The sequence below is a fragment of the Onychostoma macrolepis genome, chromosome 19 (genome assembly GCF_012432095.1).
Source record: "Onychostoma macrolepis isolate SWU-2019 chromosome 19, ASM1243209v1, whole genome shotgun sequence".
Lineage (NCBI taxonomy): Eukaryota > Metazoa > Chordata > Actinopteri > Cypriniformes > Cyprinidae > Onychostoma > Onychostoma macrolepis.
The window spans coordinates 27914677-27986765 of record NC_081173.1 but is presented as its reverse complement, the minus strand read 5'-3'; the positions used below and the strand labels follow the sequence as shown (position 1 = coordinate 27986765).

The 72089-nt window shown below is 35.5% G+C and overlaps 2 protein-coding genes and 1 long non-coding RNA gene across 4 annotated transcripts in view; 2 read left to right on the top strand and 1 right to left on the bottom strand.

Annotated features, from left to right (window-relative positions):
- The first annotated feature begins 16450 nt into the window (after positions 1-16450).
- Positions 16451-49481, top strand: LOC131525408 (H-2 class I histocompatibility antigen, Q9 alpha chain-like). Its single transcript, XM_058752999.1, has 8 exons — positions 16451-16590; positions 22086-22346; positions 44743-45015; positions 47270-47557; positions 47803-47901; positions 48078-48095; positions 48406-48447; positions 48531-49481. The coding sequence occupies exons 1-7, from the start codon at positions 16542-16544 to the stop codon at positions 48441-48443; spliced, it is 1026 nt and encodes a 341-aa protein (XP_058608982.1). The 5' UTR covers positions 16451-16541; the 3' UTR covers positions 48444-48447; positions 48531-49481.
- A 931-nt stretch (positions 49482-50412) lies between these two features.
- Positions 50413-53670, top strand: LOC131526037 (uncharacterized). Of its 2 annotated transcripts, none has more exons than XR_009267364.1 (5): positions 50413-51405; positions 51490-51556; positions 52375-52409; positions 52636-52685; positions 53476-53670. It is a non-coding gene; the product is annotated as an uncharacterized LOC131526037 (long non-coding RNA). The 2 variants fall into 2 exon arrangements; XR_009267363.1 differs by having other exon boundaries at positions 51487-51556.
- Positions 53671-68123: 14453 nt separating this feature from the next.
- The window catches only part of LOC131525171 (proteasome subunit beta type-8-like), a 7219-nt gene continuing 3253 nt past the window's right edge, over positions 68124-72089 (bottom strand). Inside the window, exons 3-5 of the mRNA XM_058752542.1 lie at positions 71076-71205; positions 70664-70868; positions 68124-68318 (exon numbers count right to left, since the gene is read on the bottom strand). Coding sequence (XP_058608525.1) covers positions 68230-68318; positions 70664-70868; positions 71076-71205 — 424 coding nt within the window. The 3' untranslated portion in view covers positions 68124-68229. The remainder of the gene's footprint in view (positions 68319-70663; positions 70869-71075; positions 71206-72089) is intronic.

Sequence of the window (72089 nt, the reverse complement as noted above, 5' to 3'; positions counted from 1 at the left end):
TGTATATTTACAGGATTAATCCTTCCTTTTACATAAGCAATCTCACAATTTCAACCAATCTGTTAATTAAAAGGTATTTAGCAGTTATTTTATGAAATGGCTGTCTACCTACAATCATTTTCTGTTAAAATAAAATTAAAATTAGCTACAATAACTAAGAAATATTGTATAAAAATGTAGTAAGTATAGAATACAAAGACAAATGTCCCTAGATATAAATTGTAATTGTTCATTTTCCATAAGTATTATAGTTTAAAATGTTTGTTGGACAGAGAAACAAGCATAGTACTTAGAAATACATAAAAATAGCAACATTACCAGCCAATTTCTGTAAAATTAATCTATTCTGTACTTATGCATAATTTTAAAGGAACCTGCACATTTACGTCAAGTTACGAAGAATAAAATGATAGGAAATACATACTTAATACATCATTTAGAACATTCAAAAATACCTACATTAAAAGGAAATTGCTGTATACCTTTATATATTTACAATTACATTTTATCCAACGCAACATACAAAGTCCCTTTTTTTTTTTTTTACAAACAGAAAGAGTTAGTATTAATGGGTCAAGTGTTCATGAAAAGATGCATTTTTAGCCATTTCTTGAAAATGGGTGGAGTTAGGCAGTTTACGTCAACAGCAGGGAACAGTCAAAGTAAAGGTCCATGAAAGTGATTTTGTGTCTATGGGATGGCACCACAAGGCGTGATTCACTTGCAGAACGCAAGCTTCTGGAGGACACAGGTCTGAAGTAGTGAGTTTATGTATAGGGGTGCAGAGCCAGTGGTTGTTCTGCAGACAAACATCAGTGCCTTCAATTTGATGCAAGTGGAAATTGGCAGCCAGTGCAAACTGATGAAGAGAGGTGTGACGTGTGCTCTATTCGGCTAGTTAAAGATCACTCTTGCTGCAGCATTCTGGATCAGCTGCAGAGGTCTGACAGTGCATGCTGGAAGGCCTGCCAAGAGAACATTACAACAGTCCAGTCTGGATAGAACAAAAGCTTGGACAAGGAGTTGTGTAGCATGCTCCAAAAGGAAGGGCCTGATCTTCCTAATGTTGTACAAGGTATATCCACAGGATCAGGCAGTGCAATGTGGTTGGTGAAGTTTATACGTGTTGGGTTGGCTGCAAACATGAGCAGTTTGACATGGTTGAGTTGAAGGTCATTCATCATCCAGCAAGAAATGTCCATCCAGCAGGCTGAGATGCAAGCAGCAACCTTCGGAACATCCAGCTGGAATGAAAAGTAAAGATGCGTGTCATTAGGATAGCAATACTGTTGTCAAAAGTACAGACTTTGGTATCAAGTCAGTGAAATACTGGGATGCCAGGGGAAATGCTGGTATCGTCACATTTTTTTAATTTCAGTACCGACTTGGCACCAAAGTTAGTACTTTTGACAACACTAGATAGCAGTGATATGAAAAGCCATATTACTGAATGACAGACCCATAGTCATGTCATGTACACGGAGAGGAGAAGTGTTCCAAGCACTGAGCCCTGAGGTACTCCAGAAGCTAGATGTTACGAATTGGACTCCTCACCCCTCCACAACACCCTGAAGGACCTACCTGTGAGGGAAGACTTGAACCACTGGAGTGCAGTTCCTTAGACACCCTTACATGTTTTCATAATTTCTAGAAACCAGAACTTGTCCAAGCACCTTGGTTTAACTAAAAACTTTTGCTTCCGTTTAAAATGACAATGACTGTTGGCATAGTGCCAGAGATTTCACACATTACATAATGTAGATTTCTTTAAAAGTGCTTCTTCTCATACAATAAAATTCACAGACATCTTTTCATGCAGCTGTTTTACACTGATTTTGGTTTTAAATGGTCCTTGGTTTGTTTATTCACCCTTACCACATAGGAACTGAAAATTATACACAAACAAGAACCGCTTGCACATCCCCAAAAACTGCTGCGTGAAAAGAAAATAAAGAATATGTTGCATTATCATATGGCATGAGAACACTTGTCCATGCTGATTTCAGGTAAAATAAATAAATAAATAAAGTTAAAGTTCACTGTTTCACACCTGGATTGCCATGCTCATCTGCTGTAGCTCTCAGTCTTTCCACCCGACCTGAAACCACAATTTAAAAATTAATAATAATAAATATTCAAATACTTTGTATTACATTCACACATTACAGTATATGTTCCACTGAGACAATGGTCTGGAAGCTGAGAAGTAAAGGCTAACAGTGACGTCTTGGTCTGCCATGTGGTAGCTAAATCTATATAAACATTTAGAGAAATTTATATTATTTACTTTGACTTAGCTGCATCATATTACTACATAGGGGCGTAACTGTCCATTCATCTGGATAGGTGGAGTTTTTATAAGTAACGATCCAATATGCAATGACAATTTAACATCAGACATTAGCCACGTTCAGCGTTTCAAAATGTCCCGCCATTAAATTGTTTCAAAACTTGGCGGGTAAGTTACTGCCATATGAGCAAAGAATTCATGCACTTGAACGGACTTTAATATGAATAACAATTTTACCAAAGCTTGTTTTGAGGTCAACGGATCTTTCTTGCATTAAAACAAATTTGAAAGACGCGTGCTGCACATTAAGTAGTATGAAAAACTTACCTCAGTCGGTGATCGGTTGGCATGATGTCCCCTGTGGTATCATCAAAATGTGCTGTAGTTATCGAAGAACAGGCTCAATGAAAGAGCGCGATATTTTCTCACACAGCTCTTAATGGATAGCCTGAAATTCAAATCATCCGCGCGCCCTTCCGTTACTGTCGATGAGTAGAGCAGCTCTGCAGCTGCACTGTGGGCGGGACTAAACGGAAAAGTTTTGGCGGCCGATTTGAAACTGCGTCATCACTTGTGCGCACACACCATAGACTGTAAAAAATCTTTATTTGAGTAGGCAACATTATACTACTGCTTAGAATATTCCATAATTTATTTAATATATATATATTTGAATATAGTGTAAATGATTTCAAGTAAATAGGCAAGGGTACACTGCAACCTCACTGTTCATTTTTAATGCAGTGATTTATAATAAAGAATGCCCATAGATGCTGCTGCAATACTATACTTTTGGCATGAAACTTAAAAAATCAAATGTTTCCAAGCATCAAAATAAAATTCTGTCGAAATAATTGGACAGTACACAGTGACTGACTGTTGATTTGTGGGTATACCTTTTTTTCCTATTTGTACAGGAAAAATCTGTAAAGATTATATAACATTATGTAAAAATACAGAAAATGTCTTTTTAAAAGCAAAAAATTGTTGTAATACCAAAATACAAGCAATTATCTGTAAATATAATGGTAGAACTTTAAAATACAGCAAATATCTGTAAAATAACAGGTATTATATTGTATAATGGAAAAACAGGAAAATTCTGTAAAAAAATACAGACCATTAACTGTAAAATTACATTTATTTTTAACAGTGCAATTAAAAATATATATAACTTTTTAGACGGTCCCTATGTTGCTTACCGCTCTACATTGGACATTCGGCGGACATTCGCAAGTAAATATGCCATTAAAACAATACTTGCCCATTTTGTTCGATTGTGAAAAAAAGCTAGTAGGTTGACAATGATGTCGCTGAATCGAATTTGCAAAAGAAACATGTTTTGCACATATAGTTAGAAAGTTATTGAACGCGGAAATGTTGTGAATGTTGTGAATGTGCGAATATGAAACCAACTTTACCCAAGTCCCCGTACCTCAGAGGAAGAAAGACAACAGGAGGAAAACAAAGTTACTCACATTTTCTATCACCAGTAGGGAAACGTCTTACAAATGTACTTATAATGATTAGAATCATACTTAATACTAGTACAGATATTATCCCAATGTGAGGTCTAGAAACGGTTAAAACTGAATAACAACTTACTGTAGTCTCTGTGTTGGGTTCCTGTTTTCCCTGAAAAACGTGTGCTTGACTTAAAATGTAAACCAATATTTTATCATTAACCGTTATCAGTATTTGAAGAGGTGAAAAGAAAAAAAAAATACTCAGAAACGGTCATCGACACAACAAATACAACATCTCAACTATCCTATAGATGCCAGTGTCTGAGTGTAAATTGCAGTTTTCTCAGTCACTTTACTTATTCCGATGCTCCTTTACTTCTCACGAGTTTGAGTTTTAAACTAACTTAGTTAATAGTTAATACAATAATAATTAATACAAACACACAGCAAACTCAGACACTGCATTGACATACATAACTTACTAGCCAGCGCTATTACGCTAAACGCAATTATAGACTCTCACTTTGATTTCTTCTCACTCACATCAATTATGGACACAAAACATAACTTTACTATGGTTTGACTGAAAAATGTTTTGTTACCTGATATCGCCATGTTTGCAGGACCACATCCAGTCTGTCCCTTCCTCTGTGTACACACTCCAGTTTCTGTTCTCCATTGACATGCCACAACTCAAATTAATTTAAAATAAGACTTTAACAGGCACATAACCGGAACTGACCGAATAATCTCACAGTCAAACACATCACCAAACTGACGTATTTTCAAATTTACTAGTAAGAAGGCGTGCACTTTTGTCATTGGCCAGTTTCGTGGATGACAGTCAGATTAACCAATCATGATGAAAGCAACCAGGTGAAACAACCAATTGCAATTGTTTCAGAGTGGTAACGAAAGTAAAGAGTTTTTTTATTTTTTTTTTATTATTATTTTTAAATTATTATTAAAGAAACATGTGCATTGTTTTATTTTTTAGGCTGTATTATTTGATAAATTGGTCAAATAGTGTTCTGATGACAGTGTATGAATAAAAGTTCAATAATGCATGGTAAACTGTAGGCACACACACAAAATTGTAAATGCACACAAAATCTCACTGCTCTTTTGAGATTAAAACTGCATCCATTATAATTATTGTTACTAATGATAATAATTATATTTGTACATTTACATTTGGATTTTTGAAGAGGTGTTTTGATCAAAATATCATAAAATGCTAATAAATAAAATATTAATGATCATAATAATTCAAGGCAGATATTTCTTGTTAATGACATGACATTGATTCAACAGATATTTTAATTGTCTTTTTTTTTTGTAATGATTTGTTTTTGTTAAAATCATTTTTCAATGATTTGGCAATAAACTTTATATCAACATTGTGTCAACGTTAAAACAGCAACTGACATTATTTCAATCATATTTCAACTTTGAAGGTCGGTCATGTGCCGACTAGACTGAAAAGAAAAGTCTGTACTGTTGGTCCAAAAAGAAAACTCAACACAAAACACAATATGCTATCTGAATGAAAGGGCACTTCATTCTGAACTCCTCTATCATGCTGCAAATACTGCAAATACAAATTTCTGGATTTACATTGGATTTTCCCATCAGAAACATAAACTTCCATTCTATCTTTCTTCGCTTCATTATTTCATTATCTGTTACTAACCAACTGACCATACAACTCTGGAGTACTTCTGTGGAATCAGGCAGCTGTTGCTAGGGGTTTGAGTTCTGCATCTCAAAGCCACTATAATCCCATTATTTTGATAGATAATTAGCCTTCTGTAACCCGTTCTTCATATTGCACAATGACCATTTTCTGGATATTTTGAACCATTTAGATTTTGAAATAACTATATGGAGATAAGCATGTGCTTTGCAGGCCATTGCTGATGGCACACTGGGTTTAATTTGATTTGTATATTCCAGGGCTCTTCAACTCCTGACTCGATCATGAACTCTTCCAACAATCCTAAATGTACTGTTGAGTTTAGTTCTATCTCTAACCAAACACACCAAACAAGCTAATCACAGTGTTCAAAATTATTTGTGAATTAGAGACAGGTGTGTTTGTTGAAATTAAAGTATACTATACACCGGCCCTCCAGGTCTGGAGTTGCCTTTTCACCTTATGTAGCCCCGCCCCTTTTTAGTGCTGTGTTTGCCATCTTCTGTGATCAGACAGATTTATAAATGAACCGCTTGTTTTAAAATCTTCCTGGTCTACTGACATTTGTCAAGACATTTGCTTTAAACATTACAATGTTTAAGATAACTTTCGTTAACTCTACAATACATAAAACCACTTTACCAGCTAAATTACTTAGACAGCGATGCCATAGAAATATACAGAGCTACCGCACAAGTTCAAAGACAATATTCTGAAGATGGTGACGTGCTTGTTTCTCTGGAGAATAAAGTCAATACTGTACTCACATAGATCCCAAACACACTGCCCAATCTGTACCTATTTGTGTACAGCCTAGGGCCCATGTAGTCAGCCTATATAGGACTGATTATGTTTGCTCATATCTTATCCAGAATGCTTATGTCTTACCCAAGAGGGCCCCATATTAGTGATGGGAAGTTCGGATCATTTTACTGACTCTTTCCTTTGATCTCGTTCATCAAAATGAACAAATCTTTATTCAAGTCATTTCAATCATTTAAGTGGCGTTAAATATTATATTTTTTACCAGCCAAATTCCCCGAACACATCCACCTACACAATCTTGATCATATTCCAAATTAGGAAATCATTATAATGCAGCCAAATATACTTTATGGGGAAGATAAATAATTACTTTACCTTCAAAGTCTTTCATTCATTTGTCACATGACAGACATAATGAACAGATCATTCATGAATGACCCATCACTACCCCATATGTATTTCCCCATTCACAACCCATGCAGAGATTACCCATGTGGGTACTACCTTAAGCCCATGTAGCCAACCTATATGGGACTGATTGTGTTTGCCCATGTCTGACCCATATAGTTTGGCAAAGAGGGCTCCGTGCGTGTTTCCCATTCAGAACCCATATAGAGTTTGCCTTTGTGGGTACTACTTTGGGCCAGTGTAGGCAGCCTATATGGGAATGATTGTGTTTGCCCATGTTTTGCCCATATGGTTTGGTAAAGAGGGCCCCATATGTGTTTCCCCATTCAAAACCCATACAGAGTTTGCCTTTGTGGGTACTATCTTGGGCCAGTGTAGGCAGCCTATATGGGAATGATTGTGTTTGCCCATGTTTTACTCATATGGTTTGACCAAGAGGGCCCCATATGTGTTTCCCCATTCTGAACCCATATAGACGTTGCCTATGTGGGTTTTACCTTGGGCCAGTGTAGGCAGCCTATATGGGATTGATTGTATTTGCCCACGTCTAACCCATTGGTTAATCCCATATGGGCCCCATTTGTGTTGCCCATTTCAAGCCCATGCACTCATTTCCCATTTGTGACCCAACTAGGACCCACATAGGGAGCCCATCTGTTTTTGACCATGTGGGACCTACTTAGCTGACCCAAGTGGGCCCCAGATAAAATGCCCATTTTGGGACCATGCCCACTTGGTACCCATGTAGACCCAGCATAAACCATGTGGGGCCCACATATACATGTTGGCTGGGCACCAGTCTGTCACTTTAAGACAAAATATTGACACACATCGGATTTTCTCCCAACTGATCTCGTCCACTTAAGACTTAAACTGTGTTTAAGTGAATACTCTCGTAGCTGGCCATTTTGACATTGTGTGTGCATTTGATCGTTTGGATGCGCCTGAAGCTCAAAGTGTGATTTGCTTGTCCGTTTTGGAGTGCGGCGCGCGCACACATTTCAGCCTGGGGAACAGCGTCTCTCGCGCTGATTGTGCTTTCAACGTTTTATTATCAAACATGTCCCGCAATGTAGCAGCAGTAAAGACAGCATTTTACAACAATCACCGATTGAGCTGATTCTGACGTTAAGTTTTGGTTAGGGAGGAACGAATGCACACCGCTATAAAGGGAAGGAAGTTGTGCTAGAAGAAACGCGGCTATAATACTTAGAAGCCAAAATCGAAATAAAAAAAAATAATAAACTTAGCTTAATATAACAGCCACAGGCCTAAAGCAGATGTCTGAATAGTTAGTTCTCTCTTCTATCATAATTAAACAGGGCTTTCATGTTGCACGTGCTGAAACTCCTCCGCATAAGCTCGTTCTCGCTTCTGAATTGCGAATAGCAAAAATGTATCATAGACAGATGTTTGAATATTATTGCACATAAAAACAGCTGGCAACTCTGGTGAAATATAATTTGCAAAGTAATGTGTATATATAGTAACAATAAATGTATGTGTGTTTTCTTGATTTCTCCAGTACCGACAGCAGAACCGATAACGTCAGAGCTTATCGATACTCCGGTCTTTCATAATTTAGCCCCGAGACCGATTTAATACCGGGTTTCAGTACCCATCCCTACACAGGTGACATCTGCAGGTGTTGGTAGACCTCGTGTGATTGCAGGCATCACAAGTCAATATTACTTATTCTCGTCGCGTTTGTGCTGCAAAGTCTGCAAAAGAAATGGTATGCAGACAACCCGTAGTGGCTGGAAAAGCTCCCCAAAAGATTTACAAACTTGTTGCCAGCAGTTCTTACTTATAAGAAGGCTATCTGTAAATCTTTATTGGATGAACTGCGGTGGACAGGTAAAGCACCCACTGACATGGCCAATCAGGTGATGGAAATGATGCACCTGAAATATGAGCGTGCCCACTTAGCCTACCTCCTCAGTTGCCAGAATATCCTAGATGCTGAGGCTGGAAAGTATGGACAGAAAAGCATCACAGGATTCCTAAGAAAGAAGACCCAGCCTGTTCCCTTTGGGGAGTATAATGATCCCAGTGGATGGAATGGAATTGCTGTGTCTGCACACTACCTCACTGACTGCCTCCTGTACGAGTACCAGCGCCAAGAGGGAGCTGTTAAAAAGCTCCTTCAGGGAACATTTGGGCAGGCTTTCCGTTCTGACCACACGCGGAAGGTGGCCAGGAAGGTTACATTTACATCAGGCACAATGTCATCTTATGCCATCATGAATGAAACCTGGATGATCATATCATGGGTGATGGTACAATCAGAGACCGACAAATCATTGGAGCCCATGTACAGGGGACTCGCAAACCGGCACAGGATGGCAGAAATGGAGAAGGCACATTACCAGTGGGTAGACAGGTAGGCAATGGGCATTGTGAAGATTATAATAACTAATTATAATATAATTACGGGATTGATACTTCCATCCCAGTCGAAAAAAAAATCTTCCCTAATGTACTTAAAGTGCTCTATTTTCATGCAATATTGTGCTTAACATACTAAATATTATTCTTTAGTATTTATTGAAATAATTTTAAGGACATCTACGTGTACTCAACTGTGCTATTTTGGAACACCATGAATATGAACTAAATTGTGCTTTTAACACTTTCTCTGTATTAAAAAAATGTGTTTAGTTACCACTTTTAGTACACTTGAACCCATCTTTCATACACTAGTGAATTTAAGGTGTATATATAATATTATTGAATATATATATGTATATTATGGAAGTGTCCTTTTTTTGCCTGGGATACCTTGCCTAAGACATCTCATGGAGAATGTGCACATCAGAAAATAACATTATCCCGACTGATGAACAGATCCACTGTCGGATTGCTACAGCAGCATTAACATTATACTTTTCTGTTCTTGTTTCAGAGACTGCTGTGCACCGTTCAGAGTGCCAGACCCTCACAAAACAGAGCACCTGAACTGGGAAGCATGGCAGACTACGGATGACATTATTGCTGAAGCCACTTCTGGAAGTTTACAGAACACCTGTGCCTCCAGATCTCACTTTAATCAGCACATCACCATCAAGCTGGACCTGTTCCATTGTATGAGGCGCTTCCTCCGTGAGTGTGTTACTGAGCATCACGCTCTTTACAGCTCCTTCTGCCAGTTCTTGTCCGCTGCTTTCAGTGTGGTGGATCAGGAAGACCTGCAGAAGCTCAAGGATGCATACGCATTTTGTGGGATTCAGCCTGCCAACCCCACAAAGCAGCACATTCGAGACCACTGCAGAACAAAGATCCCACAGCCTGGAGAACTCCTGAGAAGGGTTGAAGATGTTATACACCACTTTCATTTGGCAACAGATCCTAATGGTGTTCCCCTGTACAAATCCTCCATGCTTAAAGCATGGCGCATTCAGCGTGTTCACATTCTGCGGGGCTGTCTAAGTGATCCAGAGGTTGCAGGTGAAATCCTATACAGGCATGGTGGAACACTGCAACTTAACCACGTCCAGGGCGAGGGGGCCAAAGTTCCAGTATGGATCCCCATAAGAGGAACATCTCAGCAGGAGGGGTACCACTTCCATCAGGCTCAGTGGGTCACTGGCACACGTGTCTCTTCAGAGCTGTTTCAAGCCCAGGGGATGACCGGAATGGCACGCTGGAATTTTCAGCGTCTGGTGGACCTGAAACAGCCAGGTGTTCAGCTTCCAGGAGCCTTTGATCCATCTCTGATTGCTGATCTGAATACTGTCTCAGAAAGGCTGTTAGGTATGCCAAAGTATCCTGCCCTTCGGGTATCAAACAGAGATACTGGAGAAAGATTTGGGCTGGAGTATGTTGAACCTGGATGCCGCCCTGTTGTACTTGACTGGGAAAAGCACAAGACCAAGACTACTCAACCTGTAAATCCAGCTGAGCAGTGTGACCCACCCACAGCCCAGTCTCAATACCCTTCTGCTGTTCTTTATGTGACTCCAAGTCCTCATCTAGAATCAGGTAAACTTTACAGATGCAGGAACTCAAAAGACACTGTTAAAATACTTTTTGGCAATAATTAACAAAACGTTTTACATTCTAATATTATTATAGTAACCTCCAGTGCCCAGCCTGTGCCCTCGCTGTCGTCTTCTTTTTCTGGCCATGCTGAGCTTCCTTCAGAGACAGGTGAGCATTTGATAGAAACCCAAAATCATCCCATAAACACCTTTGTTTTTCTTTATTCAAAACGTAATTACAAATGTTCACTTCCTGTTGTAGTAACCTCCAGTGCCCAGCCTGTGCCCTCGCTGTCGTCTTCTTTTTCTGGCCGTGTTGAGTTTCATTCAGAGTCACAGATGATCATGTTCAAAACATTGCTAGTATTTATGATCTAAGACAAAGAATGATTAAATGTTATTGTGATTGTTGTAGGAACCACATTCACACCACCTCTGCCAATGATGGCCTCACCAGCTAGCACCCGCACTGGACCTGTTAAGACTGGTGGTAGGGTGTTTGTGTTGGATCACAAAAGGTGGACAGCCCCAATGAAGGAGGCCATTGACAACTTACTAAAGAAACACCATGGCAAGAAGGACATGATTAAGCTTGTGGATCAGGAGTATGCAGCAATGGTCCATAACTCCTGTACTGATCCCAACAGCATGCTCCATTCAACCACAATATTACACATCTCACAGTATGTGAAACGCTTAGCTAAACTCTTAAACACCAGTTCTTCCTTAAATACAAGTCCAGAAAAACTTCTTGAGAGACAGCAGCTCTGGTATTCACTGACAGAGGGTAGTGACACTACCATTGTTCCGGTTATGACAGTGACCCCAGCAGTCATACACCCACCTGCACCTTCTTTGACTCACGAGGCCATTGAGAAAATTGTGGTGGAAATTATGGAGAGACAGCAGCAGCAACAACAGCAACATACAGAACAGAAGAAAAAGCAAACGAAGACTTGTATTGCCTGTGGACAGCCCAAATCTCGGTATGAGAACGATGGCTCCTCCATCCACTTCTTTTATCAGCAAGGTTCTGTTAGATACTTCTATTGTTCCACAAAGGTTTTTAAAACCTACAGTGGAGAAGAACTAAAAAACCCAAGAATGCCATTTCAAGATTTTATGGAGACGGAGTTCTTTCAAAGGGAACTGGGAGCCACAAAAAAACGGGTTGAGGAGAGAGGGCAACAGAAACGGAAAAGGTCTGAAGCTCAACAAACTGGCCGCCTGTGCAGATTCTGCAAAATGGAATTGAAGCAGGGCCCAAACAGTCCACATATACATTCAGGTTTCCCTGGGGTCCCAGGGATATATATTTACTGTCCTGCTAAAGTCTTTTCAATTTACAAAGGTCAGGGCATGGTCAAAGAGATGACCTGGAAAGAATTTCAAGACTCTGCTTTTTATGAGGCAGAAAAGCAAAGATGGGTGGCAGAAAAAGGAAAATAAAAGGATTTTTTTCCCTTCTTGTTTCTATAATTATCTGTATATATTCTCTGGGTATCTTTAGATTTCTTTTGTGGTTTCTGTTTTTATAGTTTTATAATTTCATCTAACTCATTGCATATCGCCTTTGATTATCAGCATGATGCAAAGAGCACTACTTTATGTACAAAGTGACAGTACAGGTCTGCCATAGGCGTAAATCCCGGAGGGGACGGGGGGGGGGACAAGACCCCCCCTATCTGAGGGTTGTCCCCCCCTAAAAATATAATTACAAGCAACTCTGTGTAATGAAAATAATATAATGGACATATACTTAAAATAACTGTGTGAGTAGTAAAACAAAATAAACGCAAAACAACGGTTTAAGTTCAGAATTGGTCCACTGCCTGCTTTCCTCTTTTACCGATACGCACACACACGAGTCCGGTCACTCCGGTGGGAGAGAGTAAGTTCCTCAGTAACAGTTAGTTATGTGTAAGTAACTTAGGCTGTCAAGGCTATTTTATTCTCTAAACATCGGGTGAAATCATTCTTTCTCTTCAATACAGATGATGCTGGATCATTAATAAATTAGTCTTGACAAAAAAAATTATGATATCCCATGTTTTTTCTATGAGCGATTAAAAGGTTAACAAGTTTAATGCCGTAGCTTGTCACCCACTACAACTAACACGGCGATAAACCTGTGTGTGAACTGATATTTGGCTAATATTGTAGACCTACGGATGTGTTGGGTTTTGCTCAATATGATGTTATGTGGCAGATCAGCGGGCTTAATGCGGTTGAATATCTAAAGAGACGTACTCGGTTTCAGACGAAACCTAAAATACTATGGAGGACGCAAAATAATAATTATAATTATACCCATATATGAACCATATGAACCGAACTCATATTTAAACACAGTCCATGCTATGTATGTGCATGCTGTGTACACATATCTTATCTATCCTTACAAGTACAATTTTGGCTGTATTATTTGTGTCCCCTTCAAAAATTGCTCTTGAGAAATTTTATGTTTATTGTCCCCCCCTACTGTTAGATGAAATATACGCCCCTGAGGTCTGCATTAAAATCAGGCTTTAATTAGAATTAATATAATGGAAGGGTGATGAGTATAATAAAAGGTAGGTGGAGCTCAAGAATCCACCTCATGACAATACTTTTACTGTGCATAATCACAGTTTTACTTTTTTTGTTATATTTAGTGTGCTATATACACTGGAAATGTAAATAGTTTTAATGTAATAAATGTAAATTTTTTAATGTAATAGTCTTTGTAATTTAAATCTTTATTTTGTAAATATGGAGTTTGTAAAATAACACCTGACAAATAAATGTTGCATTTTGAATAACATTTTGCCTATATCTGTTTCATTATATCTGCTCATCTTCTTTTCACTGTCCAAGGTTCTGATTTAATGCATTAGCTACTTTAACCAATAAACACACACATATTATTTTATATGATTAATGAATGTTTTTGAATGGAATATGGAATATTTCTATGCTATGGGGTGTGTTTTTATATTTATATTTGCTCAGAGTTGTTTAAAAACATATCTTAGGACTGCAATGAGTGGGATTTTAACCCAAATCCAGACGAGTGTACAAAAATAATGTGAAAAAATCTGATTGGCTGTAGGGGTAATTCAGCACTCTGGGCAGCGGCAGCAATGCTTCAATTTCATTGGCTGTCGCTGCGTTCCAACTATCCGCGACTGGCCCCCGCGTGCGTCGGGTCTGATTCAGGTCCATTTGAGTCTTAAACAGAATTTGTACAGAATAGGCTTAAGAACTCCTCCAGCTAATACTGACTAAACCAAATTCTCTTCTGTCCTTAAAATTTTCTTTTCTAGATTTTTTAAACGAGGGGGTTCCCTGACAAAACTGGCAAAAAGAAAGAAACCGCTTTTCTTACCTTTCCCCGCTTTTTGGAAAACCCTCGCTGGGTGGCTCACCAATGTAAGAAAAAGTGATGAGGACGTTGAAGATCTCGATGAAGATTTTTATTGCAGCATAGCAGTGACAAAGCACATGTAGTACCTTGGGTTCAGCGGAGTCGGAATGAACCCAGAACATCCTATGTTTAAACCTTTTATACATTTTCAGTTTACTACCCTTCGTGTAAATGAAGTTGCTCCTGTTGTAACAGCTGTAGTCTGTATGTTAATAAAGTTCTGACACCCCTTTGTCTGAGGTGGTTCTCAGTCTCCCACACCTGCACCCATTCTACAATTGGTCACAATCACTGATGAACGCATTTGGTTTTAATTACTAAAAAAACACAGACGATGTGACATGCTTAATATCTACCACCTGAGTATTATTCTACTCGCAAGCTTTCAGCGGAGTTGTGTACATCACTGTCCTGAAGAATTTGTACTAGGTTATATAATTATTTTAATGTATAGATGTAACTATTGCATTAAAAACGAATTCCATGTCAATAAATTAAACTCAATGTACTATTCAAATTGATTTGTGATGTCATATGCTATTTTTGGCTTGTTTCACCAAGTGCAGTGTAAAGTGCACACATCAGATACGGATCACTTTTAAAAGAAATGTAAGCACGTCGTCCAAAAAATCGGATATAGTCACAAAATCGGAATTGGTCATCAAGACCTGCAGTGTAAATGCAGCCTTAGAATATACATTAAATCCACTAAAATAACTTTAATGCATGTATTTTAGTATTTCTAGTGTATATTGATTTCCACTAGGTGGCGCTCCGAGCCAACATTATTAGGCCACACAGTGAATGTGACTCTGAGAGGATTTGAGGAGTTTGTCTCGAGATCACGTGGTTTCTCTGAACAGAGTGCAGTTGAGGACACAGGGAAATACCATCTCTTACTGTCTCTTGAAGTGTGGTAACAACAACCAAACCTATAGCCTGTGCAGTTTTATTCATTATGTATTTTGTGTATGTCTTTATTTATTTAGAGTGTGAAAAATGTATAGGCTACCTAAACTTGCTCGTTAAAGGATGAAGGATTTGTCAAAAAGGTTCAAATCACATTGAAGAATGTTTTCTTGATCTCTCGTTTAGCAAAACTTACAGGTTGGAGAACAATCTTGTTTAAATTGGAAGTTTTGTGTTCTTACTTTAAGTATTCAGGGTATACATACTTTTGATTGCATATTTGCAGCTAATCTTCACCCATAGCTATCATATCTTCATCAGTGCTTAATTAACCTAAATATTTTGTAAATAAAGAACATTTTATCTTTAAAAATGAGGGAAGAACACATGTTAGCCGCTTCATTTTGTCATTAGGCCTGTAAGAGCTTTAGTTTTAGTGTACATCCACTCCACAAAATACTGATAGCAGCTCTTTAATGATTAATGACTATATTAACTGTTTTTCCCATTTAGAATAGTTTCTTTTCTTTTTTTCTGTATGTACAACATTTTAAACTGATGTCCATGTTTAATTACAGTATAACAAAACCAACTGTTATTATTTTTTTATTCTAAAGCAGCAAAACAATTGTGAAAAATGATTTAACAAATAGATAAAACATGGGATAAGAAATTGTTAAACAAACAAACAAAAACATAATGTGTATGTTGGTCATTTCACTATTAAGTTATGTACACCATCTCAGTTTGCTCAGTAGTAAATAGGAAGGTCATGTTACAGCCCTCCTCATCTGATCAGCCTTAAGGTTTTGTTTGAGATTTTGAGTAAATGTTATCAGTTTAAGCATGAGAATCTTCTAATTTATATATGACACCTTTCTTGTCATGTATTGCAAATGAAATTATAATCCAGAAGTGAAATGTTAATTTTAATAACACAGATCTGTATTTTGTCCTATAAATCCTTTATGTTTCTGTACAGAGACTTACAGCTTTTGTCGTCACGTCAAGAGTAAAGTGATCATGTATGATAGTGATTTCATCCCTGTACTTCATTTCTTAGGAGTTAAACTGATGGTGTTACAACTAGTACTGTATTACAACCATCGCTGCTCTCCCTACAGCAAGATCATTCATTTTATAACTTCCTCACTGGCATTCTCAGAAATTACAAACATTTGTCAACAACTACAGTGTAATATTTATATTGTTTATGGGATATGTGATTCCATTCCTTAACTATAACCGTACAGTAAAGTTGACTTTTGATTTGCAGTATGTTTGTTGACAAGCATTTCAGTGCATTGCATTAGCGTAAGAAAACAAATAACCAAAGAGAAAATATTTAATTCTAACACAGGCACATTTCTCACATTATTCTATATTCATTTAATTACTATTTTGTCTTTACTTTCATAATCAATCCAGTGAAGGGAATACCTCATAGTAACTCGTGACGTCAAGAAAAACTATTGGCTATAATTTCGGAGACTATTTATGAGGCGTTTGCGCAGAAACATCTCACCAGTTCACTGCGACAACCGAGGCGACTGGGTCACTTATTTTAAGTAAATCCTAGAAGGTTATTCTGAGAGGAATTGTTTCTCAAGGAAAAGCAAAGATGCGACCCGTACTGCTTTTGCTCCTCGGAGCTCATCTGGCTTATGCTGGTGAGTGATAATTACAATATTACAGTAGTAGCCTATTATTTGTTATGGTTGCTTTTTAAGAGTTATTCTGTTACACTGAAACAGACCTGTATATGAACAGCCCACTTGAGTCAAAGATTTGTGTTACTAAGACTTTTTCAGAGACGTGTTTTTTTTTTTTTTTTTTTTTTGACGTGTTTTATAATTTTAATGTTTTAATATCCTAAAGATCATACTTTAAAGGTATCCTCATGTTTGTCTACGACTTTATATTTTGATTAGTATTCTTTTCACAAAACTGATTTAGCCACACTACTACTAGCCTACTAACAATAATAATAGCTTAATAATAAACGATATTAAATAATAATAATTATGCTGAGAAACAGGAGGATAGGAATCGCACGAATTCCAAAACATTCGTGTATAATAAAATAAATAAATGTATAAATAGCTAACAAATATATTTAACTTATTGTTTTGACTTTGAACATGTAAATCATATTCTAGAGCGCTAGTTTGCTGTATCTGATCAGTTTCATTTTAGACCCGAGAAGCGTTTTTCTGCCCGGATACCGATGACGAGCTGCATGCTAAACCTGCTAAACTTTAGTCTAATATTAATTAGGAATAAACTTTGTCCTACCATGTATTGTGGAAAATGCCCATTAAAGCAGAATAAAAATTAAAATGAATTTTATTATTATTATTTTGTTTTTTTCCCCACAAGACCCAACGAACAACTGGAAAGAAAACAATGTTTGGCGCAGGTTTAGGGAATTTTGACTACAGTGTTTTGGCCACTAGATGTCGATACAATGCCACGAAATATTTACATTTATATTTACATTTCTTCATTTGGCAGAAGCTTTTATCAAAGCGACTACAGTTGAGGAATACAGCAAGTGATTTACCATAAGATAAAAAAAAAAAACTGATACTACATTTTTTTTTTTTTTAAAGTAAGTGGTTGTAAACAATTTATTCTAGTTACATTACAAAAAACAAAAAAAACATGTTGAAAGTTAGTCAACTAAATTTGTTTATTTAAATAAAATAAATTGATTGCAACCACTTGACTTAAAAAAAAATAGTCAATTCAATGAATCATTTTTTTTTTCAGTGCATTGGTCAAATTAGTAAAAGCCAGGACAGGAAGGATAAAGGAAACATCCCTTGGACAACAGACATATAATCACACTGTAAAAAATTGCTGTAAAATTTACAGTAAGTTACTGGCAATTTTGGTTGCCAGTAAGACTGTAAATTTACAAGAGTACTGTAAATCAATAATTACAATTGTACTGTAAAAATACAGCAAACTCTTGCATGCTGTAAAATTGTTGTGATGGTGTGTAAACATTTGGTAAACTTATTTCATTTGATTCTACTAAAAAGGAACATTTCTTAATATAAAACTGCAAACATTAAATTTATAATAGTAAAGTTACTAAAAACATGAGTTTAACTCAAATCGTTGCAGTTTATCATCAGCTATAGCACACATGCATGTAGTAAAGCACTTAACAAAGAGATCATCACTTTATCAGCAACTCTACAGTTACTGTCTTTAAATAAAGCAGCAGAACATCAGTGTTTGTGGCTCATCATTGACTGAAGCACAGGCTCTACTCTCCACCACAACGGTGATCCACAAAACTACTTAACAGATCTCTCTTGTGCAAAATAATACAGTTCAGTTAGATATTTACTCTCCTTGCAGATAACACCTGCTGTTAACAAGCAGAATCACTGAATGAAAGAGAAACAAGAACTACAACTGACTTCAGCCACAGCCTTAGATGAACTCAACTGAAATACAAGACATCATTAAATCTCTCAAGATCTGATTAAACAACTCCACAAACAGCATTACCAGCTTCACACATTACAATTTGACTTTATTTCTGTCATATGTCTATAAAAATTATTTGAGAATTAACAGAAGTTTATTTGTTTTATTGAAAACATTTAGTTTGACCTCACCATTGTGGCGGTCAGGGTTTGCTTTAGTTGGGCTCTTGACCATCAAATTTTAATCTTAGCTTTTTTCTGGCTGCTGTAACTGTGTTTGTAGAGCACATTTGTTATAGCAAGAAAAGCCAGAAAAATGTGTGGTTATGTGCTTTTGATTGCCTATTGATAATGATGTATTTATTATCTAGTGGCCTGATTCACTGATCTCATTCAGAGACTGATCTTTAAAGACATGGTGTGGATATCTTTTTTTTGTGTGTGGTGTTTACAGCTGCTATATGACCCTGAATAAGACGACAAACTGCTGCTGAAAATTTTTATAAATGTCTTATGCACAAATCTTTTAGTACTACGGCAGCAATTAGACACGCACAGACATCAAGAATCAGTGTATGAATCTCAACAATGGTGACAATCAAAAGCTTAATGCTGCAATGCATGCTGGGTACCAGCACAGTACAAAACTCACCCATGACTCCCAGCATGCATTGCGGCATGAATAAATTATGCTGCGGAATTGTCCACTTATCGTCTTTAATTCTTACTATGTGCTTTTATTTTTTATTTTTTTGTATTGAATTATAGTAGCAGGTTTTGTGATGTTCAGAGTTGATCTGTTTATTTATTTTGTTGATTGTCACCATTGTTGAGATTCATACACTGATTCTTGATGTCTGTGTGTGTCTAATTGCTGCTGTAGTACTAAAAGTTTTGTGCATAAGACATTTTTTTTTAATTTTTCAGTAGCAGTTTGTCGTCTCATTCAGGGTCATATGGCAGCTGTAAACAACACACACAAAAATATCCACACCATGTCTTTAAAGATCAGTCTCTGAGTGAGATCAGTGAATCAGGCCACTAGATAATGATTATATAATCATCAAAAGCACGTAATCACAAATTTTTCTGGGTCTTCTTGTTATAATAAACAAACACAATTACAGCAGCCAGAAAAAAGCTAAGATTAAAAATTGATGGTCAAGAGCCCAACTAAAGCAAACCCTGACCGCCACAATGGTGAGGTCAAACTAAACGTTTTCAATAAAACAAATAAACTTCTGTTAATTCTCAAATAATTTTTATAGACATATGACAGAAATAAAGTCAAATTGTAATGTGTGAAGCTGGTAATGCTGTTTGTGGAGTTGTTTAATCAGATCTTGAGAGATTTAATGATGTCTTGTATTTCAGTTGAGTTCATCTGAGGCTGTGGCTGAAGTCAGTTGTAGTTCTTGTTTCTCTTCATTCAGTGATTCTGCTTGTTAATAGCAGGTGTTATCTATAAGGAGAGTAAATATTTAACTGAACTGTATTATTTTGCACAAGAGAGATCTGTTAGTTTAATTTAGTTTTGTGGATCACCATTGTGGTGGAGAGTAGAGTCTGTGCTTCAGTCAATGATGAGCCACAAACACTGATGTTCTGCTGCTTTATTTAAAGACAGTAACTGTAGAGTTGCTGATACAGTGATGATCTCTTTGTTAAGTGCTTTACTACATGCATGTGTGCTATAGCTGATGATAAACTGCAACGATTTGAGTTAAAGTCATGTTTTTAGTAACTTTACTATTACAAATTAAGTGTTTGCAGTTTTATATTAAGAAATGTTCCTTCTTAGTAGAATCAAATGAAATAAGTTTACCAAATGTTTACACACCATCACAACAATTTTACAGCATGCAAGAGTTTGCTGTATTTTTACAGTACAATTGTAATTATTGATTTACAGTACTCTTGTAAATTTACAGTCTTACTGGCAACCAAAATTGCCAGTAACGTACTGTAAATTGTACAGCAATTTTTTACAGTGCAGTGATGGGAATAACGGCGTTATAAATAAACGGCGTTACTAACGGCGTTATTTTTTTCAGTAACGAGTAATCAAACGAATTACTGTTTACCCCGTTACAACGCCGTTACCGTTACTGACAATAAAATGTCGCGTTACTATATTATATTATTAGAATTTAATTTTTCAGTTCATCTGAATGGATGCGGAGTGTAGCTGTATTTGACGTACAGTAAACTCTAGTCGTGTGAAGCGCACGACTCGCCGTCGCTTTCTCTCACAAACACGCACGCAAAGAAAGATACAGAGCAAGAGAGTCTTTCATAACATGCAGAATTGACGCACTACATGTAAACGATATTCTTTGTTGTATTTTCCTGTCAAAATAACGGAGTTCCTTTGGAATTCTTCATCTTTTAAGAACTGCCGGGTTCTCTGGTAGTGGGCGGGGCTAATGCACAAAGGACAATCTCATTGGCTGGCGCTCACCTATTATCGTCCCTGTTTTGATTTCAGCAAATCAATTCGAGCGAACGCAGACAACGTGATTAATATTCATGAACGAAGAAGCTCATTAATCCTTAGTGCATTTTATATTGATGACAAATATGCATTCATACTTGGTTATTCTAATTACTAAAGTTCTATCATCATATAATATTAAATTATCATAATATTATATTATAATGCTTGACTGACTGATACTAAGTGTCAGTTGATAAATAGTGTAGATTAATGTACAATGTTTCATAATAATAATTTATTCTTTTTAGTGTCCATTTCATTAATTTAACACATTTAATATTTGGGGCATCCAAAGTTATTTGACATTTTAAATTTTTTTTAAAAGTAACGCAATAGTTACTTTCCCTGGTAATTAATTAATTTTATAATGATGTAACTCAGTTACTAACTCAGTTACTATTTGTGAGAAGTAACTAGTAACTATAACTAATTACTTTTTTAAAGTAACGTGCCCAACACTGCATATAATACAGATCAATCACATCAAACACTGAAATCTATGATCCTGTGTGTGAGAGAGAAACTGTGTGTTTATGTGTAGTAAGCAAAATGGACAGCAGGATAAGCACCATTTTTTTCTTCATATTTCACACTAATCTGGCATCTTAAAATACCAGAAACTTACTGCATTTCATTCCTTTCACATGACTGAATCCATTACACTAATGAATAATATAATAATAATAACAGCACATTCCTGTTAAATAGGTTAATCAAATAGGCTACAAATCATTATTGTAGCAGTTTACTTTCTTTATTGTTGGACAGATTTGAAGTAATATATTCAATAATAGATTTGTTCTTCTTACATTTCTCTTTACCTGAAGTGAGATCTTGAAATCTCATACCGGTTTATAGCAAATCAAACATAGTTTACTGTGTCTAGATATAAGTCTTTTCATCTGTCTTCTTGTGTTATATTTTTTTAATTAACTGGAATCAAAATTACTTCTGTGTTTCATCACACTTGACTAGTTTGTGAGTAAATATTGTTTTAACAAAAAATACAGCACAATCTTGATATATTTTTAGTACAATAACTGACAAGGTCTCAAATGTAAATTTAGGCAACTTATGAAGATCTGGAATATGAACATAATTATTAAACAACTAAAGCTAGAGTCCTTTTGAATATCAGGGTGTCATTTTTTCGTTTTTTGTTAGTCAATTTAAATATTGTAATATAAGTAACTGTTTTCACCTGTTTTTCTATCTCTCTCCACAGGAAAACACTCTCTGAAATACATCTTTACTGCTGTGTCTGGAGACATTGACTTCCCAGAGTTCACTTCAGTTGGTCTGCTTGATGATGGGCAGTTTGATTACTTTGACAGCAATACAATGAAAGCTGTGCCAAAGACAGAGTGGATCAGACAGAATGAAGGAGCAGATTACTGGACCAGAGCGACTCAGAATCTGATTGGCACACATCAGACCTTCAAAGTCAGCATCCAGACCGTAAAGGAACGCTTCAACCACTCAACAGGTAAGCTGGTAACAAACCTTCCTACAAACACGGACAAAGCCTCTTCCCACAGTGGCGTGCGTTTTTTTCTTTTCTATTGTATAGTAAGGTATTGACATTTGTGACACTGGACCACAAAACCAGTCTTAAGTGTCAATTTTTTAAATTGAGATTTATATATCATCTGAAAGCTGAATAAATGAGCTTTCCATTGATGTATGGTTTGTTAGGATCAGACAATTGTTGGCTGAGATACAACTATTTGAAAATCTGGAATCTGAGGGTGCAAAAAAATCAAAATCTTCACTGATTTGAGTCACACAAACCTAAAATACACACAACACAGAAACAGTTCATGGCTCAGTTTGATTGGACATGATGAAAATCACATGACATCTACGGGGGAATCCCCCTCCCCAGAAAGAATTTGTTTATATAATTATTATAATAATTATTTTGAGGAGCATGTGTGCACCGTCTGAGCGCATATGATGCATTTTGATTTGCGCAGATCGATCAGCGTCTGACTTGAAGTAGTGTGTGTCATCAAAGCAGGCCACAGCAAGAGCGATTCGAGCAGACACTGACTACGGTCATCGCAGTTTCTCTGGCGCTGCTGCACGAGCTCTGATGACCTCTAATTCACGATTTACCAGACTCACCGTATTTCATGTCGTGCTTTAAAATGGTAACAAACTCCTGTAAAAAATCTAGTTATATTAATGCAATCAGGGCCGCCTGCAGGATTTCTTCAGTGGGTACGCACTTATCAGAATTACCCGAGCCCGTCTTCCCCTTCTCCCAAAACAGACTAGCTACTGTTATTAAAATACACCGCAAAAAAAAAATCATAATTTTATGGAAAATAACTGTGATTTTTTTTTTTTTTTTTCAGGTTGTTTTCTTTTATTTTGAATTGCAGTCAAAACTCTGTAAAAGTATCTCTGAATTAACTACTTGGCTGTTATTTTAAGGATTATGACATTAATGACAAATTTCAATAATTCACGTTTTTAATACAGAAAAACTACTGTATTTTTTTACAGTACATTTTCTGTTTTCTTAAATTACAAACAAATGTATGTAAAATTACAAAAATAATCTGTAATTAATAAAATAACAAAACCGTTAGATGATAAAATGGTCAAATGACTGGCAGCAACAGCTGCCAAACAAAAACCATACAATTAAAGTAAAATATCCTTATTTAAATAATCTGACAAACACTGTTATTTTACAGGTATTTCCTGAATTTTTATGATCAAACACCTTCACTGAAAAACAAAAGACAAAAAAACGGTCAAATGACTGGCAGCACAGGGTGCCAAACTAAAACCTTAAAATTAAAGTAAAATCTCCTTATTTAAACAAGCTGACAACACTGTTCATTTACAGGAATTCCATAAATTATTACACTCAAACACCTTCACTGTAAAATTAACTAATTAACTAATTAATTAATTAAACGTCACATGACTGGCAGCAACAGAACATTAAAAACTAACAGATCTCTCTAGATCTCAGCATCTTCACTTATTACAAACCAGTCTGACTTCATTTATTTCATACAAAACGTCTTATTGAGAATTAACAGAGGTTTAAATGTTGATGTTTTATTGAAAATAATAAAGTTTGAAATCACCATTGTGGAGATAAGTGTTTGCTTTAGTTGGGCTTCTGACTCTTCACTTTATAATATCAGCTTTTCTCTGACTGCTGTGACTTTGCTAGCAAAAAATTACTAGCGAAAGCTCTGATTATATAAACCTGGTTAATTATTGATGATGAGTTAATCATCATGTAGTAGCCTGGTCACATCATGAGTATTGTCTCAGAGTATGTTAGCATTTAATGTTTTTTGTTTTTAATTGTTTTTTTTTTTATACAGCGTTCTTGTTACAACAGTCGGAGATTCTTTTTTTTTTTTTATCATTACACAGAAAGTGTCTTGAACGGAAGCGTTTTGATTCACAGAAACATCAAGAATCAGCACATGAATCTCAACAATGGTGACAATCAACAAAAAGCTTGTTTTGTGATGATCAGAGCTGATCTGAATATTTTGTAGATTGTTACCATTGTTGCGGTTCATATGCAGATTCTTGATGTCTGTGACTCTACATGCTCTCATCTAAATAATTTTTTCAAAATACCTTACAAACCTTCAAAATATCAAAGCAGGGCCACATTTCAAGCAATAAAATTGTAACACCACAACAAAATGAAATTAATAAATGTAACATGTTCAGATATTTCTGATGAGGCTAGTGAGTTAGGCCACTATACGATGACAAGACCATCATCAGTACGTAAACCACTTCATCTGATCAGAATTTTTCTTGCACGTTTTGCTGTAACAAATGTGCTTCAGAAACACACAGTCACAGCAGCCAGAGAAAAAAACATTGTTAATAAGTGAAGAGTCAGAAGCCCAACTAAAGCAAACACTTATCTTCACAATGGTGACTTCAAACTTGATTAATTTCAATAAAACATCAACATCTAAACCTCTGTTAATTCTCAATAAGAAGTTTTGTATGAAATAAATAAAGTTAGACTGGTTTGTAATAAGTGAAGATGCTGAGATCTAGAGAGATCTGTTAGTGATTAATGTTCATTTGGGATTTAAAGGGTTTCTGTTGTCTGTGTTTTGTGGGTCACCATTGTGCTGAAGAGTAGAGTCTGCTTCAGTCCAGGAGAAGACCAAGAAACAAGCTGAATGTGCTGAATGTAGTTTTATTTAAAAGCAGTAACTGTGGAGTTGTTGATGTAGTGATAGTTATTAGTTTTTGCATGTATGCTGTTGTTAGATGATTAGGGGTGTAACGATACACGAATCGCGGTTGAGCGATTCACGGGCATTTTCAAATGGAAGTGATCATCCCTATCCTTGGGTGGGGACTTGGGAGTGAGCAGGGCACGTGCGTGTCATTATGTAGTCGTTTGGAATGCACTTGGTGAAGGGAGCGTAATTGCCTCATTATCTTCAGCTGGGATGTTCCGTGACAACGCAGCACGGTGTGCGTCAGCAGATGTCGCTGTTTAAATGTATATATAAAACTTTTAAAATTATGAAATTTATTTTTTTTTTTATGCGGTTGTCCGCCAGCGAATCTGCTGACGCACACAGTGCTGCGTTATCACGGGAACATCCCAGCTGAAAATAATGAGGAAATTACGCTCCCTTCACCAAGTGCATTCCAAACGACTACATAATGACACGCACACGCAAAGTCCCCACTCCAAGGGGATAGGGATGATCACTTCCATTTGGAAAATGCCCGTGAATCGTTCAACCACGATTCGTGTATCGTTACACCCCTATAGATGATGATTAATTGCAAAAAAAAGTTTCACAGAGAATGTTTCAGTTATAATCCAGACAATACCTGTGAAGTAAAAAAAATTAAGAAAAAAAAAATAGGATGTTGTACCTTAATTTTACAGTTTTTGTTTGGCAGCTGCTTCTGCTATTCATTGACCGTTTTTAAAAAAATGTTCTTTAACAGTTATTTCCATTAATGGTAATGTTTGGCATCCTGTGCTGCCAAGCATTTCACAGTTTTTTTACATTAAATTTTTTTACAGTGTAGTTAAGTTTTGTATGTAATGGAAAAGTGATTTTTTTTTCATAAAGTTAATTTAGAAAAACGAATGGAGCATTTTTTGTTCATTAAATGCATTTTAAGCAAGGACCAAGCAGCCAGCGGCAGCAGTGAGTTAATCATAGCCTGTGTTTGATTAATTTAGCCGTATCAAATCATCACGACTTGCCTAAAATAAAATCTTTAGATATAAAATAGTTCAAGCATATATTTTCTGATATTTATGTTGCTCTGTCCTGTCCTTTAAAATTTAAAGGATTAGTTTAACTAGCTACTTATAGCCTACTATTTTTCATTAGTTTTCTGAATACCGTTAAATTTAAAGGATTTATCATCAAGTGAGAACAATTAAAAAAGCTTTTAGAAATGTTTATCTGTATTTATAATGTAAGTAAACATTTAGCTTTATTTACCAGCATTTTACATTAGGCTATTCATGAATGTAATAATAAAATGTGACTTGGCCTTAGCCTACCTTTTTTTTTTTCTCTCAAAAATGCACTTTTATAAAAGTTATTTTTAATTCATGCAGCAAACGTTTAAAACATATCTTTAAAACTTTACTTTAAAAAAACTATTAACTTTTTTTATGTGCACGCAGGCGCCCATGTCTGTTTTGTCATTGCGCATATAAGAAGTGGCGCCCCCATGGGATTGAAATGCCCCCAGCTATAACATCCGGGCCTGCATCTGCTGAAGTGAATCAGTCGACAGCGGCTCTGATCGATTCATTCAGTGAGTGAGTCGTTGATTCGTGAGTCAGATGACACTGATTGTGCAGTGTGTTTGCTATCTTGTTCATCTAATGAGGACATCGCAATAGAAATCATGTTTTCTGTTACCCAGAACACCCTAGCATCTTCCTAGCAACCATACAGAGTACCCTAACAACTGCACAGCAATCTGTCTGAAAGACTTCACTTTCAAATTTTGAGCTTTTGAAAGCAATTCAAATTTAAAACTACTTCAAACTATTAATATTATTGGACAAAAATATTTTACATTGATTTTACATTGATTTTACTGAAAATAAAAATGTGTGAGCTGAGATGCTTTAGAAGAGGTGACAATATTAGAAAAAAAGAATTATTATTTTCGGTGGTAAAAAGTGATAATTATTGCATAAATATTAATTAGAACCATGAAATTCTCTCAAAATACAAAATAAAAAAGACAAAATATTATTGAACAAAAATATATTATAATAATATTACTGAAAATAAAACAAAGTTACATTTCAGGTGTTCAAACTTTCAAATTTAAAACTACTTCAAACTTCAAGCTTTTTAAACTGTTTCTCGTGATTATACATTGATGATACGCGTGATTAAAATGCAGGTAAAACCTGTGGAAAAATGAATACAGAAAATCCTTCATATTAACAGAGTAGATTGTGGCCTATTTTACAGACTTTTCTTAAAGTGTATCACTAACTAACTACTAACACACGGCTTAAACTATAACTGCTCAGAAAGTGTAGTTTCACTTGTTTACAAGCTAATAAAAAAAAACTTTATTATAATCGTTCAAAAATGTGTTTTCACAAATTTAATGTATTTAAAAACAGTTATTTACATTTTAATATTATATTATGCCTTTATATTATGTTATGAACAAAACTAAATTAACACACATAAAATGTTTTTTTTTTTTGCTGAGAATTTAATGCGGCGACACAATTTAGTTTCTTAAACCCGCGACTTTCTCTCAGAGCTCGTGAAAAATACACAAATACTCGACTAAATATTTGTTCAAGTTAACATCCAGAATAACAGGCTTTAAACATGACTGCGTTTAAATAAGACGAAGTAATGCTAAACCAAAGCACCACACGTGACACAAACATCGGGTGTTTTTTTATTAGCGTTATAAAACATTAACCGTTAAAACAAAGCCACAGCGAGCGGCGCCTCAGTTTTTAACCGTAGCGCATGATTCACACGCGCCACACGATCAACTACCCACATAGCAATTTTTCTCTGGCCCACACAATCAGCTATTGTTGGCCCACATACCGCAATGACTTACGGTCCTAGTGTGTACCAAGTCTGGATTCCAGACAAGGGCCACACATGGGCCATAACTGGCCCAAGTCTCAGCCAAGTTAATTACCCATAACTGGCCCTGAATTGGGCCAGTTATGGCCCATGTGTGGCCCTTGTCTGGAATCCAGACCTGGTCCACACTAGGACCGTAAGTCATTGCGGTATGTGGGCCAAGCAATAGCTGATTGTGTGGGCCAGCTGGGCCAGAGAAAAATTGCTATGTGGGCCGAAGCTGGGCCAGAGAAAAATTGCTACGTGGGACCATACCTGTATGACCATAGCTGGCCCTATTCTGGCCCAGACAGCAACATAGTGTTGGCCCAGATCCGGCCCGCGTGAAATCCATGCGGGCCAGATGTAGGCCGGATCTGGGCCGACACTGCTTGCTGTCTCGGGGTCCTATACGCTGGACCAGATGAGTTCCACATGTCAGCCTCAACAGAACCATAACCAAGCCACTTGATACACACCCCTCCCAGATGAGTAGTCACAAAAACGACAATATTCTGAACAAATATTTAATCATGTTTAATCAGCAAACCAAGTTGAATGAATCTCACACCTAACATACAGCATTATGGTCAGTTCACACTTTCACAAAAGCTATAAAAAACATGCTTATTTGTTTTGCTTGGTCAGTGTGTTTCACCCTGTTGGAGTATGGCAGTGTGAATTGGCTTTTAGGTGCTTTGGAAAACAAAACAAAACAAAAAAACAGTAATATACAGTATAACAAGAAATATACAGTATATTTGTTTAATGTTAACGCAATTAACACAAAATTCTTAAATAAGGTAGTTTCTCTATTTTTGCAATATTCAAGTGTTCATGTCCCTGAATAATATCTGTATGAACCCAAGTCTGAAGAGTACACATAATATCTAGTAGACAGCAATCCTTGTGAGTGAGATGTCTGGTGTGGAGGCTGGATCTGGAACTGACTTCTGTCCAGGTTATCCGTCTTCACGAACTGCCCTGAAATACAATTCAAACAAACAATGTAGTGTGAGGCTCTTACATTCACAATGCTCATTTTGGCCTCAGTGGTCAAGTGTGCAGAAAATTCTGCTGGACTGAAATTTAGTCTTTGGTAAATAGTCTTCAAGAGTGCAAATAATATTTTAAGTTTTAAGTATCTTTCAGGATCGCGTGAGGTTTCCACAAGCAACAAAGTCTGCTTGAACAAAAACTTCACTACATTTAAAGTTTAGAAAATAATATACATACAGACCGTTACAGTTTGAAGAGAGGTGCTTTCACAGTACTCTGGTTCCGTCTTACCGTTGTTAATTTTAATTTAAATAACTTTTTTATTATCATCTGTGTCTTTTTTTTTAAATTATGATTGACCCCTCTGTAGGTTGTTGTGTATGAAGTGTCCTCAGAGCAGAGTTAAACAAGATGGCCTTGTAGGACATACAGGAACCCAGACAGCAACATAGTGTTGCCCCAGATCCGGCCCACATCTGGCCCGTGTGAAATCCATGCGGGCCAGATCTGGGCCGACACTGCTTGCTGTCTGGGAAATATTTGATATTTATTTGTTTTGTTTTTAAATATTTGATAAACTTTTGAATGTTTGAGGTTTTACTTACTAGTCAGATGGTTCATGGCGCTTTGGAGATGTTCTTCAACAGGAGATCCGCTCCTCTCCAGCTCTGCAGCACAGCCATCAGCATGGAAGAATAGGAAGAATATGTCACATAGCCAACAAAATGTAGTATACAATGTCAGGATTATTAAAATAAACAAACTACAGCAGAGGTGAAATGCAATAATAATAATAATAATAATAATAATAATAGTAATAATAATATACAAAACATACAAAAATCTTAAGATACCAGAATTCATATTTTTAGGTTTTAAAGATGCATGATGATATAGTTGAAATGTATAGTGAAAAATTCATATAAAGTTATTTAATAAGATTTCTCAGATCACCTGTGTTTCCTGTATCTCTGTCAGGAGCTCCCATTACAAATTTTCTTGTAACTTCCCCTGGTTTTAGGTATTTTTTCTGACGCTCCTGAAATCACGGTACAATTCATCAATATTTGTTTGCAGTGAAAGTTCAAAACGTGTTTGAAATAGTTTCAGCCCATTAGTTCATGTAAGTGATGTCACCGATTGACCCCACAGTGCAGACTTTTAGGTTAAATTAATTAGCTTATAGTGACTTCCATTTATCTATTGACAAAGTATCAGCAAAACATTTACAAAACTATCAGAGCCGCTCATCTACACATAAAAGGTGCTTAAAAGCTCAAACGTTCATTAATAAGAGCTCAAATCTATAAGTTAGCTTACATCTATTTGTTAGCCTGATGCTAACGGTCTTTTTGAAGACACTAAACCACTCCTGTAAAGTAAAAATTCAACAGAAATGTGTCAATTACATGTAAGAAAGTGTCAGGGATGGTTGTATGTATTATTTGTGTAACTTTAGGGACTAAACTTACCTGAAAGCAGTTAAAACAGCAAAGAGACAGCCTCTTGCTTCTTGTCAGCTGAGTGAGTTGACACCGTTACCATGGTAACCTCCTCCTCTCCAGTTTAAATATGATTTGAATGCTCAACGCGCGCCGCTCATTGGCTCTGTCCACACGAACGCGGTTATTTTCAAAATAGCAGCTTTTTCTATGCGGTTTGGCCGTTCGTCCTCACGCAAACCTGCACCAGGTCACTGAAACCGAACATTGTGAAAACTCCTGCCAGGGTGAAGATTTAAAAAAACTCTGGCTGCAGTGTTAGGCTTGTGACGTCGGAGCCTGCGCTGTTATCTCCGCCTACTGGAAACTTTTTCAGGCTCCTGATTGGCCAACATGTTACTTATTTACATAAATAGTACATAAAAGTCAAATAAAATGTCCTGAAACTTCATCATGTATTGTTTAGTAGGCCTACATCAAACTGTAAATTGAATGAGAATATGAAAGCAGTGAATGCAAAACATTGTTTGAAGTCAGTTGTATATAAATAAAACAACAGGATATACTATTCTATAATATAACATATAATATCATATAATTTCACATGTAAACACAATTAAACACACAATATGAGCTTTATGTTATGCATTTTAAAAATGTATTTTCAAAATGTATTTCAATATATTTAACAGTGTTTCACATATATGTGAATATATTACCTTTCTGTATGGGAAAACATTGGGATTTTAGTCAAAAATATTTGAAATGGATTTTAAATGTGGGTCAAGATCGGCAATACTTATGTGGCCCACATATCTATATTTGACATCTGGCCCATGTCTTGTGTGCCGTCTTAAACCCGGTACCACCTCTGCCAAACCCGGGCCATGTTTGGCCCACATGCTGTATGCCAGTGCCGGATGAATGGCAGATGAATATATATATATATATATATATATATATATATATATATATATATATATATATAACAACAGAATATACTATTCTATAATATACTATATAATATCATATATTATATAATATCATATGAGACATGAATATAATTTCGCATACAAGTAAACACATAATAACACACAAAATGAGCTTTATGTTATACATTTTCAAAATATATTTTCAAAATATATTTAACAGTGTTTCACATATATATGAAAATATTACCTTTCTGTATGGGAAAACATTGGCATTTTACTCAAAAATATTTGAAATGGATTTTAAATGTGGGTCAAGATCGGCAATACTTATGTGGCCCACTGTAAATTGAAATAAAAGTCAGATTGTAATGTGTGAAGCTGGTAATGCTGTTTGTGGAGTTGTTTAATCAGATCTTGAGAGATTTAATGACGTCTTGTTTTTCAGTTGAGTTCATCTGAGGCTGTGGCTGAAGTCAGTTGTAGTTCTTGTTTCTCTTTCATTCAGTGATTCTGCTTGTTAACAGCAGGTGTTATCTATAAGGAGAGTAAATATTTAACTGAACTGTATTATTTTGCACAAGAGAGATCTGTTAGTTTAATGTAGTTTTGTGGATCACCATTGTGGTGGAGAGTAGAGTCTGTGCTTCAGTCAATGATGAGCCACAAACACTGATGTTCTGCTGCTTTATTTAAAGACAGTAACTGTAGAGTTGCTGATACAGTGATGATCTCTTTGTTAAGTGCTTTACTACATGCATGTGTGCTATAGCTGATGATAAACTGCAACGATTTGAGTTAAAGTCATGTTTTTAGTAACTTTACTATTACAAATTAAGTGTTTGCAGTTTTATATTAAGAAATGTTCCTTCTTAGTAGAATCAAATGAAATAAGTTTACCAAATGTTTACACACCATCACAACAATTTTACAGCATGCAAGAGTTTGCTGTATTTTTACAGTACAATTGTAATTATTGATTTACAGTACTCTTGTAAATTTACAGTCTTACTGGCAACCAAAATTGCCAGTAAGTTACTGTAAATTTTACAGCAATTTTTTACAGTGAACGAGTCTCCCGCCAAACTTTCAGACCGAAGCAAAGCTAAACCCGCCGGCTCCCGTCAGATCTGCGTCGGGTCCCGCGAGAGCCCTTCACACCACACTATCCTGCTCGCTCCAGCACATACACCAGCTGTTAGCAGACCCACGAAGCTTACTAAACACATCAAACAGCGCACACTGGAAAGTATTCAACCCCTACAATCACAGACTGGGACAGCCTTCGTTCCTCCTCCAATAACATCAGCGAGCAGAGACGGTTTCATCGTGTGTGTATATATATATATATATATATATATATCTCCTTCTGTGTCGATAACATCGCTCCTTCAAAAACAGTCCCCATCTTCTCTAACAACAATCCTCGGATCACAAAGAGCTTAAGGAGATCCTGAAAAGGAAGAAGAGGATTTTCTTCACGGCTCTGAATCAGAGATAAAGCAGTGATTCCCATCCCTGAGAAAAATAAGAGCAAAGCACTGAATGACCTGCGACCCGTGGCTCTACGGAGAGGATCCTAAAACATCTCATCATCAGAGCGCCGGACTCCCTGATAGATCCTCTTCAGGTCACGTGTCGTGCTGGAAGAGGTGCAGACGACGCTAAAACAGTTATTATAGATGTGTTCACAAACACCTGCAGCTCCTCGACGCTCGGGTCGGACTTCTGTTTGCTGACGTCTCTTCAGCGTTCGATGCCTTGCAGCCTCTCGTTGTGTTTCTAAACTCTCTCTCGCTTTCATCCGGACGAGCGGCTGATTCTGTGCTCGCTGGACTTCTTGAGCGACGGGTCTCAGAGAGTTCTGGTCAATCTCTCCGACACAGAGGAGACTCTCAGGAGGCGTCGGCCGCCGCAATATCTTCTGAGGAGACTTCGCTCCTTTGGAGACATTCTGTTGTGCTTTTATTACTCTTTGATTGAGAGTCTCGTCTCGTTCTCCAGAACTTGTTGGTTTCAGTGTATTGGTCTCAGAACAGAAGCGGCTGCAGATGCTGTCACAGTGTGCTCTGAGATGATTGGTTCGTCTGTTAGATCTCTTACACACACACACACACACACACACACACGATCAACACACACTCAGGTCAGCGAGCAGGATTATTAAAGACCCCTCACATGTTATTAAAGACCCCTCACATGTCCCTCCTAAAGGAGGGACACCTTTGTTCCTGAAGCTATTCTGCTTTTAAGTTTCTAAACTTAGTATTAATTCTATTCTGTACAGACTCCTGACGGAAGACTCTTCTTATTTGTTTATTATGCACTTTTAGGACTCCTTCTTACTGTACAGAACCAAATTATCTTTGCTGTTATTGTTATTGTTTATCATTATCATTGCAATAATATTGTAATGTTGTAAACACATAGTTCCTGGAAATCTACAATTCTTGTTAATACTATTTAAATTCTTCAGTTTTGAATTTAAAAAAAAAAAAGTACTTATTTATTTGCGCATCGTGTATTTGTCTGAAAAAGTGTTGACTTTCTTGAAGTGCTGCTCAGTGTGACTTTGAATTGCTCCTCGGGGACAAATGAAGTTTTTTGAAATTGAAATTGAAAGAGATGCTTTAGATGAGATGAAAATATTAGAAAAAAGTTATTATTTTGATGGGAAAAAGTGATCATGATTATTGCGTAAATATTAATTAGAACCATGAAATTATCTTAAAATACAAAATAGAGAAGAAAAAATATTATTGAACTAAAATATATTACATTGATTTTACTGAAAATAAAAATGTGTGAGCAGAGATGCTTTAGATGAGATGAAAATATTAGAAAAAAAGAGTTATTATTTTCGGTGGTTAAAAGTGATAATAATTATTGTATAAATATTAATTAGTACCATGAAATTCTCTCAAAATACAAAATAAAAAAGACAAAATATTATTAAACAAAAATATATTAAAATAATTTTACTGAAAATAAAACAAAGTTGCATTTCAGGTGTTCAAACTTCAAGCTTTTAAAAGTAATTCAAATTTAAAACTACTTCAAACTTCAAGCTTTTTAAACTGCTTTTTGAAGCAAAAGATAGTTTGTCTTTTAATATCTTTTTAATCTAGTTTTTCTTTTGTAAGAAATGAACTGGTTCTGCTTCAGAAACAGAGGAGAAAAAGTGTAATGTGTGAACAGAAATGCGTTAGATGAGATCAAAATATTAGAAAGAATTTTTATTATTTTCGATGTTAAAAAATTGTTAATAACGATTGAATAAATATTAATTAGAACCAAGAAATTCTCTCAAAATACAAAATAAAAAATAAAAAAATATTATTGAACAAAAATATATTAAAATAATTGTACTGAAAATAATACAAAGTTACATTTTCAAGTTACACAAGCTTCAAGCTTTTAAAAGCAATTCAAATGTAAAACTACTTCAAACTTCACGCTTTTTAAACTGCTTTCTCAAGCAACAGATAGTTTGTCTTTTAATATCTTTTTAATCTAGTTTGATTTATAACCCCATCCACCCCCCGCACCACGTCTCTGAGATCATTGTTTATCAAGGGGCTCCTTGTATTTCATGTGATTTCTGTGACTTCTGTGTAAACACATATTTCAAAATGCGATAAAAAAACAACACGAACAACATATGACTTAATTTTCTTTTTCAACTTCTCAAGACAATGTTCACAATTAATACAGTTGTATTGAATTTTTTTGCTGAAAAAAGTAAGATTAATAAATGCCTACGTTCTACATTTTCTGGACGTCCAGCGCCAGACGTGTTGCCTTCAGCTCAAACTGACAAAACCAGCAGAGCATTTGAACCAAGTGACCCTCGTTCTCCAAACAACCTCAGATATGATAATCATAACAGTATTGGATGAAAAATACTTCCTCGCTCCTCCTACGAGAGACTAAAGAGTGTATCTCGTGGTACACGCGGCCTGTTTTAGGGTTAAAACTACTTCAAACTTCACACTTTTTAAACTGTTTCTCAAGCAACAGATAGTTTGTCTTGACAATGTTTTTAATCTAGTTCTTCTTTTGTAAGAAGTGAACTGGTTCTTAACTACCTTAATTAGGAACTAAACCAGCATCAGACCAGCACAAACCCTCATAAACCAGTCTAAGCTGGTCTTCAGAAGGGTGTTGATTATTTGATGAATGCAGCAGAAAGAGCTGAACACAAACACAACACTGCTGCGACTTAAAATAAAAACCGTAAAGGAGACAAAAGCCTGTCGGATTCACAACACGTGAATTCATCCTCTTCTCCCTGAACACAAGAAAGTGAGCGACCGGACGACTGAGATAAGAACAGAGTAAACTTTATAGTGACCCACACAGTGTATAATTGACGTGAATAAAACACATCATCAAATTATGATCAATTTTATCAAATGTAAACAAAAGTCTAATTTCGTCAGTCAACTCCACATTAGTCTCTAATGAGGCTCTGTTTCAGTCGCTGCTTCAGAAGAAGCTCTGAGACGGCGAGGTCTAAGCTGGTCTATCAGCTGCACTTTCATTGTCTCTAATGAATAATGAACTGTAACGAGACGCTCAGAGTCACAGAGACACACTGAACCCAGTGAAGAGAGACAGAAAGACAGACGCATCAATTCAAATATCATTTCATTTCAAATAAAATAAATAATGAATAATAAATGAATGAATCGAGAAGCCATTACTGTGATTTTCCTGACTTGAGCTGATTAATTTGTTTATTATTTGATCGTTTCTAACTGATCAGACAGTTTTCCCGCCGCAGATGATCAAGACTCACAAGAACCTCATGAACCCTTTTCACAAGACTGTGATGAACGCATTTAACCGTCATCAGCATCATAAATCCTCAAGTTTTTCATATTTGTATTTTTAAAAAAATGTACTTACATTTATAACACTATTCTTTGTATTGTATTATCTTACATCAAATTACAAATAAACTAGTTAACGCTAATGCGAGAGTGTTTCTAATGCGGCGTCTGTGGGAGGGAAGGTGAATTTGACATCGTTGTCTCTTCTGACTGCCGTTATCAGTCTCTCTCAGTTTTTTCCCTTTTATTGAAAGTCATGAAACACTTTCATGGAGTTTTTCTATTGCTGTTTGAGCAAATGGGAGTGCAAAAAATATATTTGTGGTACCCTCCCATTCACCGCTCTTCAAGTTAACCCGACTATGACGACTTCCGCTGCTGAGAAACCCGGAAACGTGAAAAAGGTCCGAAGACTTTCATTGACGGAATGTTCGGAATCTTGAATCCGTTCAAACTTCAACTGAATCTCAACTGTCAGAAGATTCAAATGTAAACAGACACACATCTGTGTCTCTGCTGCAGAGCGATCAGATATAAACTATATTAAACTCTCAGACGAGTCTCTGTCGAAGCAGCATCAGAGCTGCTCTCGATGAACTTGATCTAGTTTTGCTCTGAGATCAATCAGATGCAGTTCTGGTTTGATTTTAATATCACGGTCACTTTAGAGATCCTGCTCTCTGCTGTCGAGAAAACTCTGCTTTATATTTTTCCATCCACTTATTTTTATTATCATTTTGGGATATCGCATTAAAAACGCTGGATGGAAACGCCAAGATGCGCATAAACTCTAAAATGAGCATAAAAACTTATGCGCTCAACTAAGTCGGATACATTTCTTATCCAGTAAGAAAACATGCACATAAACTACGATAGAAACACTTTTACTGAATAAATTCCTTCATGAGCATCAAAAAAGATGCGTGGCTTTGCGATGGGACGCATAACTGGACTCGATCTCGCTCACAGCGTCTGAAATATAGTTTTGTCATTTTAAAATGCTTCAGCAAAGTCTCGTTAAAGTGCTTCGTTATAATTAACTCCCAGAACTGCGTTAATTAACAAACAGCAGACTCAGAAAATAAGAAAAAATGACCGTGTTTCATCTGCGAGCTCTGAAGCTCGTGATTTATTATAAAAATGATTATATACAGTTCTCCTGCTGCAGCAAATTCATGTTTTCTTTGTGATATTTAGCGCACGTTAATCAGGAAGTGATGATTTTGTTCTCTTCAGCTCACTGCATGGAAACAGTGCTTTATTCGCAAATGTTTTATGCGATAATCCAATTTTGTGCGTAAGTTTAATTCGTAACTTTGGATGGAAACATCTTGATTAGTTTAGACAGTAAAATAATAGATGAGCAGTGACAGAAATCATATTTAAGGCAAAGAGCAAGAGACGAAACTCTAGAGTCCACTAGTTTCTAGCTGTCGCTGTGGCAAATATCAGCTGATTTGTTTAAAAAACCGTGCATTAAAGCTGAAATACAGCCTGAAACGATGACAACAATAACGTACAATCACTAGACTAGTGATCATCAAATCCTTTCAACAGTTTATTTTACAGACTTTATTTTAAAGTCTTCCCTTTTTTTCACAAAACCTTTTGCTCTCTAGAAACCAGGTCAGTTTCGGCTGAAAATATTTCAAGTTCAAGTGTTAGCATTATAAACACCGAATTAATATCAGCATTATGAAATTAATTAAATTAATGACAGAAAAATTAGGACAATAATGTTGGACAATAAATATATAACAGGAATATAACAGCTTGACAGTAAACTGTTTTTGCAGTATTGTCTTATATTAGTGTCCGTTAAAGGAAGACTGTAAAAAAAAAACAAAAAAAAAACGTTTTTATGTAACAAACAAAACAAAAACACATGTACAGCCACTTTATCCAAAATTGTTTAATTGTTTAATGATGACAGACACAGCAATGCATCAAGCTCCAGATCCTCATGTTCGTAGTGTGTTCAGCAGATTAAAACCTACAATATTTCAGACCCAGTGGAGCAATGATAAATAATAATATAGTAAGTAATTGTAAATGTGTAAAGTTGCATAAGCTCATTATAACTATAGTGTCATATCCATATAATCATTATTATGTTTTCTATGGCTAGGACCTGCAGATCCTAAAAGGATGTAAGTTTACTACTAGATTAAAAACTGTTAAAGGCAGCAGGTGCATAAGACAGCGCTACGTCCCACTTCAAAACACACAATATTTTTACACTTTTGTGAATATTCACCTGTCAGGGTCTTTGAACAAATGATGAAAGGCAAGATTTTTACTTAATGTGCATGTTTCCCAAATAATCTTGTATACTAGAAGTCACTTTTCACTTCATTTTGTTACTTGAGATTTAACACATTTATTTTCTTCAGTGTAGATTGTCTTTGTTTAGAAATCGCCTCTTGGTCTTCTGTACTCTTTGTTTAAGGTTCTAGTTCATTAACTGATTCATTAATGATTCTTTAAGTACTTGGAGAATAATTGATCCTAATGCTTAAAAATATTAAGCATAATCAATACTACTTTTTGTAACATTTCTTTTTAAATTAAAGTATTATGACAGAATGTTCTTCCTAATGTTCGTCTTTAACAGCCGGTCAGTATCTTCACTGATCTGAGTCTCACAAACCTAAAATACACACGACGCAGAAACAGTTCATGGTTCAGTTTGATTGGACGTGATGGAAATCACATGACCTCCGCCGCAGCGAATCAGTAAACAGCTGATCACACTGATTGTGCACTGATTGATCGTTTTCATCCAGAGAAGACATCACAATAGAAATCATGTCTGTTTATTGTTTTTGTATTATTTCACAGCAACCGGTCTTTCTCTCTCATTATAATAAATTCAGATGATAAACTCACATTTCAGTTAAAAATGATTTATTTTGCTGTGCTGCTGTAGATTCAGTGGTTAGGAAACACTGTCAGTATTTCAGTTCAGTGTCTGTCAGCATCAGAGGAAGACGAACCGACTGAACAAACTTCAAATCATTTGATTAATATTTCTTCTTTTGTAAGAAATGAACTGGTTCTGCTTCAGAAACAGAGGTGAAATGTGTGAACAGAGATGCTTTAGATGTGATTTAAAATATTAGAAAGATTTTTTATTATTTTCGTTGTGAAAAAAATGTTAATAATGATTGAATAAATATTAATTAGTACCGTGAAATTCTCTCAAAATAATTCTCTACAAAATAAAAAAGACAAAATATTATTGAACAAAAATATATTACATTGATTTTGCTGAAAACAAGACAAAGTTACATTTCAGGTTACATTTAGAAATGAACTGGTTCTGCTTCAGAAACGGAGGAGAAAAATGAAATGTGTGAACAGAGATGCTTTAGATGAGATGAAAATATTAGAATTTATTTATTTATTTATTTTTCAGCGGGGGATTGTATCATAATTATTGCATAAATATTAATTAGAACCATGAAATTCTCTCAAAATACATAATAAAGAAGACAAAATATTATCAAACAGAACTATATTACTTTGGTTTTAATGAAAATAAAACAAAGTTGCATTTCAGGTGTTCAAACTTCAAGCTTTTAAAAACAATTCAGATTTAAAACGACTTCAAACTTCAAGCTTTTTAAACTGTTTCTCAAACAACACAAAGTTCATCTTTTAATATCTTTTTAATCTAGTTCTTCTTTTGTAAGAAATGAACTGGTTCTGCTTCAGAAACAGAGGAAAAAAAGTTAAATGTGTGAACAGAGATGCTTTAGATGAGACGAAAATATTAGAATTTATTTATTTATTTATTTTACTGCGTGGGGAAAATTTGATCATAATTATTGCATAAATATTAATTAGAACCATGAAATTCTCTCAAAATACTAAATAAAGAAGACAAAATATTATCAAACAGAACTATATTACTTTGGTTTTACTGAAAATAAAACAAAGTTGCATTTCAGGTGTTCAAACTTCAAGCTTTTAAAAGCAATTCAAATTTAAAACGACTTCAAACTTCAAGCTTTTTAAACTGTTTCTCAAACAACATAAAGTTTGTCTTTTAATATCTTTTTAATCTAGTTCTTCTTTTGTAAGAAATGAACTGGTTTTACTTCGGAAACAGAGGAGAAAAAGTGAAATGTGTGAACAGAGATGCTTTAGATGAGATGAAAATATTAGAATTTATTTATTTATTTTTCATGGGGAAAATGTATCATAATTATTGCATAAATATTAATTAGAACCATGAAATTCTCTCAAAATACTAAATAAAGAAGACAAAATATTATCAAACAGAACTATATTACTTTGGTTTTACTGAAAATAAAACAAAGTTGCATTTCAGGTGTTCAAACTTCAAGCTTTTAAAAACAATTCAGATTTAAAACGACTTCAAACTTCAAGCTTTTTAAACTGTTTCTCAAACAACACAAAGTTTGTCTTTTAATATCTTTTTAATCTAGTTCTTCTTTTGTAAGAAATGAACTGGTTCTGCTTCAGAAACAGAGGAGAAAAAGTGAAATGTGTGAACAGAGATTGAAATAGTTGAGCAGCAGTATTCATTGTTCTTCTTATATGTTTATGTTGTGTTTTGTTGATCTTCTGAGAGCAGCACGTTTTGTTCTCCATTATCTGCTGTAACCCAAAAACACAAAATACAACACGTGATTAAAAATGCAGGTAAAAACCTGTGAAAAAATCAATACAGAAAATCCCTTCATATTAACAGAGTAGATTGTGTCCTATTTTACAGACTTTTCTTAAAGTGTATCACTAACTAACTACAAACACACGGATTAAACTATAACCGTTTAGTAGCTAATAAAAAAAACTTTATAATAATCGTTCAAAAATGTGGGTTTTCACATATTTAATGTATTTAAAAACAGTTATTTACATTTTAATATTATATTATGCCTTTATATTATGTTACGAACAAAACTAAATGAACATATAAAATGTATGTTTTTGCTGAGAGTTTGCTGCAGCGACACAATTTAGTTTCTTAAACCCGAGACTTTCTCTCAGAGCTCGTGAAAAACACACAAATACTCGACTAAACATTCGTCCAAGTTAACATCCAGAATAACAGGCTTTAAACACGACTGCGTTTAAATAAGACGAAGTAATGCTAAACCAAAGCACCACACGTGACAAACATCGGGTGTTTTTTATTAGCGTTATAAAACATTAACCGTTAAAACAAAGCCACAGTGAGCGGCGCCTCAGTTTTTAACTGCACCGCATGATTCACACGCGCCACACGATCAACTAAACACACAGTTTAACTGCTAACAAACTGCTGAAGTAAATAAGCCAAAGCACAATATGACAAACTGTAACTTCGTAAATAAATAAACACGTAGGACTCAGATAACAGGTGCGTCGCCTGAGCCGCCAGATTCACGTTCGCTGTAAACCAACACTTTTGCACATTTATCGCAGCTTACGAAGTTTAACATGTTTTCAGTGGCGTTTGAGAATTGTTTCCAGACGTCTTGCCTTGCTTTGCTTTCGTCGAGTAAACAGCCGCTTTAATGTTCTTCTCAACCTCGTGTGTCGACTCCGTTTCTATTACACGCCGAATCCCACGAGTCTCCCGCCAAACTTTCTGACCGAAGCAAAGCTAAACCCGCCGGCTCCGTCAGATCTGCGCCGGGTCCCTCGAGAGCCCTTCACACCACACTGTCCTGCTCGCTCCAGCATATACACCAGCTGTTAGCAGACCCACGAAGCTCACTAAACACATCACACAGCGCACACTCGAAAGTATTCAACCCCTACAAGCACAGACTGGGACAGCCTTCGTTCCTCCTCCAATAACATCAGCGAGCAGAGACGGTTTCATCGTATATATATATATATATCTCCTTCTGTGTCGATAACATCGCTCCTTCACAAACAGTCTCCATCTTCTCTAACAACAATCCTCGGATCACAAAGAGCTTAAGCAGATCCTGAAGAGGAAGAAGAGGATTTTCTTCACCGGCTCTGAATTGGAGATAAAGCAGTGATTCCCATCCCTGAGAAAAACAAGAGCAAAGCACTGAATGACCTGCGAGCCGTGGCTCTACGGAGAGGATCCTAAAACATCTCATCATCAGAGCGCCGGACTCCCTGATAGATCCTCTTCAGGTCACGTGTCGTGCTGGAAGAGGTGCAGACGACGCTAAAACAGTTATTATAGATGTGTTCACAAACACCTGCAGCTCCTCGACGCTTCAGTCGGACTTCTGTTTGCTGACGTCTCTTCAGCGTTCGATGCCTTGCAGCCTCTCGTTGTGTTTCTAAACTCTCTCTCGCTTTCATCCGGACGAGCGGCTGATTCTGTGCTCGCTGGGCTTCTTGAGCGACGGGTCTCAGAGAGTTCTGGTCAATCTCTCCGACACAGAGGAGACTCTCAGGAGGCGTCGGCCGCCGCAATATCTTCTGAGGAGACTTCGCTGCTTTGGAGACGTTCTGTTGTGCTTTTATTACTCTTTGATTGAGAGTCTCGTCTCGTTCTGCAGAACTTGTTGGTTTCAGTGTATTGGTCTCAGAACAGAAGCGGCTGCAGGGTGCCGTCACAGTGTGCTCTGAGATGATTGGTTCGTGTGTTAGATCTCTTACACACACACACACACACACACACACACACACACTCAGGTCAGCGAGCAGGGTTATTAAAGACCCCTCACATGTTCTTCACTCAGCTTTGAGTGGCTCTCCTCTGGAGGACGGCTTCGAGGAGGGACACCTTTGTTCCTGAAGCCGTTCTGCTTTTAAGTTTCTAAACTTAGTATTAATTCTATTCTGTACAGACTCCTGACGGAAGACGCATCTCCTTATTTGTTTATTATGCACTTTTAGGACTCCTTCTTACTGTACAGAACCAAATTATCTTTGCTGTTATTGTTATTGTTTATCATTATCATTGCAATAATATTGTAATGTTGTAAACACATAGTTCCTGGAAATCTACAATTCTTGTTTATACTATTTAAATTCTTCAGTTTTGAATTTTTAAAAAAACTTTACTTATTTATTTGCGCATCGTGTATTTGTCTGAAAAAGTGTTGTGTTTCTTGAAGTGCTGCTCAGTGTGACTTTGAATTGCTCCTCGAGGACAAATGAAGTTTTTTGAAATTGAAATTGAAAGAGATGCTTTAGATGAGATGAAAATATTAGAAAAAAATGGTATTATTTTCGATGGGAAAAAAGTGATCATGATTATTGCGTAAATATTAATTAGAACCATGAAATTATCTTAAAATACAAAATAGAGAAGAAAAAATATTATTGAACAATCATATTACATTGATTTTACTGAAAATAAAAAATGTGTGAGCAGAGATGCTTTAGATGAGATGAAATATATTTTTAAAAAGTATTATTTTCGGTGGTAAAAAGTGATAATAATTATTGCATAAATATTAATTAGTACCATGAAATTCTCTCAAAATACAAAATATAAAAGAAAAAATATTATTGAACAAAAATATATTACTTTGATTTTGCTGAAAATAAAACAAAGGTACATTTCAGGTCAAACATCAAGCTTTTAAAAGCAATTCTAAATTAAAACTACTTCAAACTTCACGCTTTTTAAATTGCTTTCTCAAGCAACATATAGTTTGTCTTGACAAGCTGTCCGTCATCCTCCAACTGCAGTCAGATCTGACATACAGCTGTCGGCGATCAGTTTGATAAGTAAATTAATTCCATTGATTTCTATTGCTTTAATGTTGAGCTAATGATATTTTTATATTCTACCTCAAAGCCTAAAATAACCCCTCACACAAAGCTCTCTCATTCAGACATGATTCAGTTTGTTTATCATGTGTTTCTCTGAGGACTGTCAGCTGGTGATTTCAGGTTCTTCTGTTCTTGTTCAGGCGTTTGATCCTCAGATTCTAGATGAAACACACACAAAGCGTTCTTCTCTCTGCTGTTGTAAAGCTCTGAGTTTCTGGTTCATAGAGTAAATATCCAGCAGCTCTGATCACTGAAGCTGTAGAGACGTGTGAGCTTCTCTGTGGAGGATGATGGGAAGTTTGTGACGTCTGTGAGTGAAGACCAGTCTTTCATCAGTCTTCATTTAGACCAGATCAAACACAGTCTCTGAGTGATTGAACACAAACACACTGACAGACACACACTGAGCAGATCAACTCTGTGAGACTCACTGACCTCTTAACTCCAGTGACATTTAAATGCTGTTTTAATGCTGCAGGAATACAATCCTGACATAAAAGCAAATAAAACACATGCTGTTAATTTATTATGTCTTAAATCCAGTTTCTTTAAGAAATGGAAAAGGGCTTTACTGATCCTCCACATTATCATCTTCTTCATCATTATTTAGTCCAGCAGGTCTTCGTAATGTAAAGCTCTTCTTTACTCTGATACTAACTTCTACTGACTGCTAGTTAATTTTAGTACCCTCCAGTTCAATTAACTATCATAGTTGCTTTCATCTTTACATGGATGTTTGGTTTTGTATAGAAAAAGAAGGTTGCAATACTAAGTCTTAAGGTTAGATTAGATGAAATGAGGAATGTTGTGTGTGATATAATATATCATAATGTTTTCTCTTCTCAGGTGTTCACACATGGCAGCTGATGTACGGCTGTGAGCTGGATGATGATGGCAGCACTCGAGGATACCACCAGTATGGCTATGATGGAAGTGACTTTGTCAGTCTGGATAAGAGCTCCCTCACCTGGACTGCAGCTAATCCTCAAGCTGTCATTACCAAACACAAATGGGAGGCTACTACATATGCAGTAAAAGAGAAAGCATACCTGGAGAACACATGCATTGAGTGGCTAAAGAAGTATGTGGATTATGGCAAGGACACTCTGGAGAGAAAAGGTATCAATTGCTTTGATATTCACTAAATTGTAATGCCATTTAGGAGGTAATCTGAATCACATTTTTTAAATATATTTATGGTATAAATGTACATATAACGCGATGTTGTGCATCACTGGAGTTTCTGTACATTATCTGGTTTAGTTTAAAACTTTAGAATAAAGCACTATATTAAAAAAAGGTGACTTGACATGGCTTGACTTAAAGAGCAAATAATTATTCCTTAGCAGATATTAGGTATATTAACATGTATAGTTGAGTATTTATAAAAGTTCATTATGCAGCAACGCAATACTTAAGCAGATACAATTTTCACACAATCATTAAGCCAGCAAAGTGTGTAGCCCCATTAAATTAAGTAAAAAAAAATCTAAGATTTTACTGTGCATGAAGTCAAACAAAGGTCCAAAATCAATCAAAATTTTGGATTAATGTTTTATAAAAGTGTATATAAAATTAAAAATTTAAAATTAGTCTTGACAAAATAAATAAATAATAATAATTATATATATATATATATATATATATATATATATATATATATTACTGGCATGTTTGGGCTAAATGGGTCCTCTCACAAGAGGATTAAAGATCTTTTCTTATAACATATTACTATTACTACTACTACAACAACAACAACAACAACAACAACAACAACAACAACATATTAACCACAGACATCAGCTGGGGGCTGTTTCATAAAACTAGTTTACCAAATAAGTCAGGCTTATTTCTGTTATTTTGACGATTATCACTTGATTTGGTTTCCGAAAGCAAAATTACCATAGCTTAAGCCCAGTCACTGTGGCAACTTATGCTGAGAAACTAACCTGGGCTGCGTTTCCCAAAAGCATCATAAGCTTAAGTACATCGTAGACGCATTGAAACCACTGACTCTCTCACACACAATTAGTTGACTTTATTATTAGTCCAAAAATAAAAGTATACAGAAAATGCAACTCTATCAAATAAATAAAAATAGGCTACAACCAAGTGTATTTAATGTATTGTGCCCAAAATGTACCTTTTTTTTTAAAGATATTTGAAAACATTTTAACATAGTTGCTACTTGTGCATTCAGTTGATATGTTTCTAGCCATGCAGCCTTTCTCTTTGATTTTATGACAGCTGTACCTTTTATGGTTTTTAGAACATTAAAACATTACAATCTATAATTGCTCTTTAAAGCATTTAAAACACTAAATTAAAAGTTAAAATCATTGAATTAAAAATAAAAATAAATAATAGAAATCAGACTACATTTTAACTGATAAGAGGAACACACATTTACCTCATTTGAGCTAGGGCTGTATTAGCCAGCTTACATTTGATTCGTTTCTGCTATCATAAGAATACACATATGTAGGATTAAAATTCTATGTCAAATGTAATGTCCAACAACAAATATTTTAGCAAAATGCCTATTTTACTCAGAATTATTGCGCTATTATTCTATTGCGCTCCATCTGTTTAGCACGCATGCGTGCAGCAGCGCTTGAGGCGTAAGCCTCATCCACTCCTGACAGCAAAATGTATAAAAATAATATTAAAAACAAAAATATATTTGCATGACTTTCTAACATTTACAGATGAATATATACCTGTGACATGTTAGTTATGCACTGAGGAAAACACAACATCTCAAATGCATTAAATTAAACAGCACAAATATATTCGCTGTTTGGCATGGTGGATTGCCATGGGCTGCTTAAGAATAAGCGTGTACATCAAATTATCCTGACTTGTTGAACCTGGATCAAATTGAGATTGCGTGAACTTAAATTATCATTTATGAAACTGCTTTAGTCCCGATTTATTTGTTAGGTTATTTCAAGTCAAGTTTTGGACTTTAATCCCCGCTTTTCTTAGCGACTTTTATGAAACAGCCCCCTGAAGGGACTCTTGCTCCAATTCTCCACACTCCAAACATCTTCGCTTTGCCTTTTAACTCCAAACAATTCCTCTAGTGGACCAGTCAGGATAGTGCAGTAATCAGCGGAATCATCAATTACTATAATTGAACTCCACCTGTTAGTCTTTAGCAGGGTTTGACAGAAAGAGAGAAAAAAAAAGAAGCAAAACAAAACAGAGCATGTGTACAAAAGAGACACTCCCACTTATCCATGTCCTGGGCTGTAACAGAGGCCATTTAGACGTTCTTTGATTTATTTGAATATAATTTTTCCGGCTCTGCAGCATTTTCTCTTTCTGTATCTTAATCTCTTTATCTTCACTCTCTCTCTCTCTCTCTCAGTCTCTCCTCAGGTGTCTCTGCTGCAGAAGTCATCCTCGTCTCCAGTCACATGTCATGCTACAGGTTTCTACCCCAGTGGAGTTAAAATCTCCTGGCAGAAAAACAGGCATGACCATGATGAGGATGTGGATCTTGGTGAAACTCTTCTCAATGAAGATGGGACCTTTCAGAAGACCAGCACCCTCGGTGTTAGACCTGAAGAGTGGAAGAACAACCAGTTCAGCTGTGTGGTGGAGCATCAGGGCAAAACCATCAGAAAGACAGCAGATGATATCATAACTAACTTTGGTGAGGAGTCTTGATAAACAGACCATGAAACTAAAAAATATTAATGTAACTCTTTTCCTTATGCATAAAAACGTAACATGTTCCAGCCTGTATTACTATTAGTTGGTGCCAAGTGGACAATATGCTGTCAGACAGTAGTAATTGTACTTCAGATCCCACAGAATCACAGTGTATTGTATCTGCTGTTTCTAACACTGTCATGCTCTTTGAATAATCTGATATTTTCTTCTGATCTAATTCGTCAGAATCTGTTCCCATTGGCATCATTGTTGGTGCTGTTGCTGCAGTCATCCTGTTGCTGGTCATTGGTGTTGCTGGGTATTTGGTGTATCAGAGAAAGAAAGGTGAGAAAGAGACTCCGATATTATTATCATCATCACTGAGTTTAATATGATTATCATCATCACTGAGTATATTTTATGTTTCACACGTTCTGATTGTAGTCTAAGCTTTGCATACTGACACATTATTATCGTGTAAAATTACTGAACTTCAGTCCACCTCTCTGGTTGTTTTTCAGGCTTTAAACCTGTCAGCGGTAAGTCCATTTTTGGTTGGTTTATATTACATATTATGCTCATATCTGAATGTAATGTTTTGGTAATGGAAAGTTATATGGCAAATCAAGTCAAGTCACCTTTATTTCTTTAGCGATTTATACAATACAAATAGTTTCAAAGCATATTCACAATGTCAAATCAAGATATAAGTTTAGTTGTACAATATGTCTCAATGTAAAACTAATAGACACAACATTGTATAAATATATGATGCCATCTGTGCTAATCTAAACAGTCTTGTATGAGCAGTCAGCTGTGATGTTACTGTAATATTGTTTTCTGTTGTAGGCTCTGATGATGGCTCAAACAGCTCAGCTCATACATAAAGATGTAAGTGTGTTGTCATTCATCAGTGTAACTGTCTTGGTCATGTGAAATGAACAAAATGTAATATTTTTCTTCTGGCATTTTAGGAGACCAGACATGTGGAAGAGATGAAGTTGAAAAAACAATTATACTTCTACTGCTGTCCATCTTGCTTCCAAAACATCACATAAACACACACAAGATCATACATTTCTGCAGTGGGATTGATCTGTACTGATTCAACTTTAACATCTAGATAGTTTTTCTTTACTCGTTCTGTGCTTCTTTTGGTTTCATTCATTTTATGAACCTTGTTAATTTTTAAGGTGTAGAAATATGGCACGTTGATCTCCGAGTCTAAATTGGAAAATTTACATATTTCTTTTTAGGGACAAAGATTAAAACTCAAGTACCAATGAATTATTTACAAGGTTAATTGATTTGAAAGATCTGTGAAATATTGATTTGTTGGTTTTTGGTATCAGTACTGATCATGAAAAAAGAAATCAGAAAAGAAATTAGAAACCTACAGCATCAGTCTAAGATTGATCTCCGTTTTTTTGTTTTTCTAGAGAGACTATTTCTGTGGGAGATAGAATGTGAAATAATTCATTAAAAATAAGTAATTAAACTCGAAAATAGTTTATTTAATGCAATATTTTAATTACTTTAAATACATTTTAAAACAGTCTAGTTTGGGTGATTTTTGAAATTGGTCTTTCATCTTTTAAATTATACTATCAATATGTATAGGTGTCAAATTGTATTCCTTGTATGGGATTTAAGGTTTTTTCTTATGTTTGTATGTTTTTTGTTTTAAATGATTTAGATGATAAGTTGCACTTTTCTTGTTCTTGATTCTTGTTAAATAATTGTAACATTGAAGATACTGTACTATTAAACTTTTACATGAATATCGGAAGAGTACAGTAAAATATAGACATTTGGGGTTACTCAATCTAAATTTAGTTACATGAATGTTTTTGTATATTGGTTGCTTTCAAAGGGTTGTAATGTTATTTTGATTCTTTAAAAATAAAGGAACCTCACAGAATGGAGCAAGTGGTGCATGTCTGTTTTTGAGACTGCTCTTTTAACAAAATAACACATTTGATCAGAATCCATTAATTAAATTTTGGGGAAGATAATATATGAAATATTAATCAGAACCACTTACAAATCCTTGATTTAACTGATTAAATAGCTAAAATCCCAAATAGAAATCTATAGACAGCTGTGACTGTAGTGAGTACAGCACTCTCAGAACATGTTTAGTCTGCAAGACAAATATAATTACATATTCAGTACTTTCCTATTTTAAGTGGAAGAGGCACAATAGTGTACTATAAAAAGTGTCAATATGCAATTGTTACCTCGAAGAAATAATTCTATATGATCTTTAACAATGACATAAAAAATTACTTGGAAAAACTTATATTATATAAAACTTATTTTTATATTAAAAAACAACAATTTACAGTAGTGTAAGGATCCACTCGCCAGGTTTAATGCATGTTCGGTCTTTTACTTGCGCTTCTAAATTTATCAGGATGTAGTTTCAATTTTAGTCTAGCTCCGTGTTCAATCTGACTCCAGTTTCAAGTGATCATTAAATTTAGGCAATATTCTTAATTAAAAACTGATCACAGATATCGATTGTATGATAATTTAGATATTTGATTATTCTGGAAATCCCATACTTTCAAATCTTCGTTCATTAGGGACCAGGTATCGCAGGAATTACACTTTGGCCGATAGTGAACGCACGGCACAAACTCATCAGTTCTACCCTTACAGAAAAACCACATGAATTTAACATGTTTTCCACATGTGATCACATGTGTCCACATGTTTTCCACATGTGGTCACATGTGTCCATATATTTTTCACATGTTATCACATGTCCATACATTTTTTTTCACATGTGATCACATGTGTCCATATATTTTTCACATGTTATCACATGTCCATACATTTTTTTTCACATGTGCTCACTTGTGTACATATATTTTTCACATGTGATCACATGAAGACAACATGTCACCACATGTTGCAACATAAGAGCACATGTGGCACATGTGGATCACATGTGGAAAATGTTTCCTTGTGTTATAATAGGTTATCACATGTGGAAAATGTTTCCATGTATTAAAATAGGTTTTCACATGTGGATCATATGTTAGCTACATGTAACAAATACTGTGCATTTTCAGCTTCACACTGTATGTTGACTTCTAGTTTGTTCCTATTTCCTGCTTCCCATTGTAGTCCCTTGTAGCTTTCTTTATTTGTTGTAATGTAGGCTACTGTAGTTGCAAAGTTACTTTGGCTATATAAGCTAGTTAGTAAAATAAAAGTAAAATAAAATAAAGTTCATACTACTGATATATGATTTATCAATTATACGTTACATACCACTTATGATTAATATGTGCTCATTTGATACACCTTGTTATTAGCTTGTACCTGTAATTGTTGATCATCAGGTAGCATAATAACTAATACATACACACACACACACACACGATATATTTATATATATTGTAATATGTATTATATATGCTTCACCTAATTTTTTTTATTGAGGAACAACATTACAAAACAATTAAATTAAAATTAATATTATTAACATTACAATAATATCATTAATAAATTCGTCTTCTTCTTCTTCTTAACATTATTAATAATAATAATAATCACAAGACGCAAAATATAGATACATAATATTTTACAATAGATGTACCTTTAACATTTTTCACAACCCCTAAAAAAAATATAAATATTTATAAATATAAATAAATAAATAAAAAATAAATAAAATTAAAATTAAAAACAGCTCATTACAGAAAGGATTTTGAATTTGCGAGCATGGTGATGACGTTATTTCCTCTCATCCAACGGCTGCTGCTGACAGCTACAATGATGCCGGGGAAGAAATGATCGGAAATAAAACATCCATTCGAGACGGTGTATTTAAAAATGGTAAATATTTGGTCGAAATCATATTCATAATGCCAAATAGTCTTTAATAACGCTTATTCCATTTAGAAATGTTGACTGAAGAAGTGGGAGTTCTGCGCGAGCTCATCATTCGAACTATAACGGTCATCTAGCACTGTACGCTGAGGAAAAGGTAAGCAAAAATGTCTTTAATTAGTAGAGTTTACACATTTAATGTTGAATTTCAGTTTTTATAGCTGAAATGCGTTATATTTTAAAACATTTCATACTTTTCTGCATCAAACGTTTGAACTTAGCGTCCTGTTTGCCAATTGTATGTGCGGTCATTTCGACCGGAAATAAGCTGGTTAAGCGGTTACAGTCACCGTTGGTCGGCAAATTTTCACGCGAATGTCCCACTTTGACCCACTTTGACCGCAGGAGAAATCAGTTTGGGACAGGTAACGTTAGTAAAACCTTTGCACTGCAAGAGGTAGCTGCATCAGCCACCACTGTCCATTACCGCTGAATGAATGAATGAATCAGCTGTTTGATTACTCGCTCGCCACATGCTGGCCGTTTTACACTATTTAATGTATAATTTCCTGTTTCAACGATTTTATGTAGCTGTTTTCAAAACGTTGTATTTAAGACAATGTTTAAGTATTATGCAATTATAACTATGTGAGTAAACTCAGCAAGTATAGATCACCTGCATAAATTCATCAGGCCTCTGTAACTATTTTAACACTTTAAATGTCATATATATATTGTCAAATCTAGCCTAGTCAATGCAATAATGCTACATTAATTTACCAGGTTATTCATTCATTTAACTTACAGTTTTTCTTTTAGGCTCTTGCTCGCTCAAGTCGTTGAGACATGGCTACATAAATAATTAGCAACTAATTGTTTTGAAGCAATATTGACAAGATCGTTTAAAAGATGAAATGACCCACTGTGGAAATACAGTCAGTACTTTGTTCTTGATGTCTTTCTATTTACTTTTAGGGATAAGCATTTCAACAGAGCCACATCACCGAATGGTAAAGACTTTTTCAAAATTACACATTCTGTCACTGAAAGTAGTACACTTGGTTTTTGTTTTTGCTATTTGATATTTTGTCTTTTGCTATTTTTCTATTCTGGTTGCATTAAAGATGTGAACACGTTATTTGTGATTGGAATATTTCTGATTGGAATATTTAAAATCATGTTTGTTGAGGTAACTTCACTGTCAACAGTATACTCTTCAGTTTTTTTGTTTTATAGGCATTACACACTGTCCTTCCTGTGTGTTTGGCTTTTTCAGAACCTGCACGGTGAGTCTCCTTGATTAACTGACAGGACAACTCTATGTATTTCATCAAAATACCAAAGTGTTTTTACTCATACTGCTGTTTAGTCAGTTCATCAACATTTGATTGGTTTTTCTACATCTGTGTTACTATATCTGTGTTGTTTTGTTCAAACTAATTTGCCATTTATTTGAAAGGGACAGCTCACCCAAAAACTTAAATTCAGTCACATGCGACTCATGGCTCCTAGAAGATTTTGCACATACTTTATGTTCTGAGGTGAATATATCTGTTGTTTTCTGCCCATCAGAACAACAAATCAAGTTCTTGCATTATTTTGGTCTGGAGATCTTCACCTCATAAAAGACAATACATGAGTAATACTTTTGAGTTTTCTGAGAGTCATGTTTTGCAGTGTTTTAAACCTTGAAATTTTTACAATGTTCATCTTTCCTTGGTGAGCTGAAGTGAAATGTTGAGCAAATATATTCTCACAAACGCAGTCCTCCACAACAGGCCAACAGAATTTTTCAAATAAAAATTTGTTTGATTTTTCACCATTTCTTAATTTCCCCTTTTGTGGTATCAAAAAGAAAGGCCATATGGCATAAGAGTAAATAATGACTGAATTTTCAATTTTGGGTGACCTTTAGCTTGGCATCAGTCTTTGTGAGATTATTTGTCAAAAACTTTTTTAAATAAAAAAAAATAAAAAAAATAAATTATGGTTAAAAAAATAATTAAATTGAACACTACTATTTTTGGACACCATGGATTTGTTTGTGATTTGTATCTCTTTCATTCATTCATTTAGGACAAGTCTGATGAGTGGAGATGTTGCTGTGGCCCTCTTTACAGACGATACAAATTTCATTACCAACCTGTGAAAATCTCATGTCATTATGGAAATGTGACTCAAGTTGTTATAGCTCTAAATACAACACAGTTACAAAAGAGATGAATAAATATTGTGTTAATTGTACTTAATAGTGCCTCTCGTGTACTTTCAGGTTCTATGAACTTCATGCCATGGGAACTGTGATTGAGTAACTTTTATTTATTTATTTATGAACAAATCTGAAATGGCACATTCCCAGTTATTATAGAGATAGTTCACTCAAAATGAAAATTCTGTAATTAATTACTCACCCTCATGTCGTTCAAAACCCATAAGATCTTCATTCATCTTTGGAACACAAAATAAGATATTTTTGATGAAATCCGAGAGCTTTCTGACCCTGCATAGATAGCAATGCAACTGAAATGTTTAAAAATATCTCAATTTGTGTTCAAGAAGAACAAAGATCTTACTAAGATCTATTTGGAACAACATGAGGGTGAGTAATTAATGACAGAATTTTCATTTTGGACAAACTATCCCTTTAAGATTTATATAAATGCTTTAGACTGTAGTTATTCTTTTTAAATTCTTCATAATATGAATAGTGTATAAGGATTGCTTAATAAAACGTAATGGAATTTTACTATACAATTGAGGTCTTAAACAGAATTAAATATTTTTTGAGTGTATATTGTGCATGAGTTAAATATTGATTAGAGTTTTTAAAGTCATTTCACAATGACATTGCAACACAAGCAGGTTTATAATATACGCTTCACATGGGATTCACAAGTTTCACATGGGAATTTACATGTATTTCACATGTTATCTCATGGGTTTCACATGGGAAAATATATGTGTTTCACATGTGATCACATATGTTTCACATGGGAATTTACATGTATTTTACATGTGATCTCATGGGTTTCACATGGGATTACATGTGATCCCATGGGTTTCACATAGGAAAGTACCATGGGTTTCACATGGGAATATATGTGTGTTTCACATGGGAATATACATGTTTCACATGTGATCACATGGGATTCACATGGGAATTTACATGTATTTTACATGTGATCTCATGGGATTCACATGTGATCCCATGGGTTTCACATAGGAAAGTACCATGGGTTTCACATGTGATCTCATGGGTTTCACATGGGATTCACATGTGATCCCATGGGTTTCACATGGCAATATGCGTGTGTTCCACATGGGAATACACATATGTTTCACATGTGATCTCATGTGTTTGACATGGGTTTCACATGGGATTCACATGGAAATTCACATGAAAGTGTTCCAAAAACACACATTTCCCATATGCAAAGCACACACTTCACATGTGATTTTCACATGTTTTCACACGTGACATTTCACATGTGCAGAAAAACACACATTTCCCATGTACAAAGCACATGTTTTCCATGTGCAAAGCACATGCTTCACATGTGATTTTCACATGTTTTCACAAGTGAAATTTCACATGTGCAGAATCACATGTATATGTGGCCACATGTGACCACATGTGCTTTTGCACATGTGAAATTCATGTGGTTTTTCTGTAAGGGTAAACTTACTCAGAGGGTGCAGAGTGTTATAATACCTTTAAGTGAGCTGCGCCCTGCATACTCATAACAAAAAGTATATTTTTACCTATAACCACGAGAGCTACACTGTGTTAAGCCAGTGACAGTCAGAAATCCAAAGTCCCTCATGGTGTCCCCTATGGTTCATCCATCGGTGCTTTGGTGTGATCTGTCCTGAAAGCAGATTTGCAGAAATACCACTACACATTAATCTACTTGAAAAAATGATTTCAGAAGAGGTCAGAATAAATCAAATATAACAATTTATTATTAGTCAGGTAAACGTGTCATGCCAATTGCATAATTAAACAATCAGAAGCCAATTCAAAATTAAGAAAATACATAACATGAGTTGTTCAAAGATGAATCTAAGAGTAAAACATTTACCTGACTTCAGGAAGATAGTATGGCGCATATGAAATACACTCCACACTACGGGCTGATCTTGCTACAGAATCACAATGAGTGATTTGCAACTTTCCCTTAAATACTACCAGAACAAAAGCAAAGAAATGTTAAAATCAGTTGTAAAAACATAAAAGACCTTTTGGTGTTTTTGGTTCTCGTGCTCCAGGGTCGCACCTGGATGAAGATGGATAAACATGTTTGATGAAGGCCCGCCTTCCGAAAAACAAAATGTGCTGTGATTGGTTAGCTGTCCCAGTGCATTGTGATTGGCGATTAGCCAAGATTTGCAGAGCAATAGGCTTGTTTGAGATGCGCCTCGCCTGAAATATAGGCGAGAGTAGGCGGCTGCAGTGAGGGGAGGAGTGAAATAAGCGCAGTCAAGACGGACAGTTCTGATCTCTCGAAGTATATGATTAGAACAGATAAGGCTTGTTTGAGATGAGCAAAATCTGCGCAGAACCGATCATCGGTGATCAGCGCAAGATGCATGCCGGTGTTAAGAGATTTTCGGTTTCCGAGATTTTCAGTTTCAGTGGGCGGAGCATACATGAATATTAACGAGTTTCCCGGACATGCGCGTGGAACTGACAATTTCAGTTTAAGCTCCTTGTATCTCAGCAGGTTTAATGGAATATTTTTTTAAAAAAAAGGTAAATATATTTACAGTGTTGCATAAACCTATGACTAAACTACATTTGTTCATCATTTCGTAACAGTTTTGATTAGATTGCATTGTTTTGTTCACACAAACCTTGCACGTTTTGTGCAGTCGTCCCTGACTGAATGATTGCAGGCATTCTTTGTGTAATGTTAGGATAAAGCACCGCAAACCAGTTGTATACATTGATTTCAGTTCGTTAATTGTGCTGTTCATTTGTTGCTCGCAAAGCTTTAAAACTGTGTCTTATTAATTGTTATAATTTGTTGAATGCATTATGCCTGCTACAAATGAAATAAACCTATATGAATGTATCTGCGGACATATTTTTGTATAGCGTGTGATGATCCATGTCTTAGCTTACTCTGTTCAACATTCTCCGTGTTGTTTGGTTATAAACTAACTGAACTGCTGAAAAAAAGTTGCTGAAATTGTCTTTTTTTTTTTTTTTTTTTCATGTTTCCCATACATAATATTTAAACATTTGTACAAACAAATATAAATTAAGATGATCACAAGTAAAGGTGTAAGGTTTCCCTTGCACAGTGAAACCAAGAATCCCAGAACACCTGGATGATTATGTCTACACTGATTTCCAATAGTAGTGCAGATATAGACATGTGAACCAACAACCATTTCAATTATTGATATACTCTTCTGTTACCTTTTATGTTTTAAAACGGTCATCCTCTGGCAATGAATGAAATAACATTCACCACCATATCAGTGGCCTAAGAAGAATTTTGCAACCTACACTGATGTTATTCTCTGTCATCTGTTCTTTGACCATGTGTTGCACTGTACTTGGATGATACACAATGATGATCATTTATACAAATGCATGATCTATTTTGATGCACAACATTATAAGCCATAAAGTTTCATAAACATATATTATTAATTAGGCTTTAAATAGAGGCACTTTTCTATAAAAATAAAGTGGAATAAAGATTGGATTGTGGCCTTGACTATCTTTTGATATCTAGATGTTGTTATAATGTGTGTTGGTGTGGAAGTTTGATATTATTTGAGACAGTGACATTTTGTTTTTAAAAATATGAATTCAATAATGATTCACACTCAAAATTTAGTCATGGAGGATGTGATTAATATAAGTTTTCCTCAATTTTGAGTATGAATCACTATTGAATTCTTGTTACAAACTAAAAAGATTTATGCACCAAAACAAGACTACATAGGAGAAAAGAGTGTGATGTAAATATCCTTGTTGGATCTGCTGTATAAAAATATGACACATAATAAAGTTATTCTAAGATCATATGTAAGAGAGGTAAAACAACAACATATTTCTAAACTTGATTCTGGCATTTGACTCATGGCATTACCATTCAAAGGTTTTGGGATTACTATGTTGTTGTTTTTATTATTATTATTATTATTTTATTTTTTAAGAAATGTATGCTTTTGTTTGACAGGGATGCATTTAATTAAAAACGACAGTAAGTACATTTATAATGTTACAAAAGATTTCTATTTCAAATAAATACTGTAGAACTTTCAGTTCATCAAGGAATCTTGTTACTGTGTAATGGTTTCCACACTTCATTAAGCACAACAATTTTCAACTCTAATAATAATCAGAAATGTTTCTTGAGCAGCAAATCAGCATATTAGAATTAATTCTGAAAGATCCAATGACACTGAAGAGGAAAAATTGAAATCTGACATCACAGACCTTAAAGCCTTAGAACAGTAGGCTAATCAGAATCAGATAGAGCTTTATTGCCAAGTGTGTTTACATACACAAGGAATTTGTCTTGGTGACAGGAGCTACCAGAGCAAAGAAAAAAAAAATACAGACATATTAGTTTTATAATTGACATAACAGTAGCTGCTGTTGATAAAAATCATTTTGTTAACATCAAATTAGTTGCATATTCTATTCCATAAAATGCCGCGAAGGCCTATTTGTTTTCTCATTTACAGTGTACCAAATATAGGCTACTACACTTTTGTCCATACAAATTTGTTTAATCCAAAATTTTGCTTATGTATTAAAGGAACACTTTCATGCATGTGTGTGGTCTTGGATTCCTGTTCATTTTGTAAATATAAGTCAAACAGTTTGAAGAATCACACCAGGGTAGATTAAAAATGATTAGTCCACAGATACAAGTTTATTTCAGCTGTTGCACTCAAAAGATAACAATAGCAGACAGTTTTAAAGCATTGCAAGCTAAGCTACAGCACAACAAACTGAAATTAACTAGCTGAGGTTTGCTGTGCTTTATCCTAACATTACACAAAGAATGCTTGCTATCATTCAGTCAGGGACGACTGCACAAAACGTGCAATTAATAAAAACATTATAAACTTTTACAAAATGATGAACAAATAGGCATACGTTTGCACAACGCTGAAAATATTTTAAAATATTCCATTAAACCTGCTGAGATACAAGGAGCGTAAACTGAAATTGTCAGTTCCACGCGCATGTCCGGGAAACTCGTTAATATTCACGTATGAAACTGAAACTGAAAATCTCGGAAACCGAAAATCTCGTAACACTGGTTAGAAAAGAGTCCGAGTTACGTCCGCCTTGCTCTGATGTCATGCTGACGCGTGCCGAAAAACTCTCGCGACGGCGAGGCGGCTGTGTCGGATTGAGCAGTCGCGCACAGTTGCTCTCCACCGACTGCGCTGATCAAAAGCATGATGGGAAACGACTGACTGAAGACACAGCTTAATGCTCATTGGTTCAGACAACCGTGATGCTGCGTTCTCTTCTAAAATGTTTTATTTTTTTAATCTGATTTCATGCTATCATGTATTTAAATTGTGCATGAATATTCCCAAACACTATGACAGTGCGATCTCTGTGTGAGATATGTGATTGCTGTCATATTTTCTATAAAAATCTAAAATACATGTTTGAATAAAAAAAAAAAAACATGGAGGGTAAATACGCCTTCCCAGATAGCAAAATTACTCCGGATCGGATCCGCCCCGGAGGTACCACAGACTCCGGAATGGATCCGCAAAACGGGTCCGTATCGGAGTCCACTTGCACAGCGCCGCGGATCCGGAACAGATAAGGATTACGGATCCGGACCGGATCCGGTCCAGACCCTATCCGTGTCCGTATAATTAAGAGACTAATTAAATGATGATTGTGCATTAGTGATGAACACCTGCTGTTACTGAGAATTACAGAGGATCGGATGTTGATGTTTTATTGGATAAAATGATACCACCATCATGGAGAGCAGTGCTTGCTTTAGTTGGGCTCTTGACCCTTGACTCCTGTGTTAGATCTCTCTCTGTAACACTGCATGTGCTGTTGTAAAGCAGAGCGGTCAGTGCTGTGCTGTGAGCGACTGTTAGTTGTTTTCATATGATGAGATAATCCAAAATGTGTATTTATATGTATATATATATATATATAATATGTAAATAATTAATTTTGGGTAAATTACCGCTGTAGTAGTTATAGTGAATTAATTTTTAAATCTATGTAATGCATGTAAATATTTAAACTCCAGTACTACTTAGACACACACAGACATCAAGAACCAGCATATGAATCTCAACAATGGTGACAACCAACAAAATTCTTCATGCTGCAATGTATGCTGGGTAACACCATAGTAAAAACTCCCATCATGCACTGCAGTATGAATAATTATTGTCACCACTGTTGAGGATCGTATTATAAGTGTTCATGTCTAAAAGCCTGAACAATATAGTCCTTTTTCCCAATATTCAAGCATTACGATGGCATTTGTTCAACAGTACATTTTTATAGTTCTGTAATAGCTGACTATCAGTCAACAAACCAAAGAGAGACACCTTCATGATGTTCATTCAAGTGACACAAAAGCCAAGTATAAGCTCATCTGTTTCCTCAAGCGTTTACTTCAGCAATGCACAAACGTTTGTTGTGAAACAATATTGCAACTGCAGCACAGCATATGAGTGAGAATAACGCGATATCTCGTTTGATCTCGTTCTGCTTCGAGAGGGCAGAACTGTCCGTCTTGACTGCGCTTATTTCACTCCTCCTCTCACTGCAGCCGCCTACTCTCGCCTGCATTTCAGGCGAGGCGAGGCGCATCTCAAACAAGCCTATTCTATGAGATCAAAGGCAGATATCGCGTTATTCTCACTCATATGCTGTGCTGCTGATAAACATGATATGATTTCAGTTCTGTTGCTTTATATTAATATAAATATGATGAACAAGACACTCAAAGTGCTTGCTATTTAATCCCATACGAAATGCGTTTTTGTCATCCATTTCTACTTTAATACAAACGTGTATTTTAGATCTGTATTGAAATATGGCAACAATCACATATCTCACCCAGAGATCCCGCTGTCATAGTGTTTGGAAATATTCATGCATAATTTAGATACATAATGGCATGAAATCAGATTTAAAAAATCAAACATTTTAGAAGAGAACGCAGCATCACGGTTGTCTGAACCAATGAGCATTAAGCTGTGTCGTCAGTCAGTCGTTTCCTATCATGTTTTGATCAGCGCAGTCGGTGGAGAGCAACTGCGCTCGACTGCTCAATCCGACACAGCCGCCTGCACTGTAAAAAATGATTCACTATATTTACTCAATAAAATTGAGGTAACAATTTGCACTTACTTTTTTTGAGTAGATTCTATCCTATATATTGAGTAAAGTACCTAAATTTTACAGCTATGACAAACCAAAGAAATTAAGTAATGTCTACCTAATATTTTCATTAAATTACATAACTAATTACTTATAAAAATTGAGTAACATTAACTCTATTGTTAGTAGGCAACAGTTCATCGCTGTAAAACCCAACAAGTTAGGGTAACAAACCGTTTGAGTAAACCGATTACCTTAAAACATTTAAGTTTTTAAAACTAACAATTATGAGTGCTCTGAACTTATTTCAGTCAGACATCTACAGAACATCTTATTGAGAATTAACTAAGGTTTAGATGTTGATTTATTGTTTCAATTGAAGTAACCATGTTAGAGATCAGTGTCTGCTTTAGTTGGGCTCTTGACCCTTGACTTCTGTGTTAGATGGGGGTTTTTTTTCTTTGGTTGTTGTAACCATGTGTTCCTCGAACATATTTGTTACAGCTCAAAACCCAGAGGAAATGATCGGTAGTTGGTTGTCATATGTTTATAATGACAGTCATCTGTAAGTGAACTGATCTCATTGAAAGTGAGCATAGACTCGTTGTGTGTCTAATCTCTGGTTAAATGAATGTTGCATTGATTATAGTAAACGTGTTTGTTACAGTCAGTTAACAAAGGAGTTTCTAAACAGTTTGTCCACAAAAAGTTTCAATCTATGGCAGAAATTGGACTCACACAGACAGTTCCAGTTACTGCCATAGATTGAAACTTTTTGTGGACAAACTGTTTAGAAACTCCTTTGTTAACTGACTGTAACAAACACGTTTACTATAAGCAATGCAACATTCACTTAACCAGAGATTAGACACACAACGAGTCTGTGCTCACTCTCAACGAGATCAGCTCACTTACAGATGACTGTCATTATAAACATATGACAACCAACTACCGATCATTTCCTCTGGGTTTTGAGTTGTAACAAATATGTTCGAGGAACACATGGTTACAACAACCAAAGAAAAAAAAACCCCATCTAACACAGAAGTCAAGGGTCAAGAGCCCAACTAAAGCAGACACTGATCTCTAACATGGTTACTTCAATTGAAACAATAAATCAACATCTAAACCTTAGTTAATTCTCAATAAGATGTTCTGTAGATGTCTGACTGAAATAAGTTCAGAGCACTCATAATTGTTAGTTTTAAAAACTTAAATGTTTTAAGGTAATCGGTTTACTCAAATGGTTTGTTACCCTAACTTGTTGGGTTTTACAGCGATGAACTGTTGCCTACTAACAATAGAGTTAATGTTACTCAATTTTTATAAGTAATTAGTTATGTAATTTAATGAAAAATATTAGGTAGACATTACTTAATTTCTTTTAGTTTGTCATAGCTGTAAAATTTAGGTACTCTTTACTCAATATATAGGATAGAATCTACTCAAAAAAATTAAGTGCAAATTGTTACCTCAATTTTATTGAGTAAATATAGTGGATTACTCAATTTTATTGAGTAAATATAGTGAATCATTTTTTACAGTGTGGCCGTCGCGAGAGTTTTTTGGCACAAGTCAGCATGACATCAGAGCAAGGCGGACGTCGGACACTTTTCTAACCAGTGTTCTGACGATTTGTGCTACCCGCTAGGATTGTGCTACCTCCCATTAAAAAGATAGATAGCACAAATCGATAGCGAAAAATGCTACCTATCAGATTGTGCCAGCATCTTATTCATGTGGTTTGAGGCTTTTTTTAATGTCCATATCTATCCCTACCCTAAACCTACCCTTACCCTAAACTTACCCTTAAAACAATGCAAATATAGTATTGGTAGCACAATCTGATAGGTAGCATGTTTTGTCGGTACACCGGCATGCACCTCGCGGTGATCACCGGTGATCGGTTCTGCGCAGATTTTGCTTATTTCAAACAAGCCTAAAGAGAGAGCACGCGCCTCGCAGATCGCGAGTGTCTTCAACGCAGATTAAAAGCGCGATGATCGATGGTAATGAAGCAGATGATATGCGATTGTAAACCCTGTGAGATCAGATGCGGTTGATTAATTGTTGAAATCCCCTGTATTTGGTCAGGTTTTTTTTTCCGAGACTGAGTAAAACTGTGATCCTGAGATGGCAACCCACCCAGCTAGAGAACCCTGAGAAAGACAACTAGAAGAAAATCCTGAGATTCATCAAGTGATCAGTGCCTTATCCATTATCACAAGTGGAATTCATTTGGTATTTCTCAACAAGTTAACTCAACACTGATTATCATACTAACTGATTTTTTTGCACTATTGAACAATTTGCACTACAAACGTTTGCACTACACAAAGAGACTCTTGTGCTTATTGGATTCAGCGTTTGGATTCAAAGGACAGTTCTTTTCCCACGTTCACACTTATTCTATGGACTGAGAACTTCTCATATACTGAATTTGACTGTCATACTATTTTAGTTTATTTTTCTGGAGTGATTTATTGTAATTTTTTTTTTTTTGTTGTGGCCAAGAGGTTCTAACTCAAACCAGTAACCAAATAAGCAAAGCTCCAAAATAATCTAGAAAAAGGTTAGGAAAAAAATAAAATCAATCAATACGAAGGAAACAAACCAAAAATAAATTAAAAAATAGAAGTTAAATATCAAAGGAAACAAATACAGCACAATAAAACATTTAAATCAAATAACTACAAAGGAGCTCAAAACTTAGTTTCTAAAAAAAAAAAAAAAAAAAAGGGAGAAGAAAAGAGAATTTTCTTGGTGTTATTTCAATTGTTTTTTTTTTCATTGTCATTTCATTTCATAATTTCAGTCAACTTTTATTCAAAGTAAAAGACAAACTTCAAGTCATTTTCCTTGTTATTGTGGTTTACCTAATTTTTGTGCCCTCCTGTAGCGAACCTAGCACCTTGACTGGTCCATTACAGTGTATCTTCTCATACAGATTGATACATAGAGAGAGATCATAGTATCTATAGTAACTACTAGTGCCCAGGGTTACATATTAATATAGTAAATGTAGGCTATAGCAGGCTAACTGTGTTTTTTTAAGGCGTTTTTATTACCAGTTGTAGCCTATAACCACGGTTTTACTACAAATACCATGGTTAAACTATGATTAGTGTAGCAAAACATGTTTAATTTGTTTTTACCATGGTTTACCTACACTGTAAAAAATTGCTGTAAAAAAAACGGCCATTAAAAAATGGCCATTTCATTACAACAGTAAAATTCCGTAAAAAAATAATGAATTCTGGGTAATATTTGTTGTTTTCGAGAAAGTGTCCTTCTGCAGTCCTGTGAAGCAACAGCGCTCAGAATCGACACTCAGAGGCTGTGTTTCAAATCACACCCTACACCCTCATTCACTATTCCCTACATGAGTTTACTAATATAGCCCACCTGACAGAGAGAATGAACACTAATGAGTGAATTCAGCCAATGATGAACAGCTGCTGTGAACAAGCAGAATCACTGGAGAAAAGAGCAAGAAATGAAACAACAACTGACTTCAGACACAGCCTTAGATGAAATCAACTGAAATAAAACAGCAGAGGATGATTAAACAACTCAAACAGCATTACAGTTTGACTTTATTTCTGCCACATATCTATAAAATTACTTGAGAATTAATAGACATTTAGATGCTTTATTGAAAATGTTTTGTGTGACCTCACCATTATGGCGATCAGCGTTTGCTTTAGTTGGGCTCTTGACCCTTGCACATTTAATGTTAGATTTGTTTTGGCTGTTATAGTTGTGTTAGTAAAAAAGCATATGTTATAACAACAAAAACCAAAAAAAAAAAAAATCCACATAAGTAAATGTTTTTGGGTTGTAATCATCGTGAAGTGACATGCTTCTCTGATCTTATTCTGTCTTTAATGAAGTGGTGTGGATTTTTTTAAAAATTAGTTTCATGTTCTGATATGTGCTATGATACTACAAAGCAATTTATTATGAAAAATTGTAAAACATCTTATGCACAAAACCTTCAGTACAACGGCATAACTAAGACACATACAGACATCAAGAATCAGCATATGAATCTCAACAATGGTGAGTCAAAATCTTCATGCTGCAGTGCATGCTGGGTACCAGCACAGTACAAAACTCATCCATGACTCCCAGCATGCATTGCAACATGAATAAATTATGCCACTGAATTGTCCTCTTATTTTCTCTAATTCTTTCTTTTTGCTTTTGTTATTGCTTTTGTTTTTGTGTTGAGTTTTAGTAGCATGTTTTGTGATGTTCAGAGTTGATCTGTTTATTTATTTTGGTTGTCACCACTGTTGAGATTCATACACTGATTGTTGAGGTGTGTGTTTCATAGCACTTTGGAGCTTTTTTTTTTTTTTTAAATTGTCAGTAATGTTTTTAACAGTCTTACATAAACTAGAGCAAAATAATGAGCAGACTGTTGTTACATCATCACTTCGGTAACAGAGGAGACACTGGAGAAAAAAACTATCAGTGAATATATATTTATGAACATAATGTTTAATGATGGTTATGTCATTAGCATAACATAACTAACAATATTACAGATTTTGTTTCTTTTTTTTTTTTTTTGTGCCATAACACATGTGTTTTAAAACACATGTTTACAACAACCAAAGACAAGTTAATGTTAAAAAGTCAAGGTTCAAGAGCCCAACTAAAGCTAACACTGATCGCCATCATGGTAGTTAAAAAACAACTTGCATTTCTGTGAACTTCTGACAGAAATAGCATCAGTCTGGTTAGTAATGTGTGAAGTAATGCTGTTTTAGGAGTTGTTTAATCAGATCTTGAGAGATTTAATGTCTTCTTTATTTCAGTTGATTTCATCTAAGCTGTGGCTGAAGTCAGTTGTAGTTCTTGTGTTTCTCTTTCTTCAGTGATTCTGCTTGTTAACAGCAGCTGTGCATCACTAATGCTCAATCATCACTTGACTAATCACAGAATTATCTCATTAACTTCAGCACTGATTCAGTGTTACTCTAACACTCTGTAGTGTGCACACATTATAAGTGTTCATTTAAAACCGAGGATTTTGTTGTGGGCTTTAAAGGGTTAAAGATGTAAGAAGAGAAAAAACCAGCATGAAATGTAATTTAACAGCAATAAACTGTAATTAATTTACGGCAACAAACTGTAGAAAAACAGTACTTTACTGGCAACCGTGCTGCCAGTAGATTACCATTAATTCAAAGAAAAACAGCAATTTACTGTAAAACATAACAGTCAGATTAACCAAATGAAAAAAGTTATTTTTACTGAAATATTAATGAAGGTCCACAGAAAACAGTAATGCAAAGTCATGAACTGATCAGGAGAGTAAATATTAAACTGAACTGTATTAATGTGTTTTTGCAGAAGAGAGATCTGTTAGTTTAATGTAGTTTTGTGGGTCACCGTTGTGCTGGAGAGTAGAGCCTATGCTTCAGTCAATGATGAACCACAAGCACTGATGTTCTGCTGCTTTATTTAAAGACAGTAACTGTGCATTTGCTTAAGCAGCGATGATATTTTTGTTAAGTGCGCCAGCGCATGTGCTGTAGCTGACGATGAACTGAAACAATTTGAGTTAAACACGTGTTTTTAGTTAAAGTGTTTGCAGTTTTATACTAAGAAATATATTTTCTCAGTGAACTCAAATGATATAAGTTCACATTACTAACGCCATATGAATACTAATATTTTAAACTCGAACTGTTTGAACCAATTGGAGCAGAGTTCGTTTCCATGGTAGAATAACAGTAACAGGCTGTAAAAATGAAAAGCTGTAAATTAACAGTACATTACTGGCAACTCTGCTGCCAGTACATTACTGTTATTTAACGGCACAATTTTTTACAGTGTAGTAATATACCATATTCCAACGAAACCTTGTTTAAAGCATGCAGAATACAAGTTATGAAGTTTTTTACAAGAAAAAGTTTTTCAGTAGCTTAAAATTAACTTTTTTAAAATTTTATATTTGTGTTTTATAAAGTTGTAAATGTACGAGTTATGATAGTCATGTTTAAATTATTCCGAATAAACTTTGCTTAAAAGCATGAACTACTGGTTTCTGTTTATTGAATACCTTTAGCATTTTAGTGGATTTAATGTAATGTTTGTATTTAGGGGAGTACTGTAAAATAAGGTAACCCAAACAGACAAATATATTATCATCAGATGGGCCCCAAATATTGGCCCAGTTGCAACCCCTATGGGCCCCACATGGGTGTGTTGGCTGGGCATGTTTTTTTGGTTGTAACCACAGATAATTTTCGTACGGGATATTTTCATGTTATTTTGTCTTTTTTTATCTTACGGCGTGTATTTGTGAAAATTATTAGGCTATACGTTTAGCACACACCACATAATGCTGTGCATTTCAAGGCACTTCAGTAGACCTTTAATGTTACCTATGTTTTCTCAATGTTAAAATTATTTTTAATATATAAATAAAAAAGTATGACAGGCTTTTACTCTAGTCTTTATCACTTTATTAAGATTAAGCAAAACAAAACGACAAATGTTTACTTTCACAAGCCGTCACGTATAGGCTTGTAGTAAGCTGTCTCTTGACTGGAGACTCAATCAGGTAACAGAAAGAATCGGGAAACGACACCTCTGGCCATTCCGTTGGGTCGTTTGTCCAGTCACAGATACCGTACGGACAGTCCGACACAATGCGCCACAGTTTTTCGACGTATCTTGCTCTGTCGAGCAGCAGAAAAGATTTTATGAACACCATTCTCAACACCATGCTTTTCCAATGAGGGGGAAAGGATCGTTTTCCCCCACGCTGACTCCGCCCACAAAGCTATGACGCAACACCGACCAAGTCTATGGTTAAATAACCTACAGAGTGATAATTTAAATAAAAATCTATGTGTTCATCAGTAGTTGATGCAATGTTGAAACACTTCTTAAACCTGAAATGATTTTTGTAAATCAGTGGCCAAATGCTGTCGCCACCTGACTAATGACAGGTCTTTGTGTGAATGTCCACAAAACATGAAGTGGTAGGCTATTTTAGAAAGGAAAATTTAAAAGATGAAAAAAGGAATTAGGGAGAATAAATAAAATATGAATAATTTATTGCTACTGTGTAAATATTTAATCATGTAATCCATAAAAAAGTAACTGTAGTCTGATTACAAGTATTTTAAAATGTAATTTAATCTAATTACAAGTACTTAATGTTTTTAATCTGATTGCGTAACGCACATTACATGTAATCAGTTACCCAGCTCTGTTCACAAATCAACACAAATACAGGGGCTACATTTGTCCTGTAAAACAAATACATGAAGTTAATTTTCTATTCACTGAAAGAGTTAATTACAGAAAATACAACTCACATTTATTATACAAAGAATGCACCAAAAGCGTCTTTGATTTGAGATCAGTTTATTTTTGTACTGATATATCTGAAATGTCAGATAATCAGATAAAAGAATAAAAGAATGAGAGTTGCATGAATGAAAGATCTTATGTACTCAGAACATTCCCTTCTTATATTTGTGGATTAACTCTGACACGTCCTCCTTACACACCTTGATCCAGCCATCCTCCTGCATGTGGTAAACTACACAGAGAAAATGTATATTAAAAATGCACACATAACGCAACAATGTGCATTAATGAATTAAGAAAAGAATAATGTAGGACAGAAATACAAAGGTTTTGTTGGGGACGAATTAAGAAACTTCTCACAGTTTTTGGTTGAAACAAAATGGCATGTAACTGCAGGTCTATGGAAGGCATTTTCTGCCAATTTTAAATAAATCAATTTAATTATAAAATGAAAATGAAAACCAGATTAACATTTTCGTTATATAAAACTATACACAAATTATAAACCAAAACTGAAAATGAAATGAAATGATTTCATTTTCATTTTCACTGTGACAATGCATTTTCCCTGACAAATTGAAAAATAAAATGCAGTTGGTGATTTGACATTTCAATTGCACTGCAATCTCGAGGCAAATCTTAAATCTGCCAATCTTAAAATGAAAAGGCAGAAGTGAAAAAGAAAATGCAAATCCAGTTTATACAAAGCTTTTAATTAATGCTCACGCAATAATAGTGACACAATTCAAATTAAAATGTAAAGTTTATTTTTCGTTTATTGTCTCTTTTATTTCACAGTTTTCATTTTCAAATGTCAATTTGTATGCAAAATTGATGTTGATTAGGGGCGGGCTTATTGTTCGCGCGACGTACAGAGGTCTTAATATCTAATTAAGTTAATAACTTAATATCTCATTATAATGGCTTGCTTCTCTGGTATCAGTGAGAAACTGTCTATTACTTCTACGCATGTGCCAGGCAGCGGAGCAGAAGGGAGCGGCACGCTAGCGACAGCCGCTGGTCAAAGCCTTGTAAATGCACGTTCTTCAAAACACTCTTGAGTAATCATAAATGGCATTAATGATAAGTTATCAGCATATGAGACGGGCTTCCATAGTATAGTCTTTTATTCATTTGTAACATAAATTTTTGTTTGTCTGCACCAACACTTCAATGCAGAATCGTGATCCAAACAGAAGTTAGAGGATTATTAAGACAGCACACGCAGCCCATAGGCTATATCCAAGTCTGCTAAGGAACGCTTCACCTCGAAAGATGTGTGCAGTGTGCAAACATATATAATCAACATATTTTCAAGCAGTTTAGCATACATTCTAAACAATCATTTTAAAGATGTTTTCTGTGTCTAGCCTTCAGATGAACGCACTTCAAATAGATACCTCCATGAAGGGTTATATTAACACATAAACCCATTTGATGAAGACGTTACAATTGAACTTATTAACGAATAAATGCAATTTTATTCAGATACTTTTTGTTTAAGTTAACACCCCTTACATAAAAGGTGTAGTAACTTTTTTTCCCCTTTTTTTCACTATTAAGAATCTACATTCCCTCCAGAAGTCTGAGATCCGCTAGTGAGCGACGCCTCGTGGTACCATCACAGAGAGGCTCAAAATCACTCTTCAGAACATTCTTGTTCACCATTCCTGGCTGGTGGAATGATCTTCCCACCCCTCTCCGGAGCGCTGGATCCCTGTCAATCTTCAAGCAACAGCTGAAAACTCATCTCTTTCGACACTACTTGACTTCATCCTTAACTTATAAATTTAAAAAAAAAAATTAAAAAACTTTCTCTTTCTCTTTACAGTATTTATTCCTTCCCTTGCTAGCTTGAACTTATTTGAACAATGCCTGAGACTTGGTATTAAGAGCACTTCCTCTGTCTGATTGCCTCTTCAAGATGAATCGCTTTATGTATTCCCCAATTGTAAGTCGCTTTGGATAAAAGCATCTGCAAAATGACTAAATGCAAATGTAAATGTTTTTTTTTTTGACAGATTGATTTACCATTTGTATAACCACAGCTTTACTACAAATACCATGGTTAAACTATGGTTAGTGTAGCAAAACCATGGTTAATCTGCATGGTTTAACTATATTAACCATGTGTTTGTTTTGAAGAACTTACTGTGAACGTGCATTTACAAGGCTTTGTCTAGTGGGTGTCACTAGCTGCCTGGCACATGCATAGAAATAATAGACAGTCTCTCACTGATACCAGAGAAGCAAGTCATTATTATGAGATAAGTTAAGTTATTAATATGAGAGCGTTTCTCATTACTATGACTTTCAGAATCATCAGAATCACTTCCTAGTACCCACTGTCGGTGCGAATGCAACCCTTTATATGGTACTGGGAAATAGTTCGCGCAAAATCGTCCCAGTACTTTAGTACTGTACTTTCTGTTCTGGAACTAAAGCGGTGTGAAAGGGGCTTTAGACTCTAGTACTCTACTCTGAAGTAGGAGTTCCAAAAAGTGGGTAGTTCCACAATTAGTTCGGGTACTATAAAAAGGTTCCTGCGGTGCGAAAGGCCCTAATACTGGTACTTACGGTTGACCACACCACCAGAGTAAGCATCTCTGTGTGTGGCATGAGCAATACCACGACGGCCCAGCTCATACGCCTCCTCCACAGACATATCCTCACTATAACCACTGTCCACTACACCATAGGCATAACTGTTCCCACAGCCAGTGGAGAACATCCGGCCAGAGAGACGAGTGCCATTATCATCCACATAGTACAGACCTGGACCCTGATGTGAGGGAAAACAAACAAAACTGAATATTTTGTGTATACATGCTGTTATACTTCAAGATTATGAGATCTTACAAAGAACATCAATAATATTTTATTGTTTTCATATTATTGTATAATACTATATGCTTTGACTGAGAGCACCCTGAAAATATGCAAATAACCAAAAAAAAAAAACAGTGGTATAATCAGACACACACATCACCTGTTTGTCCCAGCCACAGATCATACTCCCCATAGACAGGCCCATGCCTCTGTATCCCAGCATCATGTTGGACAGCAGTTTGGAGGCTGCAGACACCGAGATCCTCTGCTTGTTACGCAGTTTGTAAAGTCTGTTTTTAAAACACACAAATACTTAATATATTAACAAAAAACAGCAGTGGCTCAAACAGCAACATGGTGACATTCTGTTTGCCACAACAGAACAAAGCATTTCTGTAAGGACCGCTATCGTCAAAGATGATTGACAATTAGCATACAGTTTGGATTAGCGGTATGGTTCTGTTCTGGGCAAGAACTCCCTGCGCATCCATGCAGCCTAACATGGATGAGAGCAAGGAGAGCAGTGATAACCCCCCCAGGGTAAAAAGAACAGAACCAACGAAAGTATGCGGATATCGTTAAAGTTCAGTAATTTTTGTACATTTTAGAATTAGTCTGATTCAAAAGAGAATCAGAAGGCTGGATCCTGACTGACAGAGGAGGAGTTGGGGATGGAGGAGGGTAATTAGCTATTAGCTGCTGATAAACTGAGGAACCTTATATATGGATGCTTAGATAGGTGTCGTATTCCTATAGGTAGATGGGGATCAGCTGAGAGTCAGCTTGACTAACGTGACCTGCCAGAACTAACTCTACGCTTGATATATGAGAGTCCACAGAATATTCTGCAGATTTGAATTAGGGCTGGGCGATATATCGCATGCAATATGCATGAACATCTCGTCAGTAAAAAAGCATATCGCATGAGATATATCGCCCAGCCCTAAATTTTGAATACTTAAGATAAAATCTCATCATGATGGGAGGAAATGCATTTTCAATTCCTGGGGCACAGTGGTCATTCATTATTTTGTGGTGAATTTGTATATATGTATTTTAATAACGTGTATTTTAATATTTGTATATGAGTATTTTAAATTCAAAGATTAAAACAGATAGCATAGCGCCTTTTTTAAGTGATTGATCATCTCAAAAAGAAGAGTCATCATTTACC

Excerpts from the sequence above, each read along its gene's own strand:
- LOC131525408 (XM_058752999.1), top strand. The coding sequence starts at position 16,542 with ATGCGACCCGTACTGCTTTTGCTCCTCGGAGCTCATCTGGCTTATGCT. Across the intron at positions 16,591-22,085 it reads AGCTCATCTGGCTTATGCTG|GAAAACACTCTCTGAAATAC; the intron begins GTGAGTGATAAT and ends CTCTCTCCACAG. Across the intron at positions 47,558-47,802 it reads TGATATCATAACTAACTTTG|AATCTGTTCCCATTGGCATC; the intron begins GTGAGGAGTCTT and ends CTAATTCGTCAG.